The sequence below is a fragment of the Lemur catta genome, chromosome 5, assembly GCF_020740605.2.
Source record: "Lemur catta isolate mLemCat1 chromosome 5, mLemCat1.pri, whole genome shotgun sequence".
NCBI classification, from domain to species: Eukaryota; Metazoa; Chordata; class Mammalia; order Primates; family Lemuridae; genus Lemur; species Lemur catta.
Genome location: NC_059132.1, coordinates 48,027,302 through 48,099,390, shown reverse-complemented (window position 1 = coordinate 48,099,390; position 72,089 = coordinate 48,027,302). Strand labels below are relative to the sequence as shown.

At 36.1% G+C, this 72,089-nt stretch overlaps 1 protein-coding gene across 4 annotated transcripts; it reads right to left on the bottom strand.

The window, feature by feature from the left end:
* Positions 1–30,224: 30,224 nt before the first annotated feature.
* On the bottom strand, positions 30,225–55,271 carry SLC35B3 (solute carrier family 35 member B3). Of its 4 annotated transcripts, none has more exons than XM_045551707.1 (10): positions 55,155–55,271; positions 49,769–50,059; positions 47,528–47,649; positions 40,602–40,756; positions 39,141–39,248; positions 36,960–37,057; positions 34,832–34,924; positions 34,309–34,420; positions 31,979–32,048; positions 30,225–30,839 (listed from the first exon to the last, which is right to left on the bottom strand). In XM_045551707.1, the coding sequence occupies exons 1-10, from the start codon at positions 55,224–55,226 to the stop codon at positions 30,689–30,691; spliced, it is 1,272 nt and encodes a 423-aa protein (XP_045407663.1). In that variant the 5' UTR covers positions 55,227–55,271; the 3' UTR covers positions 30,225–30,688. The 4 variants fall into 4 exon arrangements, with proteins under 4 accessions (XP_045407663.1, XP_045407666.1, XP_045407665.1 ...); XM_045551710.1 differs by having other exon boundaries at positions 55,078–55,245; XM_045551709.1 differs by having other exon boundaries at positions 36,960–37,024; positions 55,155–55,245.
* Positions 55,272–72,089: the final 16,818 nt, after the last annotated feature.

The following is a 72,089-nucleotide window of genomic DNA, read 5'->3' as shown; positions in this document are numbered from 1 at the left end:
CTCCCCCCACCCCCCGTCTCAGTCTGATATCCAATTGGTATCCTTCCCCAATGTGCATTTAGGTGATGATCAGGGAAACCAGTTTTCTGGTGAGTACATGTGATGCTTGTTTTTCCATTCTTTGGATACTTCACTTAATATAATGGGTTCCAACTCTCTCCAGGAGAACCAAAGAGATATTGTATCACCGTTATTTCTTATAGCTGAGTAGTACTCCATGGTATACATATACCACAGTTTACTAATCCATTCGTGGATTGATGGGCAGTTTGTTTCTTAATTGAAGTCTCTTGATAAACACAACTAGGTGGTACTTCATTCACACCTTTGAATTACAAAGTCTGGAATACTGAACTCTCGCTGAACATAGGCCCCTAGGCTGGATGATTCAGCCCCCACCTTTGTTTTTTATTATCACTCGTGCTCAGGGCTTCACAACCTCATGGTGATTTTTTTTGCTTTCAACCTCTCTTCCTCCTCTTGCCCCCTGCACAAGCTCCCGCACTCAGCTTCCCCCCAAAACTGCTGGCATCAGACCACACTCTGGGCAACAAACCTCACTGGTCCTCCTATAGCGTCACTCCCAGCTTATTCACAGCTTTTCCTCCAGGAAAACAGACACAGAAAACAGGGATCTGGGTGCTATCTGAAGAACACCATAGAGTACTGATATATTTAAGTCTATGAAACACAATTAGAACAATATTTGTAGAAGGAAAAATGTTCCTTTGCATACAATATAAAAGCTGCAGACATGAGCACATCTCTCTTAAGAACATATTGTCAAACTAAGAAGGATTGGCTATTTCCAGATTTTTTTTTTTCTGGAAATTTCTTGCCACTTGGATTTTTATTTTAGTTAAGTGTTAAATTTTTCATGGAAAGTTAATGGTTGAAAAATTTTAATTGATATAACCCCATCGAAGTCATTAATTTGTTTTTCTATAAATCAGGAAAGTATCACTACTCTTTTGACTTTTGCAAGATGATACCTAATTTAACACATGATCCATGACAATACCACAGGGTCAAGTCTGAACTCGTAGCCTGTTCCTGTCATATTCTTTTAAAACACACCCTTCCTCTACCCTGCTCCACCTGTCCCCTGCGTCATTGCTACTCCAAGTGTGGTCAGCCAGCAGCATCCACGTCACACACAGAGCTAATCGTAAGTGTTGATTCTCAGGCTGCTCCAAACCTGAACAAAAATCTGCATTTGAACAAGATCCTTGGATGCTCTGTTTGGACACTGAGTTTGAGGGGCACTGGTGGGAGGCAAGCTACTCAAATCCTAGTTTTCTACTTTGTAAAGAATAATCTCTTTCTGGACTGTTGAAAGGATTCAATAGAACAATGTATTCTGGTAGCTGTGAGGCACACACGTGACTAATTCGACTAAGTGATGCTGCTTTACTCTGTTCCTCCACACCCACGCGCCTTTCTGCATCTGAACCTTCCAGCTGCCTGGAGCATCCTCCCTCCTTTCCCTCTAAGTATTTGAATTACACTTGTCTGTTTTATACTGAACTGTAAGCCCCCAAAATTCATATGTTAGTGTCCTTGACCCCCAGTACTGCAGAGTGTGACAGTATTTGGAGAAAGGGTGTCTAAAGAGATAATTATGGTTAAATGAGGGTCACTATGGTAAGCCCTGATCCAATATGACTGTCTCCTTATAAGAGGATGAGATGAGGACACACACACACACGGAGGGAAATCCACGTGAGGACACAGGAAGAAGACGACCATCTTCAAGCCAAGGACAGAGGCCTCAGAAGAAACCAACCCTTCCACATCTTGAGCTCAGATTTCCGGACTCCAAACCTGTGAGGGAATAAATTTCTGTTGCTTAAGCCCCCTGGTCTGTGGTACGGTTGTCCCCTCTGATCCTCAATTTCATCTTCTGTGGTGGTCAACTGTGGTCCAAAAATATTAAAAATGGAAAACTCCAGAAATAAACCACTCATAAGTCTTAAACTGCGTGCTGTTTTGGGTAGTGAGCTGAAATTTCGTGCCATTCCCTCCGTTCCACCTGGGACATGAATCCTCTCTTTGTCTAGTGTCCCCACGTTATCATTGCCACCCATCTGTTAGTCACTTTGTAGCCATCTAGGGGATGAGATGGAAAAAAACATGGTGCATACAGCATTCAGCACTACAGTACTTTCCACGATTTCAGGTATCCACTGGGGGTCTTGGAACGTATCCCCCCAGGTCAGTGGGGACTGCCGTGCTTGGTTAGGGCGGCCCTACCGAACTAACGCAGTGCCCGGTTTCAGCTCCAGTGCTCCATCCGCCAGCCTCCCGGACTCCGCACAACTACAGCGGATGGATTTTTACTGAACTTGACCCATGTACATGCCGTTTGCCTTCAAATATGGATTATGATTCCAGAGACTGGCAAAATTCTATGCAATGCCTACCCTACTTGCCTGTGAATACCAGTTAACCCATGTTGATTGGTTGAGAGAAGAGTACAATTCAGAACTTCATATTCGCAAAGGTGTTAGCTGGCCCCCAACTCATTCTTCCGCCTTTAGAAAAGCAAAGCAGATTTTGCCTTCAGCCTACATTAAGCAAATGTGGGTGCTAGTCTCATGATTTATTATAGGTGTTCTATGTACGTTCAATTTGGGGGATCCCAAGCTGTGGGAATAGGTTAATCTTGATGCCTTGCCTTTGACTTTGCTTTGGAAATTCTAACACCTTATCCTATATCCCACCTCCTAGCCCCGCTCCAATGTGAGGTAAACAAAGATGTTACTGCTTCTATTTGAAAGATGAAAAAACTGAGGTTCAGAAAGGCCAGGAGGCTAACATGGTGGCTGTGGTTAATAACAATGCATTGTATTCCTGAAAGTTGCTGAGAGTAGATGTTGTGTTCTCACCACAAAAAAAACGGTAAGTATGCGAGGTAATGCATATGTGAATTAGCTCGATTTAACCATTCCAGGATGTATACATATTTCAAAACATCATGTTGTACATGAAAACTACATACAATTTTTATTTGCCAATTTAAAAAAAAGAAAGGTCAAGAGGCTTAGCCAAGGACCCTGATTAGCTAGTGGTCTGGCACGGTCAACACGCGGCTCCTGGCGCTTTGATAACAAACAGTCCTGTGATGATGTTATCGATGAGTGGTCTTCATAGAAGAGAAAAGAAAAGGCTCTTACCCTCAATTCCCCACCCTGTAAAAGAAAAAAAAAAGCAAAACCAGAAAAACCTAGAGCTTTCATATGAACGAGCCAGAAACATTATTTTTCAACTCTCTATGCTGCAACTTCTTATATTTAAACCCAAAATTGAAAGCAATCTCCATAGAATTTCTCTGGGGAGAAATGACCTACTTCAGCTTATATTCCTCCCTGTAGTTGCTCTGAGCCTTGGGAATTACCTTGTCCATGTATTTTCATTCAGAATGAATGCTTTAATATATTTCTTTAATCATCTGTTGCATCAGAGAATATTGTTTCATGCATATTAAAGACTTGAGCATGTAATAGACTAGTGTTCTGACTAATAAATGCACTCAAAGCATGTCACCAGTGTTATTGCTTTCTTTAGCTTCAGGATAGATGTGTTTTATTTGGAAAACGATGATGATGATGATGACAGTGCTTCTATTAAACAAAGGGAATTATTTTATTTTAAAATGGTGCCATGGCCTTGTGCAGATCATTATTCTTTTGAAGGAGTCCACCTTACCTTATTTCCAGAGTGTTTATTCCCCATCCAGGCAAATCAATCAAGGTGTTAGGAACTTTCTATGTGCCCAGCATGTGGCTGTGCCGAAGTATAAAGACCTAGAAGGTCTTCTAGTCTGATTTGGGTAAGACTTTCACAAAGTAAATAAAGGTACAAATCACATGCTCTAGGAAAAGAGAGAAGGGAAAGGGCTTCATAGAGGGATGAAAGTAGAGTGAGATTTTTATAAAAGAGAGAGATTGGGACGGGTGAACAAAAGGTTTTCCAGAAAGGGGGAAGAATATAAACAAAGACATAGTGTTGGATATGAGTTCAATAAACATGTCCTGTTCCACTCACTGTTCTAGGGGGTGAAGGTGGCTTCATCACCTAGATAGAAGACATGGTCTAGAGTTAAAGGTAGAACAAGAAGACTGTCACATACAGTGTGACAAAGGCCATGATAGAGCTAAGCATGTTATGCTAATCGACCTTACAGGAGGGGTACTTGACACAGCTGGGAGAAGCAAGAGGACAAAGAAAAGTTTCCCAGAGTTGTTCATGCCTAAGAGGAAACTTAAGACAAGACATTAGCCAGAGGAAGTAGGAGGGAAGGACATTCCATGAAGATGGAATCATTTGGTGAGGGCGAGGGGGAAAGAGAGGGGAGACACTCCTCATGTATCTCAGTTTGGCTGGAGGGATGTTTGTGTGCCAGGGGAGAGTGAGTGACAAGGCTGGACATACAGTCAGGGGCCAGGCCAAGGAGAGGCTGGTAAATCACACTAAGGCATTCATTCTGACTTTACTCTGAAAGCAATGGGGAACAAACACCACACTCAAAGAACAGCAAGAAGGAAGAAGGCATGGTTGGAGTGCACGCTTCTGTGAAGGTAAAAAGTAAAATAAAATAAAATAAAATAAAATAGGAAAGAGAATGGAAAACTTCACTTGCCTGTCACAAGAAATTTGGATTTGTTCTAGAGGATAATGGAGTCACTGTAGGTTCATGTTCTTGTTCTGTCATTCTTTTTGTGTGTGAGACACTCATTGGAAGTGTCTCATGTACATGACGACGTGCAGCCAAAATAATCCCATCAGACTGTGAATGGGCAATCAAAGTCATTCTCTCTGATTTAGCAAACATCACTTAATGAGGCTAAGTAGGAAATTAATGTTATGTCCTTAATGATCTCAACTAATGGCAATCTTTCTCAGATAATGGCGTTTGTCCCAATTTCTGATTGATGTGTTTAAATTCTTTGTATAAAATAACTTGTGCTAAAGTGAATCTGAACATTGTAATTGATATTATTTTTCTGAATTTTTTATTCCTATTTATAGATTCAAAAACCTTAGGGAGTGGCTTTAAACTAGCACTATATTAGAGCTGTGAAATGTCCGTGGACATTTTCTTCCTGTCTGGATTTCAATCAAACAAGAATATTTGGATGGTTTTTTAACAATAAGGTAACGGAGAGTGGAAATGTACAAGGGACAGTAGGAGGGGAACATTTCATTGTACTTCAGCGTGATTCAGAAAATACATTCACACGATCTTGCCATTCAGTTCACCAGCCTGTAAAAGGCCCTTAAACCTTTCCCATACAAATGCCCTAGGGATGGGTGATGTAATTAATGGCAACTTTCCTTATTACTTCAGGATTTATTGGTGAAAATGGCATATACTGTCATTTACAGATTTTATATATTCCAGGCGTAAGTAAATAAGTATTGTCAATACGGATCCTCTTACAACATAGGAGTGGGGTCTGGATATGACGGAAGATGAGACATTAGTACTCCTTTAACAGGCTTATGAAACAGACAAAAAACTTATTTTCAGGGAATCTTAAGAATAAAAATAAAATGAAAATTAATCTAAACTGCCTTAAAAGGGTATATAGTCTAAAATGTATATGATGGGAGAATAGGATTTTTTTTAAACATAGTACTCAAGAATTTAGTAAAAAGAAGTTGAGGTATCACAATATTTGATGAATTCCCCAAAGAAACTGGTGGAAAAAATAATATGAAAGGCAATCAAATGGGAAAGTGTTAGCAAATAGCACAAAGAAAATAAATATAACAGGTAAACACGTTTGAATTGTTCTAGGTTGTTAGAAAAATCTGTCAAAAGTTTCATGGTAGAAAGAAGGACATGCAAATAAATTATTACGTGCTAATAATATTTAAAAGTGCTGTTATTGGAGAATTTAAATAAACTTTTAAAAATACATAAGTTCTGGAGATACGCTGATCTCTTTCCTTAGAGGTGACTTACACAGGAGTCCAGAAAACACGTTTACCATCTTGCAGTGCACCATGAAGTCTTGCTCTGCTGGGGCTGCCGAAATGGATACCACGGACTGGGCAGCTAAGCCAACAGATACTTGTTTCTCACAGTTCTGGAGGATGGAAGTCCAAGGTCGAGGTGCTGGCATTGGTTTCTGGTGAGCTCTCCTTTCCTGGACCACCTTCTCCTTGGATCTTCCTTTCCTCCATGTGCACATGGAGCGGGAGAGAGCTCTCTGGTGTCTCCTCCTCTTCTTATAAAGACACCAGTTCTATCCTATCAGATTGGGACCCCAGCCCTATGACCTCATCTTTATCACCTCCTCTACCTCTAGTCACACTGGGGCTTGGGGCTTCAACATATGAATTTTTTTTGGTGGGGGGAATAATTCAGTCCATACACTCATCAACATCAACTTCGAGAAGAGCTATGCTGCAACTTAAGTTGTTAAAACTCTTACGAAGACACTTTCTTCTGTTGCTGTCTCATGTATTAATATTTATATCTAAATATTTTTAGTCATATAAATCCTCCTACCAGGTATCATTTGTAAATCCTAGACGCATTTCTAAGACTAACAGCAACATGGAAATATTTCTTTGGAGATTAAAATAGCATTCTAACAAAGTGGAGGGTATGAAGTCTGGGCTGAGTCTCCTAGAGATGGCAGAGGAGAGGTTTGACAAAGCTGTGGAGTCAGCAGAGGGCGAGAGCTAAGGAAACCCTGTTCAGACTCGTTTCTTCAGGGAGAACAACAGGCTTGGCTTTTAGGCCCTCACTTTTGTTATTTGTCTAGATCTTTTATGGGAAAACATGGTTTCAGACAGGCTGCTCAGCTGAGAAACAGAAACCCCAGACTAGTCCTACCAGTAAGAGTCAGACCTTAGGCAGTTTGCATAATTCCCAGAGCCCTCAATTTTCTCTTCTGTAAAGCAAGGTGTAGATCACGATGAAACCCCATTCGACTCTTAGCAGTCTTCTTTCCATTATTTCTGGAGAAGGTATACACTGGTTCCAATGTTTCTAGAACACTTGCTAGAACAACACATGAAAACCTTCCTTCCCCTCTGAGCTGTAGGTAGCTCTGTAACACCAAGTCTCATGCCCAACTTTATTAAACTCTGAAGTACAATCTGGGAACCACTATGATCTGAGAAGTAGTGAAGAAGCAAAACGTAGTATAAAATCCAAGTAAAGGGCCTTATTTCCATGGTGCCATTATGTAGTTAGCTTGTTCATTTAGAAGTAGGTTAGTTCTAATTATCCAATACTGTTTCTGTAATGCTCGTGTTTAAAAGGGTAGACTAAATTTAAGCTTTATGTGTTGAGGATAAAATGTTTTCTTTGCTAGCATTAGAGCTTTATTTAGAAAATGCTGTTTTCAGTTTATTAGACAATTCAAAATATGTACACTTAATAGGATATATTATGTTGTCATCACAGAATTACATGGTGGAGACACTTCATATCACTATATGGCCACATTCATACTGTAGAGGGGAGATTTCACATATGGCACCCATATTTGGGAGGTGTTAATCAAATTGCATGCCTTTATCTCCCTCTCAGAGGATTCTTTCACAGAAGGGCATTTCCCATAGCCCCCATCAGTCAATATTATTACTATTAAGGGTGGTCACTTAATGCAAGTAAAGCTATCTCCTAATCTGACCGGAGAGCTTCTTGGTTGGTTGGACATTTATGTGACTTCTGGGGCCATGTAGACTTGGTAGGTGGGGTCTCATTTAAAGATATTCTTGACTGAGAGAAAACTGCTCTGCAGGGAAAAAACAAGAGAGAAGCAAGAAGTAGTCATGTGACCAGCAGGAACACAGGCTCTACCTAGGATCCTGAAGGTGTTCTTTGTCCTCTTGGTCCCCAGGAGGCCAGTTTGCAATTCATGCTCTTGGATTCTTCTAAGAGATATCATAATGATCAGGTAATAAATTTTCCCTCCTTCTCCACCCCACCCACAAAGTTACTTAAACATTACTTTGTAGCACTTGCACTTAACAATATCTTTATCACCATACTTTACTTTGGTGAACCATTCTAGAATGGAACCAAATTTTTATTACTTTCTTTCAGCCAGTGTCTCCTTATTGCCCCCTCCCCAAAGCAATCCTATATAGTCTGCTTGCTATTATGCTAATCTGACCAAGTATGGCCATAGACTAGATTTTAATGAGCTTTCAACCCAGTTAGTAATCTGGCACAATTTTTAACAAATATGTGCCGTTGGCTAAAAAGGAGGGTTCAGGTTTCGGAACCAACATATCACTGCAAATCCATCACTAGAAATCCAACTGAAACTGCCCAAGTCAGTACAAGAAATATACTATGTTATTTCCCATACCTGCCATATCTATTAAATGATTTATTTCCACAAATGCTTAACAGTGATTGCCAAACCTCACTAAAGACAGAATTACTCAGGGAAGCTTTTTAAACATAAATTCCTAGGTCCATCCCAAGAACTATAAAATAAGACTGTGGGAGATGAGGTCTGGGAATCCATATATTTGTACATTTATAATTGTCTAGGTGATTTTGAAGATCAGCCATGTTTAAGGACTACTGTTCTAGAATACATACAATGTCCAGGGGGAAACTTGTAATTAAAAATAAAACTCCAATCAATTGTATTTCTATATACCAACAATACAAAATTGGAAATTTAAAAAATTATAATTTACAAAAGCACCAAAACATGAAATACTTAAGTATAAATGTAACTAAATGTGCAAGATACATAGGCTGGAAGCTACAAAATATTGATCAAAGAAATCAAAGAAGATCTAAATAAGTGAAGATTTACACAATATTCATGGATTGGAAAATTTAATATTGTTAAGATGTCAATTCTCCAAAATTGGTCTAAGGTTTCAACTCAATCCCAATTAAAATCTCAGCAGTGCTTTTTTTTTTTTTTTTAAGAAATTGACAAGCTGATTCTAAGATGTACATGGAAACAAAGGAACTAATATAGCCTAAACAATTTTGAAAAAGCAGAACAAAAGTGCTACCTGATTTCTAGCTACAGTAATCAGACAGCATAGTATTGGCAATACCACTTAGAAAAACGGTTTGGAAACTTCTGCTAAAGTTAAACATACTCTTAACATATGCCGCAAAAATTCCACTCTTAAATATTTAAGGGAAATGAAACATGTTCACATAAAAACCCATTTATAAATGTTTACAGTAGCTTTATGCATAATCACCCAAATTGAAAACACCCCAAATGTTCATCAACAGGTGAAATGATAAACTGTGGTATATCCACGCAATGAAATACTACTTAGCAATGAAAAGAAACAAACTACTGATAAGTACCACAATATGGATGAACTTCAAATACTTTTTGCTAAGTGAAAGAAGCCAGACTCAATTCCATTTTATATGACATTCTGGAAAAGACAAAACTATAGAAGCAGAAACCATCTCATTGGTTTGCAGGAGGTGACAGGATAGAGAGGGTGACTGCAGACGGATGAGAATATTACACTACTCATCTCTTCGCAATGATGTGACTATATGTACACTGCTGTACGTGTTTGCCAAAATCCACAGCTTTGTAGACGAAAGAGCGAATTTTACTAAACTATGTCTATGCCGCAATAAACCTGTCTAAAAAGGAAAGCACAATAAAAAGCAAATCTCCAATATAGTGTGTCAAGGAATATAAATTTTGCTTTCAGTTTGATCATTTCTAAGAACCAAATTGTCTTTTTCTCCCTTCGAAATGACTAAGGTAACAAATGGTCTTCTAGTGTTCCGTGCCATGGAAATTCCAAACGGACAGTGCTATGTACCATTCTATTTGCTGTTGTGATGGGCTTTAGACATCTACTTTATTACAAAGTCTTAGAATATAATGGAGAAGTCACCTCCCAGCTGCAGTGAGATATTAACAGACCGGATGCAATAGGGGAGAGGAAGACTGTTGTTTCTACTAAATATCAGAAAACCCTTGGGGTGAAATACACATTCAATAAACCTACAGATAATGTTTTTGGAAAAATTTCAATTAAAAAAAAACTAGGATCTAATTAAAATGCTAAGTTGAACACCAATTATTATGCTTAAAATGGGCATAGTTAAGAGGTTCTCAGCCAATTGGCCTCTGCATGCATTTGCACCAGAAGCTTCACAAAGAAGGGAGATCTCTGATCTCAGGGATACCTGTGTGCTGCCTCTAAGCAGATATGCTAAAAGAAAACATTAACCTCCAGAATTCCATCAAACTTTCTAGTATTTGGAAGTATGCAATGAATACAAAAAAGTTGCAGAATACTAATTGAACTATAAAATATTATACTCAAGATATTTACTTTCCAAAATTGGCCATCTCCCTGTTGGACCTCGGAGGGCTTAAATGATTTGCCCACAGCTGGTAAGTGGCAGGAATCATATTTAAACTCAGGTCTTCTGACTCCAAGGCTAGTGCACATTATATTGCTTTACTTTTTCTCCTAGTAGTTTACAGATGTATAAGCCAAGATGGTGTGGTAAATCACACCAAGAGAGGCAGCAGTATTTCTTCTCTTAGACTCTAGTGCTGTGAAGTTAAATACAACAGTATGTAAATTAATTCTTATTTGGCACTCCATTATCATTAGATTGATTTAACTCAGCTACATCTTCAATATTTCAAAGTTAGAAGATATATGGCACAAGATTTCATTTTCTGCTATGACTTTTTAAAAATGCTCTGGAAATGAGGAAGGAAAATACTTGGTAACATTCTTCACCAGAACATAACATTGCTTTTTTCTTGCCTTCCATGACATCAGCCTCCTAGCTCTGTCTTTCTTTGCAGGTCTTTGTAGACCCCTTGGGGGATCATCTCCCTCAGTTTGCCCATTGGACACTGGTGTTTCCCAGAGTTCTGTCCTTGGGTCTCTTCCCTTCTCAGTGTACATGGGGTCTCGTAGGTGACTTCCACTACCATCTGCAGGCTGATAACTTCATCTTTGGTATAGACCATTCTGACCTATAGAACCATAGATTCCATTTCTTCTAATTGGACAGTTCTGCCTGGATGACCCCCAGAGAACACAATCTCAACATGCCCTAAGTTGAATTTCACCACCTTCCGTGCACCTGCTCTCTGCCTCTCCCAAAAGCCCCCCTTTAATTCCCAGTGTCATAAGTAGTACCCGACAGTCATTCTCAAGTTCTTTCCCTCTCTCCTCACATCTAAGTATTCATCCATCCTTTTTGTTCTGCCTCCATTATGTCTCTCACCATCTCCTCCTCCTTGGTACCCCTTCATTAGAGCCCTCATCAAGTCTAATCTGCACTATTCTAATACATCTCTTCACTAGTCCCCTCTTTGCCTTGCCCCTCTCTCATTCCTGAGGCACATTGCTGAACCATGTTACGTCCAGCTGAAAGCCCTACAGTGGCTTCTTACACCCAAAGAGTCAAACCCAGACTCCAAGCCCCCCCACCCCCCGACCCCCCCACTCCTTCCTGCAGCCAAACCCTAATTGAAATTGGAGTTTCAGGCCGGGCGCGGTGGCTCACGCCTGTAATCCTAGCTCTGGGAGGCCGAGGCGGGTGGATCGCTCGAGGTCAGGAGTTCGAGACCAGCCTGAGCAAGAGTGAGACCCCGTCTCTACTAAAAATAGAAAGAAATTATCTGGCCAACTAAAAATATATATACAAAAAAATTAGCCGGGCATGGTGGCTCATGCCTGTAGTCCCAGCTACTCGGGAGGCTGAGGCAGTAGGATCGCTTAAGCCCAGGAGTCTGAGGTTGCTGTGAGCTAGGCTGATGCCACGGCACTCACTCTAGCCCGGGCAACAAAGTGAGACTCTGTCTCAAAAAAAAAAAAAAAAAAGAAATTGGAGTTTCAGCTGCTCTGAACTACCTGCCATTACCTGAACACCCTTTGCTGTCAGTCATCTGCAATTATATGTTGATGCTGCTCACTTCACCCAACCTCTTAGTGCTGGCTTGTTAGGTCTTTGTTTTTAACATCCTTGTCATTATGGATTTGTATATCTTGTAACATTTAAAATGATTTTCTTTTATGCTAACCTTCACCTCTCTCAATTTTTCACAATAAGCAAGCAAATCATTTTTAATGAGAATATCTAAGCTTTTTAAAACATCTAAATGAATAAGGAATATCTTTCTCTTTCTTCTACTTTATTCTTCTGATATGGTTCAGATGAATATAGAAATTGTAGAACTTCGAAAGAGTTATTGTCTTAGGTCTATTCATATTTGCAAGGTTTTCAATTTGATGCATAACTCACACCATTTTGGGGCAGGCTTGGGGGCAATGAATTTACACCCAGATCTCCACTAAGAGAACAGGGCACTCCTGGCCTACTGTGTTTGGCTTCTTCATCCCCTTTTTCTTTTTAAAAAATAATTAATAGACTTTATATTTTTAGTACAGTTTCAGATTTACAGAATTGAGCAGAGTTCCATATATGCACCACATTCCGCCTTAACATCTTTCACTAGTGTGGCACATTTGTTACAATTAATATACCGATATTGATACATTATTAACTATAGTCCATCATTTACACTAAGGTTCACTCTTAGTGTTGTTACACATTCTGTGGGTTTTGACAAATGTATAATGACATGTGTCCACCTTTATGGTATCATCCAGAATAGCCTCACCTGTGCTTTGCCTGGCCATCCTCCCCTTCCCTCCCTTTCCCCACCCAACCTCTGGCAACCACTCATCTTTTCACTGTCTCTGTAGTTTTGCCCCAACATTGTATTTTGAGCCAAAGTTTTTGTCACCTTTTTAGGCAGACCTCTTCCTGTCTTCTTAAAATGAAGAAAGAATGTCTTCATGAAATTTGAATTGTTTTGTGTAGTCAGGAAGTGCTCACAGACTGAATATTTTTAGTTAGTAGTAGTTCTCTTTTGAAGATCTAGTTTGCATTTTTTACTCCCATTGACCTAGAATAAATACATCTTTGTTTAACTAAAGCTATAGGAGGAAGAAAGACCCGTGGGGTATACATGAGGGTCCAAATAGACTCACAAATGCCCACGAGGGAAATTGATTCTCTTGTTTATTACCAAATCTCAACAAGCACTAGCCTTGACGTCAGGGTAAGAGGTTATCAATTTCCTGAGTATGACAAGATGAGATAATCTGACATACAATCTAGGCAAGTGAAATGATCAGCACAATCATCTTCTGTATTTGCCATCAGAAAAACTCCAGTGGTTCAAATTGCAGATCCCAGCTCGTCTCATTTTCAGATAGGTAGCCCTAACAACTCATTTCTAGATGCTGCTCCCATTTAAATTTGATACCAAAGAATGGGGCGCATGCTTATCACTATTTATTTTGGAGTAAACAATCACAATATCAGTTTAATGAGGCAGCTAAACCGCCGTGCATGATTCTGGGTGTTACTGTGCCACGACTGGCAGGCAAGAAGCGGAGGCACATTATAGCCATTTGACAGAAGATGATTTTAAAGGGACATAGAAAAACCAGAAGTCTACATGAGATATGATTAACGTTAAAAAGAAATCCCTTTGAACTGATGAAAGCTGGATATTTTGTTCCAGCTTCGCTTTGACAGAAAACAAAAAGGACAACTTCCCGTGTTAGAAGCAGGATGGACTGCATGACCTGTGAGAGGGAAGGGTATGGTCAGACCAATGGCTTAACAAAAAGTGATACTTTCATAGTGCTTTATGGCTTTCTAAGTGCCTTTCCGCATATCTATTGTGATACAAGCTGTCTTTATCAAATGGCTTTATTAATATAGCAGTATTTTAAAATACTGAAAGTCTGCCTCTGAGAGTAACAGATTAGAATGATCAGAAATGATCCTGTAGTGAAAATATAATGGTTTTCTTCTTCAGTTTTGCTTTAGTGAATGCTTGAAAGCCTACTCTTTCTTTGAGCTGAAAGTATGATTTGTTATTCTAAAACTATTTTAGTCTCAGCAGAGATGGAATTTGCACATGGCATTTTCTATAACGAAGGCCGACTCCCATTTGGGTGGAAAATAAAGTCTATGATTCATAATAAGAGATTGCTGCCTTTGAAATCACTGCCTACCATAATACTGGCCACTTCATTACAGTGGTAATTAGAAAGAAAAAAAATAGAATGGCCATTTGAGGGGAAATTAGTGTTTAATTTCCAAGACTGTTTTATTTCAATGAATGCAACTCTAGTAAGATTTTACATTTAAATTGCAAACCTAAGAATGATAAGGCTAGTGTTTTAGATCTGTCTTCTAAATGGAAAACACAATGCAGCATGTGATGAAAAAGTATCTAATGACTGAATATATCCTTTAAAGTCAAATAAACTATCTTTATAAAGGAGAGTTTTAAAAATAAATATGTATATGAAGGTAGGAGCATATGGGTTTAAGTTACATCTGTTTAATAAGTTGCTACTGTCATTATCCAAAAAACAACTGTCAGCATGCACCTTGAGCTTGCTAAAGATACTTACTAAGAGAAAGCACTGTTAAAATGCATCTTTTCCTGGAAGAGGAAAACAAGATTTAAGATAAAGAAATAAGTATAGCCGGGCGCAGTGGCTCATGCCTGTAATCCTAGCACTCTAGGAGGCCGAGGCAGGTGGATCGCTCAAGGTCAGGAGTTCGAGACCAGCCTGAGCAAGAGTGAGACCCCATCTCTACTAAAAATAGAAAAAAATGAGCTGGCCAACTAAAAATATATATATAAAAAAAAAATTAGCCGGGCATGGTGGCGCATGCCTGTAGTCCCAGCTACTCGGGAGGCTGAGGCAGTAGGATCGCTTAAGCTGAGGAGTTTGAGGTTGCTGTGAGCTAGGCTGACGCCATGGCACTCACTCTAGCCTGGGCAACAGAGCGAGACTCTGTCTCAAAAAAAAAAAAAAAAGAAATGAGTATAGATTGGTCTTAGATTCCCCATGTTTAGAGAGCTGGTGAGTCATCTTCTAAAGAACTTTGTTTTCTTTTTTTCTCCATTTCCTCTTTTGGAAACTCTTTCATTGTGGAATGTAATACAGAAAACTGTACCCAATAAAAATAAACAACTCAATGATTTATCTCCAAGGTCACAGCAGTGAAACCAAGACACAGGCTGATAAAACATTGCTGCACCATGCAAGACCCCTCAGGTCACCCCTCCCAATCCTATGGAATTGTCTTTTATGTTATCACTTCTTTGCTTCTCTTGGTAATTTTACTCAAAACATCACTAAACATTGGAGTTTGGTTTTGTCTTTTTTTTTCCTTGGAAATTTACGTAATAGAATCATAATTTATATACTTTTGTACCTTGGCTTTTTTGCATGACATTGGGTATCTCAAATTTATTCTTGCTGTGTAGTGGTAAATTTTACCTATTCATTCCACTGTATGCATATAGCACTTTTTTTCTAACCCATTGTACTGTAGGTGACTACTGTATCTGGGCGAATTTCGGTTTTTGCTTTTATGAATGATGCTGCTATGAATATTCTTGTATGTGTCTTTTGATATACATGTGCACACATTTCTGTTGTATATTCCTGTGGGTGGAGTTTCTGGGTCATTGGGTATGCATATAAATTTGGTAGATAATGCCAAATAGTTTTCTGAAGTGGCTATATTAATTTACGCTTCTGACAGCAGCATATGAGAACTCCTCCTTCTCCAAATGGTTGTCAATATTTGGCCTTTCTGGTAAGATTGCAGTAGATTTTTACTTGGGGTTAAATGTGTTTTTGCATGATGACTAATGAGGTTGAGCACATTTTCATGTATTTATGACTATTTGGCTATCCTCTTTTATAGGATATGCTTCAAGTCTCTTCCCAACTTTTGTATTATGGTGTCCTTTTTCTTATTGATTTGTAGGGGCTCTTTATATATTCTAGATACAAGCTCATTTTGATTATATGCATGGTAAATTTCTTCTCCCACTCATGGCTTGCCTTTTAACTTTCTTAGTGGTATCTTTTGATGAATAGAATTTTTAAAAATTCTATTTTGAATTAATTTTAGGTTTACAGAGGAGTAGAAAAGAAAGAGCTCCCATATACTCTCTCTCCAGCTCCTCCTAGTGTTAACATACTGTATAACCATTTACCAAACATACCTAACACCAAACTCAAAGATTACTATTGGTATGATACTATTAAGTAAACTACACAGTTTATTCAGAGTTAACTGGTTTTCCTCTATTATCCTTTTCTGTTCCAGGACCCAATCCAGGATACCACAATGCATTTAGTGTCACATATCCTTAGCCTCCTTCAATCTGTGGCAATATCTCTGTCCATGTTTTTCATGACCTTGACATTTTTAAAGAGTACTGGTCAGATATTTTATAGCATGAACCTGTTTGGACTTCTTTGATGTTTTCTCATGATTAGATTAATTCAATAATTTTTACTGTAGTGTAGTTTGTCAGTCTTCTCCTTTACAGTTAATGCTTTTTGTATCCTCTTTGAAAATTCTTCTCCTTCCCCACAAAGCCTCTGTTTTTCCTTTCATATCTTCTGAAAGTCACTGTTTTTCCTTTCATATTTAGTTTATAGGTTTAGGCCAAGTTCCATAGTTTCCATATCTACCTGATCCAGAATAATTTATTGGGAAAAGAAGTCTTCCCACTTACCTGTAGTCCCATCTTCGAGATAAATCAAAATCCTTATGCGTGTGCATTTGTTTCTGAGCTCTCTATGCTATTCCCCTAGCATATCTGTCTCTTCTTGCACTATAATGCACTGTATTACTCACTATTGCTTTATGATAAGTCTTGATATCTGGTGGTATCCATTTTGTTCTTTCCAAGAGATCATTGGCCATTATGGCCCTTTGCATTTCCTTATAAATTTTAGAGTCAGCCTGTTGATTTTCACACATACACACACACACACACACACATATGCACACACACAGAGAGGCATGCAGGAATCAAATTAAATCCATAAATCATTTGGGAATGGCAATTTACAATATTGCATTTGCCAATACATGAACACGAATATTTCTTCATTTACATAGGTATTTTATACTTTTTCTCAATAATTTGTAGTTTTCTGGTAGAGATATTACACATCTTTTCTCATATTTATTCCAAGTAATTCCATGGTATTTGATACTATTGTGAATAGAATCACTTCTAAAATTTAATTTTTCTAGTTGTTTGTTGCTGGTATATAGAAATACAATTGATATTTTTTTGCCTATTGATCTTGTATTCAGAGACTTTGCTAAATCCTCTTTTTAATTTTAGTAGTTTATCTGTAGATTCTTTTAGATTTTGTGTGTACATAATCGTGTCATTTGCAAACAAAAGTTTTCTTCCTATAGTTTTTATTTTCTATTTTGCTTTTTCTACACTGGCTGGGACCTCCAGTGAATAGACATACTGATAATAGGAATACCCACTCATTTCTGAAGTCAGAGAATGCCTTTTGCAATTTACCATTAAGTGTCATGCTTGCAGTAGATTTTTTGTAGGTACTTTTGTCATCTCTTATAGTCATGTGCTGCATACTGACATTTTGGTCAACAATGAACTGTGGTCCCATGAGATTACAATGGAGCTGCAAAATTCCTATTGCCTAGTGACATCATAGCTGTCATAACATCATAGCGCAAGACATTACTCACGTTTGTGGTGATGCTGCTATAAACAAACCCACTGCACTCAGTTGTATAAAAGTCTAGTATATACAATTATATCAGTATATAATACTTGGTAATGATAATAAACCACTATGTTACTGGTTTATGTATTTACTATACTATACTGTTTATTGTTACTTTAGAGTATATTCCTTCTACTCCTAATCAAACAAAAAAAAAGGTAACTGTAAAACAGCTGCAGGCGGGTCCTTTGGGAGGGATTCCAGAAGGCACTGTTGTCACAGGAGGTGACAGCTCCATGCCTGTTATTGCCCCTGAAGACCTTCCACTGTGACAAGATGTGGAGGTGGAAGACAGTGATATTGGTAATCCTGACCCTGTGTAGGTCTAGGCTAATATGTGTGTCTGTGTGTTAGTTCTTAACAAGAAAATTTAAAAAGGAAAAAAAAACTTAAAAATACAAAATAGCTTATAGAATAAGGATATAAAGAATGAAAATATTTTTGTATGGCTATAAATGTGTTTGTGTTTTAAGTGTTATTACAAAAGAGTCAAAGCGTTAATTTAAAAAGTTTATAAATAAAAATGTTACAGTAAGCTAAAGTTAACTTAGTATTGAATAAAGACAAAGATTTTACTGAATTTAGTGTCACTTAAGTGTACAGTGTTTATAAAGTCTACAGTCATGTATAGTAATGTCCTAGGCCTTCACACTCACTCACCACTCACCCACTGCCTCACCCAAAGCAGCTTCTATTCCTGCAAGCTCCGTGCATGGTGAGTGCCCTGTACAGGTGTACCAAATTTTATCTTTTATACTGTATTTTTACTGTACCTTTTCTATGTTTAGATGTGTTTGGATACACAAATACTTACTACTGTGTTACACTTGCCAACATTATTTCATTAAGTAACACAGGCTTGTAGCCTAGATTTGCTAAGAATATGTATCAAGAATCGATATTTAATTTTATCAAGTAGTTTTCATGTCTTTATTGAGATGATCGTATACTTTTTTCTTTTATTTTATTAATGTGGTAAATTACATTGACTGATTTTTGAGTAAGTCGGCTTGAATTCTTGAAAGGACCTCAACTTAATAATGATACATTGTCCTTTTTATGTGTCACTGAACTTGGTTAATATTTTGTTAGGACATTTCTGTTTATGAGGGGGAATGACCCAGTAATTTTCCTTTCTCATAATGTCCTGGTCAGGTTTTATTTTTAAGATCATGTTAGCCCCATAAAATAATTGGGAAAGTTTTTTTAAATGGTCAGTAGAGTTCACTGGGGAAGTTATCTAAGCCCGGAGTTTTCTTTGTGGGAAGGCTTTTAATTACAGACATATTTGTCTTTTTTTTTTTAGAAAAAAAAACAGATATAGAACTATTCAGATTTTATGTCTTCCTATGTCAGTTTTGCAATTTTGGTATACAGTACTTTCATAGAAATTTGTCACTTTCATCTAAGTATTGAAATTTATTCACATAAAGTACTTCAAAATACTCTTTTCTTATCTTTTTAAATGTCCATAGGACACGTAGTACTAACCATTTTTTCATTTAAGAAAAAAAATGTATCTTTTAAATTTCATGATTAGAAAAAAGCCAGAGGTTTATTAATTTTAAGGCTTTTAAAAGAACAAACTTTTGCCTTAATTTTTTATCTTGTGTATTTTTATTTACTTTGTAATGAGTTTCTGCTCTTATATACTTTTTTCTACTTTCTTTGGGTTTCATTTGCTGAATATTTTCCTAACTTCTTAAAACAGATGCTTAAAACAGTAATTGTTTATGCAAAATGGGCTCTTTTATGTTCATTATTTTGTTAGATCTTCAAAATCACCTTGTCAAGAAGGTGTACTATTTCCATCTTTCTTTATGAAGAAAATGAGAAGGTAAATAACTTGCCCCAGGTTAATTGTGAAGTTGGAATTCAAATTAGGTCTGTTTGTATAGAAAGTCTATATTCTTGTTAAATATATTGAGTTTAAATATGATCAGTATAAAATATAAAATAAGTTTTTATTTTCTTCAAAAACTATTTTGTAATTAAAGAAAAAATTAGAATATGATAAATATTTCATTATTTGCATTATAAAGAATCTGGGGTCATTAAAGCAATTTAATATTTTTAAATCCATCTTTCTTGCTGATCACGTTTAGAAAATTTCTGAAGTATCTCAAACACAGTGCTGACAACTTCCCTCTTTTTGACGTGTCGCTCCTTCATTTGGCTTCCTCCAGATCACGATTTCCTCTTCCCCTGACAGCTTAGTTCCAGTTCCTATGCAGGGCCCTCTTGCTTTGTGCACCATTAAATATCCGTGTTCCTCAGGTCTCTGTAAGCACTCTCTTCACTTAAAAAAAAATCCATTAGCCATCTTACTCATGTTCGTTATTTTAACTGTTACAAAACTAATGACTCCCAAATCAGGATTCCCAGACCTCTGAAACTACATATTCTCACTGCCTTCTGAAATTGTTCATCTGGGGATTCCAAAAGGCAAGACCTTAATCTCAATCATGTCCAAAATTATGCTTCACCTTCCCCCATAAATATACTCTTTCTTGTGAATTGCTAGACTCAGCAAATAAGGTTTCTAAGACAGACCTGCAAGAAGTCATCCTAAAATGCTTCCTCTCCCTTACACACCCGATATTAGTTACCCCCTAGCCTAGACATCTCTATTACAGGTTCTGACCTCGCCAGCCCCAATGTCAGAGTATTTATTTAGGTCCTCATGGTCTCTTACCTGGACTTGCTTAAATGCTACCTCTTAGAAAAAGTCTTTCTGAACTTCTAGTATATTACACTTTGTACCCATTCACGTTACACTGTAACTCTATGCCTGCTTCTCTCCTCACTAAACTGTGAGATAATTTAACAGAAGAGCTATGAGATATACACACACACACATATATCTCATACACATGTATACATATATGTACATACATATGCATATGTATATGTATTTATGTATCTCCTAAGAGACTTGCAAATTTCTCAATATATATTTGGTCAATGTATTTCTCTAGGAACGATAAAAAAAGGAAAGAACAGCTTACTGTTTTCTCAGTGGTTGTTACCATTGTGGCTAATTCATACTTTTCAGTGGAGGGCTCACGTGGGTGCATGGATTGTTATTATTAACCTTTCTGAAAAGTCGGTTAGTCAGATGGAACTATTAATTGGAGTGGACTTGTGCCGATGTCACTTTAATATAGAAATAGAACTGAACCCTTTAAGACAGGGTCCTGCTATCTAGGAAAGGTCTGTATTCATAAGGTTATAATAAAGCCTTCTGATATTACAGCCACTCCACTAGCCGTGTCTGTTTGGAAGATAATAGTCAAATCATAATACTATTGAAGTTGTATGCTTAGAAAAGCTTAGAATCAGGTAATTTGAGTTTTGAATATTATAATTTCAAATTATATACCACTTATTAACAAAATTATCATAAGAAAACTCATTTCTACAGAGAGGATGTTTTTAATCACCCCTTTTTCAATGTGGTGAATGAAGCATAGTAGAATCAAGCAATTTATGCTAAATCTCACCTCATTACTGACAATATTTCAGAAGCATTGCTCCCTAATTCTAGATTCTCTTCTTTCTTATTATGGTAACAATGTTTCTAGCTAACATAGGAGAGTCATAAAATCATCAAGTATAACTTCTGATCTAGCTCTCACATCCCATATTTAAAAAATTTCCGTTGTTAATTACCTTTAATCCCTGCCCTAGCTTTAGGTTTACAGAAGGTCCTCCACTTATGATGGGGCTCCGTCCCAACAAACACATCGTAAGTTGAAAATACCCTAAGTTGAAAATGCATTTAATACACCTAATGTACAGCACACCATAGCCTGCTTTAAATGTGCTCAGACTTACATTAGCCTTCAGTTGGGCAAAATGTACCACAAAGCCTATTTTATAATAAAGTGTTGCATATTTCAGGTAATTTATTGAGTAATGAACAGAAAGTGAAAAACAGAATGGTTGTATGGGTACTTGAAGTACAATTTCTACTGAATGCCTGTCACTTTTGTACTATCCATCATAAGGTCAAAAAATTATAAGTTGGGGACTGTCTGTAGTCCCACTTGGATCTCATGTGGTGGGGAGACAAAAGGACCTTGGAGTTCACAGCTTAGCAAGCCAGATTCCCTTTGTTCTCTGACTTTGGAGCCTACATTCTCTATGTTTTCTTCATTTGCTTAAGCTTCTGCCTTGTATTCCATTTCCAGTGATGTCTTCTCTGTCTTGACTATACCTACCTTGGCTCCTGTGCTCAGTACCTCATTTCAATTAAAACTCAGATCCTAATGGGGCCTTTGATCCTATCCCCCACTCCCAGTTGCCCCTAAACACCTCTCACCTCTCTCTATGGTTAAGTCCCATTACCTGCTGGTGCCTCGAGGTACCTCGAGGTGCCTACCTATAAAATTGGCCATCTTCCTCACACGCAGGTGGATTTGCCTGGTTGGGGACAGCAGGCAGACAATCCCTTCTTCTTTCACCTCTGTTGTGCAACCTCCCAAAGCCTGGCTGAAGATACCAATCTGCTCAGATGAGTTAGTAGGTACACCAGCAGGATAGTCCACAAAAGTGCTTCCTTGGAAAAAATCTTGCTTAGTTTAAGTGGGCCAGAGAAGGAACGGAGTGTAAAGTCCTCTGGGAGGACGCAAATAGCTGGAGAGGATGCCAATCCTAACCTGGTGGTGTGGTGGCTGGAAAGGGCAGGAAGTCAGGAATGGTGGGTTATCAGGCAGGCATTAGGATCCAGAGTCACAGAAACTGATTCAGTTCCATTCTGCCATTTAGTACATAAGAACCTCAGGTATACTATTTGTCTTCTTGAGGCCTGTTTCCATGTCTGCAAAATATAAACTATTTCTTCCCTGTTTCACAGGGTTTTGTACAAATGATGTGCACCAGACAAAAGCAGAATTGGGGAATCTTACAAGGCATATGAATTGGTATCACCTCAAATAATCAAAGCTTTAAGGTGAAGTAAAGTTTTCAAATCTCAATTATGCATATGTGTTCAAAATAATCTTATCTCACTAGCCGTTAACATGAAATGTAAGTTTCTGTTTATTGTTAGGACTGAATTCTATTTTGTATTTCCACTACTTAACTTTCTCCCAGAAGATTTGCTATCTATATTTTAATTGTAAAACATTATAAATCTTACTGCCTACATTTGAATTTTACTAATTTAAATTGGTAAATGAACCAATATTTTAAAAATAAGTTGAATCAAAATAGCAGCCAGCGAACTATCATTTATACATATCATAATGGCAAATCTGAGAATCATTAGTATAAATCACTAAGACAAACAGTTGGGAGAAATTTCCTTTTAATTAGGCTTGGCTCCTGTCAAGAAGGTGAGATAGCATAGGCTGCTGGCGTCTTCCAGAAACAACCCTGGAAAAACTAGGAGTTGGGGGTGGAAGGAAAGGAGGAAGGGAGAGAAAGGGAGAGAAAGAGAGGGACAGTGATTCAGACAGACATGTGGATTCTGGGAAAAGACAAAACAATACCAAAAACTGAGACATCCTGGAGAGAATGAGGCTTTCTGAACCTTGGAGTGTGGACTAGAAGAAATGAAAGGCAGCGAGAAGAAAGGTTGGAGGGACACTGCTAATGGCTAATACTAAGGTGTGTAATTACTGTTAAAAAAAAAAAAAAAGACAACTAACTGAAAAACATTTACCATCAGAAACAATGTTTGGAATGTTTCCCCCATCCTCACCCTGTTATATCAAACCTCCTGAAGAGCAGACATTTCAAGTGCCTTCTCTGATTTAATTACTGGTGCCCAAACATTCAAACAGTCCTGAGTTTTATGATTTTGTGTTGCTTAGCCAGATATTGCAAACTAACATTGCCAATTAAAATGTAGTTAGAAACTAGAGGAATTTAAAATAATCATGATAAATATAAGAAAATTAGAGAAAATATTGGTAACATAAAGCAAAACCAAGAAATCATTTAAAAAATCTGGGTGAAAATATTAGGTATGAATACATAATAGTTGAAATATTAAAAAAAAAGACCCACCATGATGAATGAGATAAACAGCAGGTTGAATAGATGAAAAATGAATTAGTGTGTTGAAAAACCAGTCTGAGAAACTTTTCCAGAAGTAGCAGAGAGGGAAACCATGAAAGAGCAGCCCAGGGATATGTAGCCAAAAGTAGAACTGCCAACATGTACAGGAGTCCCAGAAGTGGAGAAAAAAGAGAATATCAAACTATTAGATGTTCTTAGAAACTTTGTAAACAGATAAGCCCTCAGAATTATGAGAAAAAATTACTACCCATACTTCAGTTTTATGAGAATGGCAAGCTGCTAAGGAATGAACAAATAATATATGTTAGTAAGATGAGTTTGCAGAATTTACCAAATAAATGGGATATTTAAAGCAATAAATCTCTTAATTCAGTGTATGACTATCAGCCTGTGAATCTTAACTGCTCTTACTAGTTGCCTAACCATAGACCTAGTCAGGTCTAATCAACCACTTCGTGTGAACAACGTTGCAGTTTAAGCACTGTTCTAGTTCTATGCTTTTCCTGAATCCAACAATAATTTCTAGTTGTTTAAAGATAGACATCTATATGACTCAAACTAGCTATTGATTGAAGGCATCTTACAGTAAATTTCCCCAACCTCCCCTGTTCAATCAAACCTTCTTAAGAGCAGACATTTCAAGTGTCTTCTCTGATTTGATTACAGGTGCCCAAACATTCAGTCTTCAGATTTTATGATTTTTGTGTTGCTTAGCCAGATATTGTAAACTGATATCACCAATTAAAATATAGTTAGAAACTAGAGAAAAAGATGACTACCTGCCTCTGTGAATCTTCTCTGGTTGTACATATAAAAAATATTCCATACAATCAAAATTAAGACATACATTAATGAACTTTTTCAGAATGTATGAAAAAATATCAATTCCCAAGTACTCAAATCAATTCCTAAATGCTTACTCTTGAATCAGAAGTAAAACACAATATACACTTGATCTGCTTTTTATTCCTTTCATTGTCACTAGTACGCTATGATTTGGATGTTTGTTCCGCAAACCCCACGTTCAAATTTGAATTCCAATGTTGGAGGTGGGGCCTAGTGGGAGGTGTTTGGGTCATGGGGGTGGACCCCTCATGAATGGCTTGATGCTGACCTTGTGGTAGTGAGTTCTCCCTCTGTTAGTTCTCATGAGAGCTGGTTGTTAAGAAGAGCCTGGCACCACCCCTCTCTCTTGCCATGTGATCTTGGCACATGTTGGCTACCCTTCACCTTCTGCCGTTAGTGGAAGCAGCCCTGAGTCTTTCACCAGATGCCCCTTCTTCCAGCCAGCAGAACTGTAAGCCAAAGAAACCTTTTTTCTTTATAAATTACCCAGTCTTAGGTATTCCTTTATGGCAACACAAATGGACTAAGACATAGTGTTAGGAAAAAAATAATAGAAGAGCCCTACAATGAGATCTGTGATAATCAGACTCCAAAGTCTTATTGCTATCATTATATATCATGAATAATTATCCACATTTATGTGTATTATCTATTTAAATCTTATCAATTGTGTAAAAACTGATTAAAATGGTATAATTAATTATGTTTTAGAAATTTGAGGCTATCATAGGATTAAGATATTTAATAAAACACATTTTGTGATTAAAGTCTCAGAAGAATCCCTTAAGTGTTAAGACCTACTTCCCTAACCCCCTGTAATACACAGTTCATTCTGAAATAGCAGTAAATCACTGACAGGAACGTTTTCTTCATAATGTCACTACAAAATAGCATAAAAACAATTCTAACTACATGCCATGAAATTAAAACAACAGACCATGACTGGGAGGAAATTACGGGTTTATCTTACTTTCATGAAGATTTTTAAAAAGGTAACATTTATGGAGAAAGTAATGAATATTAAATATTTCACACACCTACAGTGATTAAAGAACTATTTTCACTTAAGCCAGCGACTCTCCAACATGATAAGATTTCTGTTCAGTTTGAAGACAGAGACTCTGAGAGATGTTAAATAGGGTCAGGGCACAGAGAATGAGCAGTTTGAAAAGCAAATGCAAGAAAATCAGGTGAAAATTATTAAAATAATTTAAGACGTCCTGATACTGAAAACATATGAAGGTTTGTACCCTAAGACCTTGATATTCTAAGTGTGGTCCATGGACCAGCCGTGTCAGCCTCACCTGGAAGCTTGTTGGAGCAGAAACTCAGGCCCCGCCCCAAATTTACTCTTTTTTAAACAGGTTAAAACTCTTTTTTAAACAGGTTCTCAGGTGGGTTATATGTATGTTAAAGCTTTAGAGGCAGTACCACTGTGGGGAAATATTCTGAAAACTTAAGGCTAATATGACACCCTGTGACTGAAAGGAAATCAGCATAGTTTAAGTAACTTTATATAGCCATCCTAGCAAATTTTCTCTAGACTGGAAGTTCCTCAAGAGTGAGGGATGTATTTTATTCTTTTTTGCATTCTCAGCACCTAGTATAATGCCTAGCTTAAATTTGGCCCAGTGAGGATGAATAAATGATGTTATAATAAAAATAGAGCAGTTAGGCCAGTGACACTACATTACCTATTAACAAAGGTTAAGATGGTTGGCTCAATGGGCAAGTACAAGTAGGAATAAGGATCAAATAGGGAACCCTTGTTATGTGCTTAATTAGGAAGGAAGCAGCCAGCAAAGGTTTTGAGTGTCAAGTTGCATAACCCAATGATCTGATAACCATGTAGTTAGTTTCAGGGTTGTGGCTGGCCATGCTAGAAACACTAACAGTGTTACTATTGGGTTGGGTCTCTGAGCCATGCAATATCAACCCAACCTCCAGGGAAGGAAGAGTAGCTGAAGATTAAGTTCAGTAGTCATGTGGCCAATGATCTAATCAATCAGTCTTATGGGCTACGTAGTGAAACTCGAATGAAAACTCTGTACACCAAGCTTTGGGAGAGCTTCCCTGGTTTGTGACATGCATTGATGTGCCAGGAGAGTGATGTGTCCTGAAGACGTGGAAGCTTAGTGTTTGCAACTATCTACATAACAGCAAATGTGATTTGGGAGTTTTGTAATGCATATTTTCAGTATGCTAAGCCGTATTATTGGTTAATTATCCTGGTCAAATTTTTCTAAAATTCTATGCTTATTGACCAAAAAGTCTAGAATGTAAAGTGGGTTCAGAATCTAAAGTGGGTTTAAGGTAAAATAACTTGAGAAAATTAAGGGCATTAGGTGAGAGTCCAGCATGGCCAGCCCCACCCTGAAACTATCTAGGGACCCACCATGAACAACTCCTATCAATTGGTAAATTCCAAGGATTTAGAGGCTCCCTCCCAGGACCCAGGGACAATGGCCAAATTCCTTATAACATAGTTTTATTGCAAATTCTGGCTAGGCTGGCTTACCTCTAGGTCAAATATTAATATAGTGATACACAGGAGTTTGATTCTTCCGCTGTTATTTTATTGTACTGAATGTTATGCCAAAAAGAGGAACATGATATGGCAGAATTTAGAACGTTATTTATCCAGAATAATTTTGGTCTAATGGTGTTCTTTGTTCTTTTATTAGTCTTGCATGACAGATATTTTACCGAGTGCCTACTATCTGACAGGCATACAATGTAAACACAGCCAAAGAAACAATTTCCACTCTCAAATTACCTCCCAAATGTCCCACCTCTTAATACTATCACATTGGGGGGCAGGATTTCAACATATCAATTTTGGGGGACATAAACATTCATACCATACACTCATTATGTTAATTTGGGTTTCTGCCAGTACTTCAATGTTCTTAGTGGAGTACAATGGATAGTAAATATGCTTTGGAGTATGCCAGAACTGGATTTGAAACTCAGTCCTGTCCCACAGTAGTAATTTTGAGTTAGTTAAGTATTAATACTTAATCTGGTCCTCAACCTCTATATTTGCAAAAATGTGCACATGAATAATCATATCTAATTAGACAAGCAACAGAGCATGGACTAAAGTTTGGAACCAGACTGCTTGATAGACAGCTCTGGCATTCTGCACCTATATGAAATTAGGAGTGTCACATAATCCCTCTGGCCACAGCTTCCTCACCTGTAAAATGAGGATAATACTTAACCTCAGAGATATTGTGAGGATTAAATAAGTTATTGCATATAAAGCACTTATAACAGTGCCTGGCATCTAATGAGCACTTAAATATCAGCAATTGCAATTACTTTTAATTTCCTTATTATTACTTATTTCAGTTGAGTTGAAATAATATTTGATATTATAAAAGCTGGCCCAAAGTATCATTCAAATGTTGACTTCTTTTTATAGAAATTATTCCCTATTTCAGACTATTCATTAAAAATAAGTGAGACCAGACCAGCCTGAGCAAAAGCAAGACCCTGTCTCTACAAAAATTAGAAAAATTAGCCGGGTGTGGTGGTGCGCGCTTATAGTCCCAGCTACTTGGGAGGTTGAGGCAGGAGGATCACTTGAGCCCAGGAGCTTGAGGTTGCAATAAGTCATGATAACACCACTGCACTCTAGCTGGGGTGACAAAGCAAGACTTTGTCTCAAAAAAAAAAAAAGTGAGGTGAAGTTTACCTCTATCTAATGGCAGGTAACACAGGAAATACCATATAAAGGGTAAGACTGGCAAACAGTGATTTTTAAACAGTGCTAAACTGTTTGAAATTTGGGGGTGGGACAATGAGTTGGTAATAAGCAGACAGAAGTAAAATATTAGAAAAGTATGGAGGTAAAATAATGGTTTGATAAGTCAAAATTATATTTTATCAAGGATTTGGGAAAGTTGACTTAGTGTTTTTAAGCACAAATCCTTATTGTCTTAAAAGTTTAAGGCAGTATAATGAAGTACAAATTAAAATCCCTTGCATCATAAGATATGAAAACTTAAAAATGATTATCACTTGAGCTGGGCATGGTAGCTCATGTCTGTAAACCCAGCAACTCAGGAGGCTGAGGCACTTGAAGCCAGGAGTTTAGGGCCAGACTGGGAAACATAGCAAGATCACATCTCTATAAAAATGAAAAAAATTAGCCAGGTATGGAGGTACTCTCCTGCAGTCCCAGCTAATTGGGAGGCTGACGTGGGAGGATTGCTTGAACCCAGGAGTTTGAGACTGTAGTGAGCTATGATCAAGCCACTGCACTCCTGCCTGGGTGACAGAGTGCTACTCCGTCTCTTAAAAAATAAAAAATGATTACCGCTTGGGAAAAAGAAACAACTATATCTTAACAAATGGGCAAATGAAAACTAGTCAGAATTCCTTATGCTGGACCCTTCCATTATCACAGGCTATGTTGTACCCACATATGCACATGAAAGGTTAAAGTAACCATCAGAATACAATGATGGAATTTTAAGAATGAAATTCAATATTTCAAGTATATTATATTCACAAAATATAAATGATATCACCAAGAACATAGATCCTAAGCTTTTTAAAAAAACATTATTTATATTGAAAAGGAAAATTAACAGGATTTTTTTTTAATACAATGGAAGCAATTCCAAAAATCAATGCTAAAAAGAAATGCTAAACTCTGAGAAAAACTGACTCAACACTATGTCAGCAGCTTTGCTATGGTCTGAATGTTTGTGTCCCCAGAAATTCATATGTTGAAATCCTAACCCCCAAGGTAATTGTACAATATTAGGTGGTGGGACTTTTGGGGAGGTGATTAGGTCACGAGGGCAGAGTCCTCAAAAATGGGATTAGCACCAAAGAGAGTGTGCCGTCTATGAACCAGAAAGCAGGCCCTCACCAGACACCCAATCTGCCAGCACCTTGATCTTGGACCTCCCAGCATCCAGAAGTGTGAAAAACAAATTTCTGTTGTTTATAAGCTTATATTTATATTTTATTATAGCAGCCTGAATGGACTAAGAGAAAATATTGTCCAAATTTGTTAAATCTACTTGGTGATTCTTAAATTTATCCTACTTCATCTTCAAACTTCTAAATTAAATTTCATTTTTATGGAAAAAATAGAATTTTATAATTATTTTATATTTTTAAGATATCAATTACTTTTTCTTCAATTAAAAAATCCAAGTCATTATTCCCTTAGTACTTCTTTGGCAAACAGTGGCAAATTTTTCTTGTGATATATCACTTACATGATGCGGGAAGATGACTGCTTTTATTATCTTGCCTATATTCTACATAAAACAAATTATGTTTTCTCTAAAGAACACTTTTACATTATGAGAGAAAAACCTAAGTTTTAAAGTGTATGTTAAGGGCTGGGTACAGTAGCTCACGCCTATAATCCCAGTGCTTTGGGAGGCTGAGGCAGGAGGATCACTTGAGGCCAGAAGTTTTAAGATTAGCCTGGGCAACATAGTGAGACCCCATCTCTACAAAAAAATTTAAAAATTAGCCTGATGTGGTGGCATGCACCTGTAGTCCCAGCTACTCAGAAGAGGGAGACGGGAAGATCATTTGAGCTCAGGAGTTCAAGGTTGCAGTGAGCTATGATGATGCCACTGCACTCCAGCCTGGGTGATACAGTGAGACCCTATCTCAATCAATCAGTCAATCAGTTTATGTTAAGCCTTACTGCAACCTCTATTTTCCTTTTATAACAAAATTCTATTAACACATTCTTTAAAGAAAAATCACAGAGTAATTTTATTTATAATGAATGTTACTCATTCCAGATTACTCCAGATTACATCAGTTTACTCTTATAACAGAGAATCAATTTTAATAACACCACCCAAATGGAATGAAGACAAAACAATCTATTACATATCAATTTCTTTGATATGTCATAATGATATCTGATTAGTCTTACAACATGGTCCATTTCCAGTGAAATTCTCAATAAATTGCTGGGAATTACAGTCCTTCATATTGACACTTTATTGTAAGGTGTGCTAGATGAAAATCTTGTGCTTGCTTCACAAGTCAAACAGTCAAGTATTCTGAAGAAAAGGCTGACACCACAAAAACACTTCATGTGTAATCCATCCACAAACGGATAGCAATGCCCCCAGATCCTTTGGTAAAGTTAATTAATTAAAAATTGTTTCCTTAAAATTCTATTTTACACAGGATGAATCATTCCCTACACAGTTTGTGCCAATGTCCTTGACTTCCTTGCTTCCACTGATTTGCTTATCAGATCATATAGTGATGGTAGTCTTATTTTATCCATATTTTTGCTGTAAACATTGAGAAATATACCAAGAACAACTAACAAACCAGACCATACATACCTAAGAGAAAGAAATAAGGAAAAAAGAATATTGAAATTAGCAAGGTAATTTATTGTTAACCACAGAATTTGATGATCAGTTCATAATAATTCTTTAATAAAATAAAATTTTGTTGTTAGAGGCTTATAATAGCATTAAAATAAAAATAGTGTTCTTAGATTAGATAGAATTCCCTGTCTTTTATGTTGAGTATATACAGAGAAAAGTTATTATACAAAATATTATACAAAATGTAATTCATTTGAACTTTGGAGATAACAGCATATTCAAAGTACAACCCCCACCAAAAGTCTTAATATCCCTAAAGCATTAAGTACATAAATCTTACCAAAGGTCATCTTGTAAATTAAACTCAGCAGTCCAACTAGTTTTCCCAAGTAGAATATAAAGGAATAAAAAGGGACACATCCCTGACAAATTAGGAGAATCATCATAATTACTACTATGTACCCCTAGCACATGCAGAAAGAAAAACTAATTTATAGACAACAAATAAATTATGATTACCTTTAAACTTATATATTGGTAAGTTTTAGGTTTGAAACTTCACAATTACTGACAAACATAAGTTTAAATGATGCTAATTTCAAACACATAGTAGACAGTAAAGATAATAGTAAATACTTTTACACAAAACCACAAACTAAGCAAGTCTTTAGGATACAACTTACAGAATACTTCTCTACTTCAAATCCTTTGCGGAAACAGGCAGCAAATAAACTGATAATCTTTAAAAGGATGTATTGCAAATATATAATTTGTATGTACGCACTAGGGCAAGGGGGAATCCCTTAATCTCGACAGTGTACACATCACTTGCATCATTCATTCACATTAAAATGTACACATCACTCACATTCATTCATATTGGAAACAGGGTCACATTTGCACTGGGCTCTGGTTAGGAAATTTAAATATACAAAATGATAAATTCAAATTAATAAATCATAAACACTTCTGAAATAGTACAAGATACATCAAGAGATAAGAGGTCAAGGTGAAAGGGATTCTTTATAAAGCATAACAGGAAAGAAACCCACTATAGTGTCTTATTATAGTAAAAAGGTGAAATTAAGGCTAAGAGGAAATATGAAACACATTATGTAAAAATTGAGAAACTTGAATTAAAAAGTACTTACTGAAATGTGAATGGTTTAGCAAAGAATATAAATGAAAGAACAATGGTCATTGCTTTTCTTCCTGTTGTCACTGTAGGGGCAAAAAGTTGGATTTAGAATGTGTCTCGTATCCTGGTAATATTTTGGAAATAATTTATTCAACAAATATTTACAGAGCTGACTACCCACCAGAATCTACGTAAAGTACCAAGGAAACAATGGAAAGTAAAAACCAACCAACCAACCAAACAAAAAGTCACTGTTCCTGTTACTATGGAGTTTATAGTCTTGCAGGGAAATAGACATTAAGTAATTAAAACAGTTAAATGTTAACATACAACTGTGTTAAGTATTCAATGGAAGCCATGGTACAATGGAGCCATAGTGAGTTTTAGTCTCAGTTTGACCAAAAAGAAAGGCTTTCCTAAGGAAGATATGAGTAGACAGAGGCAGGAGTTATTCTTTAAAAATAGTAATCCAGGCCAGGCATGGTGGCTCACGCCTATAATCCTAGCATTTTGGGAGGCCCAGGCAGGAGGACTGCTTGAGATCAGAAGTTCAAGACCAACCTGAGCAAGAGCGAGACCCCTATCTGTACAAAAAAATTTAAAAATTAGCCGGGTATAGTGGCACATGCCTGTAGTCCCAGCTACTTGGGAGGCTGAGGTGGGAGGATCGCTTGAGCCCAGGAGTTTGAGGTTACAGTGAGCTATGATGATGCCATTGCTTTCTAGCCTGAGCAAAAGAGACCCTGTCTCAAAAAAAAAAAAAAAATATATATATATATACATATTAATCTGAAGGATGTACTAATATCTTAATAGTGGTCATCTCTGGATAAGACTATGGATAATTTCTACAATCCTCTTTACACACCTATATTAACTTTCCTTGTCCTTCGAAGTATTACAACTTGAAGTTTGCTCTAAGGCCTGAAACCTTTCTCCGTGTTGCAGACAGATGTGGGAATTCTGCATAAGTCCCCAGGACAGCCCTGTCCCCCAAACTGCACTGTCAGTTGCTGTCTTTCCACTAGACTGTGCTTTACTTAGTCCTATATGCTACAGTTCCTGGCACTAAATATCCCATGCATGAATGAATGAATATTGAAGGAAGAAACTTCTGGAAACATGTGTCAAAGCCAGATTCCCAACATCTGTTTTTCCTTCTACAGTAAAAGGACCCCTAGTTTTAGCTGGGCATATGTTCCGGCTTCTCCTACAGCTAGGCGTGGTCATGTGACTATGCTGTGGCCAGTGAAATGTGACTAGAAGTTCTGTTTCTAGCAGTGTGACTTTTAGGAAGTTTCCCTAAAGAGAAGGGTGTGCCTTTCAACTTCTCTTACTCCATCATCCCACTGCATAGTATGAGGATGAAGACGGCACAGCAGATAGAAGGAGCCTGGGTTTCTGATGACCATGGAGTCCCCATACCGGCTTGGAGGCAGTACAGTATGTGGTAAAGAGCACAGGTGTGCAGCCAGACTACTGCGCCTGGAAGCTGACTCTGGTTGACTATTAGACAAGTCACTTAACCTCCCTGTGCCTCAGTTTATCCATCTGTACAATGGAACAATAATAGTGCCTACTTTATAGGATTGTTGTGAGATTAAAATGATTAATATATATGAAATATCCAGAATGGTGTCTGGTACATACTAGGGCTACATACCTATTAGCTATTATTACCACCTCTGGCTTTCTTTTACATGAGAGAGAAAAAACCCTTTCTGCAGCTTCAAGACGAGGGCTGTACCTCACAGTTTTGGCAAATGACACAGGTAGCACACTGAGTCATTTGTTCCCCTCGCTAGGCTGCATACTCCTCCAAAGCAGAACCAATACAACTTTCATTCCTCTATAGTGCCAACAAAAGTCCCTGCACAGAGCAGCTGCATAATCATTACTGGTGAAAAGAGAAGCTCATTTGGTTGTCGTCCTAGAAAATACACAAATGAAAGGCCCCGAAAGCTTTGTTTAAAGTTCACCCGTCATATTTTAATGTAACAAAACAGGAACTTTCAGTTATAGGCTGAAAGTATATAAAGGCAGTATTTTCTTTAAAGGTCTTCATCCTATCACACTTTTATAGCAAGTCCTTTTAATGTGTTTAAAGGTTACTTTAAATAAATAAGTGTATATATATATTTGATTTTAAAGTTAAACTTTCAAAATAAGAAATTAAGATTAAATATTATATTCTTTAGAATTTTAAAGAAACACCATAAGTCAAAGAATAAATTGGTACAATTTTCTTTTTAACAAAAAGATGTTGCCCTTATCTCTTGGAAAAGAGCATCAGAGAAAATGTAAATGTTTATTTCATAATCTAAGCAAGTAAACCCCTCTTACCTGTTACAGCAAGGAGTGCACCAAAAATTTTAATCAATGCTAGAACAAAGGAGATCCCAAAATACCCAGTGAGGGAAAAAAGGAAAGCATAACCATAGGTCCGAATTGGATTCTGCAACAAATAAAAAACCTGTTAAAAAATGCAAAACCAACCCTGAGGTATTATAAATGAAATAAAACTACAGATTTCACTCAACTTTTTGAGCGATAATAAGCCTTTTGACAATGCAGTCAAGCAGTATTCTTATTTAGTTTTGATTTAATGGAAAAATAATGATGAAATTAAAAATGTCCAACTTCTATATTATGAACAGCTTGAAAATTAACTTATAGGGCACTGCAAGGATAAAATAAATTTAAATATCAATCATTTCATTTCTGAAATAATTCCTGATCTGCATATATTATATTAAAGGAGTTATCAAATTATATCCACAATAGCCCTTTTTCAACTAGGAGAATTAGAAACACAGAGAAAACTAATGGAAGATGTTTACTTTAAAACAATGTGATCAGTGTTTACCTTTGAACAAAATGTTACTGCAGGGCCTAATCCACTAGTGCATGTCAATCCCAACAAAATGTACACAAAACCAATTGAATACGAGTACAAAACCTGGAGTAGATAAAAATAAAGTGGAAAAAAGTACTATCAAACCAAAGGTGGAAGTTTAAAGGTTTTAAATACATGGCTCAATTAATCTATTCAATTAAGTTTGCAGAACAAAACATTTTTAAAATAACATCATTTCAATATGGCCTAACTTCCTAGATGTTTGAGTCTAGTGGCTTATAAATTTACACATTATTTTATGTACAAAATAACACAGCCATTCTGACCCTTTCATACATGCTAACATAATTATCCATTTCTTGTCTGGCTTAATTACTGAATTCAAACCAGATTTTAATGTTTACAGTTCTAAACAATATACATAAACAAAATAAAAAGCTTTTAAAGCTACTTATAAACCATGAAAAAAACCAAACATTAAGTTTGTAGAAGACATTAAAATATAATGAAAATAAGCAGTATATGGCATAACTATTGCTTAATTTCCCTATTTTCCAAACAACCTTTTTATCCTAGGTTATTATACTCCTCATAAACAGAATGAGCAGCAGTAGCAGCAGCAACAAACTTAAATAGCTGCTGTATGTCAGGTGCTGTGTGAATGCTCTACATGGATTATTCCATTTATTTCTCTCTACGACTAACCTATTTTAATTATCATAATCCAATTTCTGGATGAATAAACTAAAACTCAGAGATATTAAGTAATTTTCCCTGAATGAGAGCTAGCAAAGCCAGGATATGAACTGAGGCTATCTTATTCCATAGCCTACCACTGGAACCACTGCATGATATTAACTTTCTAACTACCTACACTCCCTTAATTCTCTGAGGTCATCCTTACCTTATCTAGAATGAGTAGTGATGATGATTAAGAAAATTCTTGACCATGATTAAAATTACTGTGTTACTATGCCCCACTCTGCTGAGAAAGTACTAGGAAAGAACTGTCCTATATATCCTTAATGTAATATGCTCTAATGTCCAGCAAGGTGGTTGGTTATAAAATTAATGTAAACACACACAGAATTTTCCTATATAAAAATAAAAACCAGTTAGAAGACATATTGAAAGAAAAGACATTTACAGTGACAACAAAAATATGAGAAACATAACAATAACTTCAATAAGAAATGTGCTGGATTTATATGAAGAAAACTTTAAACTCTAATGGACATTAAAAAAAAACCAATTTGAATAAAAGGAAAGTCATACCTTATTCTTGGACTGAAAGAATCAAGTGTACAGATGCCATTCTCCCTAAATTAATTTATAATTCAATGCCATACCAATCACAATACCAATGGGATTTCTAGTTTATTTGGGGACATGAACACCCAAGAATAACTATTGGTAGTAATATTCTGAAAAAGAAAAGGAACAATGGCAGCTAGTCCTAAGAGATGATAAATGTATGCTAAAGCTGCTGTCGTTATATGTACTGGGGCAGGAATAAATTCAAAAGAATGCAATTCTGAGCCCTATGTTAGAGTGTGATATAATAAAAAAAGGCATTTAAAATAAGCTGGAAAAGTGGATTACTCAATAAATGGTGTTGGGACAAATGGATAGCCAAATGAAAAAAAAGTTTTTAAAAAGCTTTAAATTGGATCAAGGATTTAATAATAAAGGAAATCATAAAACTAGCAGGCTACAAGGATGAAATTTTTTAAATCTCAGAGTTGGGAAAGCCCTTTTCAACCATGATACACAGCCAGAAACCATGAAGGAAACGATAAATTGGACCATATGAAAATTACAAACTTCTACATGAAAAATAACACCCAATACAAAGAGAGGAGAAAAATGACGTTGCAAAGGATTTGTTTTAATATGTAAAAAACTCTAAATCAATGAGTAAAAATTTATCAACGATACAATAAGCTGTTAGCAGTGATAGTGGTGGTTTTACTTTTTACCTTCCTAGTATGTTTGAATGTGTTACTTTTATGAAAATAATGATAAAGTAGTTTAAAACTGCAATGCAAGTCTTTGATATTATAGTTATTTCATAAAATTAGGTACATCACTATTTTTCAGTCTGTCTGATGTGAAGAAAAAGCACTAGAGTATTTACCATTTCAGAATTAGAAGCATTATGCAGTTTCATAGCTTTCTCTTGAACATTTCCAATGACAGCATCTGCACATAGTGCCAGGGAAATAAGCATCACACCTTCAAGAAGGTATAAACAAAAATCTCCTTATTTAAACATATGAACAGTAATCAAGTTTTATCAGAAATTTAATTGGGCTAAAAAACAAAATCAGATCTTCCAGCACATTTGTTCAGTAATCCTGAATATTCTTATCTGCAACCAGGTGTAGTAAGTATTTAATACATAGGTGAAGATACTAAAACAAAAAACATACCACCAATAAACTGAGTTAATGGTGTCATCATTATCGTATTTCAATAGCATATCAAATAATTGCTCCTTTTACACTAGAGTATATGTTTGAAAGAAATACTGTATTAAACAAGTATAGAAGAAACTCTTAGAACATCTATTGGGATTGGTGGCAAAAAAAGAGATGAAGAGGAAAATCAAAAAATCTTATTTTTACCAAAACGTTTAATGTAAACACATAAACATATGTGCATGTGCCAAGGTCTTTTCTTTGAGCATGGATTCTGACCAGAATTCTACACTTTCTCTTTTGTATAAACCACATTCATAACACACATTCTCCAGGATTTCCATTGTTTTTGTTTAAAAGTGCATCCAAAACTTAGAAACTTCTGAAACAATTGGAGTTCAGAATCATTTCACCCATTTATGAGTTTCCCCAATTTTACAGTGGCTTTACCCATACCTAATTCAATAGTGATTTTATTGACCTGTCAACCAAATTGTTTCAATCAACTTAGTTTTCACAGGAACAATTCTCTTTTCATATTCATTTTTGAACAGATTGAGGAGTAATATTGTTATTACCTAATTACAGTAAGAGGTACAACTGGCATAAACAAATCCTGGAGTCAACACAACTCATTCCTGGGAAGCACACAGTGCGCATGTGTATGTGAGTAGCAGGCTATTAACGGAAAGTGTTTAGGATGCATGGTCATCGGTCCCTGTGCTTTATGGAAGGAGTAAAGAGAAGTCTTAGTTACATACATGTGTCTGATGGGTTTATAGAAATGTTTTCTTTCTTTTTTTTAATGTATAAGCAATCATATGTAGCAGAAAAGCATATGTACACATGTGTACGCACTGCAGTCAATGAAGATTCAAGTTTTCATACTTAGTCTTCAATTTATCATGTAACTTTAGTATTATTGGCTAACCATACATTTTTATTCACCAAACTTAATTCTGAATGTTCCTTTTACTTGTTTTTAATAGCGAACTTTTCCTTAAAAAAAAAAAAAAGACATGCTGTTTTTGAAGATCCTGAAAAAAATGCCCTAACAACTAAAAGGCTATTTAAAGATATTCCAAAAATGTTCTGAACAATGGCAGCAATATGAATATACCTAAATTGTATCCTAAGGGGAATGTTTTGAAGGAGATATTTATCTGAATAAGTAAATTCTGATATACATACTTAATATATTTAGAGTTTTACTTATGTCTACCTTAAATAACCATTTTAATAGTCTCATCTCCTTTAGTTAATTATATAAAATATAACTATGTGTAAATTGCCACAACCCTTTATGTTTCATCCATAAAACAGAGATAATAATAACTTGCCTCACTCAAAGATAGTGGGAGGATAGAGTAAGATGATAAATGGATGTGAAATCCATATGCATGATGGCAGTGGGAGTGGTGACAACGTGGAAAGAGGTGGCTCCAGTAGTCCTGTAACATCTCACTGTAACTTAAGTGCTAACCCTTTTTGAGTTCCATGGACATATTTTTCAAGGGGATTAGAACCCAACCACACTTCATCATTAAGAATAATCGATGGGTACTTATCCCTACCGTGATCTGTTAGAGTATATTAAGTTTCAAAGTTATTTTTTTAAATGAGACTAAAAACAATTCTACTGTGATTCCTCTAGAACTTGTATGTACATTTCCAATCAGCTTATAGAAAATTTTGCCTTGGCAAACAGCCTTCTATCATGTCAAACTGTAAAAATACTAAAAAAAATTGTTTCATCTCCCAAGTTGTGATATTTTTACTTATATGGAAAGCTATTAATAGATATAAGAATCACAGATGTCATACCATCATTTAAATTACCTATAAAATTTTAGAAATGCTTAAAATGTCTATAAAATTTAAGAATATAAATTGCTTACCTGTCAGGTTGAAATTTGGTGCAATTGTGCTGTCGGCTAGGGTAAACCATATAAGGCCAAGGCTCATACATACTGCAGCAGACACATCTACAATATTATAACGCTTTCCTGTATAAAACAAATGTAAGTTCGCCTCATTATGCAAATACCCACCAAGCTTAGTGTCAGAGCTATGTGTTTAACCAAGTAGAGCAAGGATCTGTTTTTTATATCCAATGCCAAAAAGATGTGAACACTTAGGTCAAGGCAGGAGATAGTCACAGAAGGGCTTCTCGGAATTAAATTACCAATGGGCACCAACATGTCCTTATAAATTAGAAATGAGATACTACTTTATCTGTTATGATAGTAAGAATACAGTACATATTTTGGCAAAAACTGACAACAAGAATAATGCGCAACCATAAACATTTAAAAAATTTTGTGAAAATTAGTGCCTCTCTCACTTCATATATAATAAAAGGCCACATATTTTCTTGTAGTTTGTAAGTTTACAAAGTTACCAGAGTAATGATGCGGACTATACGAATGTTCAAGTTTGCAAATACCATAATGAGATAACTTCTAGGCAGGTGGGAATTAACTTACTTTAATATATTTTTACTTTAAAAATGTAATGTAACTTTTTGTAAGGATTATAAGGAAATATTATACATGCCTAGTCACTTAGGATGTTACATGTGATTTTTAATAGATTGAGGTCTGTTACTTTGCCCTATGTGAATAGTTATACTGAAATGACACATGAAGTAGCTGACATACACACTTTCATTTTAAAACGCTTATTTTGGGATGGCATCAGATGTATAAAATGAAATCAGGTTGCATAAGAACTTTAGTAATACGGAAATACTGGATTATTAAAACATGAATATTCCTCTTGACAGTTAATATGAACAACAGAAACTTGTTCCACTGCTTGCTGCTATCGTGGCCTCCTCTTTTACTCGTATTTCCACATAGCTTACAACTGAGCTGGGGCTCTAAGACATCAATAAGCCAGCAGGTTACTAAAAATGCAATTCTGCTCAGATTAAGCTTTACCTCAATATGAGAATTGCCATTGCACAGTGGAGGCAGAGTGTGGAGCCCTGAAGAGTAGAAGAATCAAAGCACTGAAAAAAGGAAACTTCCAGGTCCTTTTGAGCTAGGCCTTCAACATGTAAATATAGTATTGCTGGAAATGTAGTAGGTTCCAAAATAAAAATAAAAAAAAATAAAATAATAAAACAAAATCCTATTTTTTCTTTTTCCCAAGTCCAGATTATTGATTTCAGATCCTAAGATATACTAGAGAGGTATCAGTGTTTTTATAATATCTTATGTTTACATCATCCAGAATTGTTACAAGTTCTAGAATGCTCATTAAAAATATTAGAAGTTTAATGTTTTTCCTTAATGCTAGAGGCTGTAAGATATCCTATTAGTTTCAAATAGTATGAAAATATATCATTACTATACCTTGAATAAAAACTCCTCCTAGCATAACAGGAATCAATTTGCAGCACTTGAAGATGACTTGGGTAGGATAATTCAGGTAGCCCAAGGAAGTGTTTGATAACCCCATAGTACCCACAGTTAGAAAAGCTATTATCATGTAGGTTTTTCCTGGTATTCTGTAAAAGACAATTTTTAAAACCTTCATTTTGGGACCCAATTCATACTATTGTAAGATAATGTGTAAATGTCTAATTACTTTTCTAATTTCTGATTAATATTTCTGGAAATATCAGAAAAAATCACTATTTTAAAGTTATAATACTTTTTATTTGTATAAAAAAGTTTATAAAAATAACAATGTACCTTTAATCAATCATAAACAAGGACTCTGAACTATGTGAAAAAGTAGTATACTAAAACAGTTACTTAGATTCTTACTGAAGATATAAACGTTGATGAAAGATATTTTTTAAGAGCAGTGCTAGCTATAAATAAAAACTAACGTGACTAAATTTAGAAAAAAAGAGTTCATTTTTAAAAGTGTTGGCCTCTATAATGGTGAAAGGCACTTTAACTTTTTAATTAATTTTTAACTTCTGAATCATCCTGTTTCCTAATGTTTCCATCTAGCATTAGGAAAAATATTAATACATCTATCCATCTGCTAGAATAACGTGAACAGAATTTCTCTAGAAAACGTTCTTGTTTAAAACTCTAGACATGATTTTCATTACAATATCTTATCAATCATCTCTCTATATTCTATAAATTGTTACAATAATCAACTTTAAGATGTATCTCTCTCCTTATAATTTCAAATTTTCTTTTCTTTTCTTTTTTTTTCTTTTTTGAGACTGCGTCTCACTCTGTGGCCCTGAGTAGAGTGCAGTGGTGTCATCATAGTTCACTGCAACCTCCAACTCCTGGGCTCAAGCAATCCTCTTGCCTCAGCCTCCCTATTAGCTGGGACTACAGGCACGTGCCACCATGCCCAGCTAATTTTTCTATTTTTTGGACATATATAGTCTCACTCTTGCTCAGGCAGGTCTCAGATTCCTGAGCTCAAATGATCTTCCTACCTTAGCCTCCCATAGTGCTAGGATCACAGGCTTGAGCCACTGTGCCCGGCCTTTCAAATCTTTTAATTTGGGTTTCTCTGGATTTCCTAAAGATTATTAATTTGGCATCTTCGGAATTTTCAGCCATTACTGTGAGCATATGTTAACTCTGACTAGATATTTAATGGTTTAAAATAATAATCTTGTACACTGGTGTGACAAACACAATGAGACAGTATTCACATAATCTGTGGTACACACTTAGATGTAATTTCTATTTTGTGATTTGTGTTCACGTTTAAATCAAGGCAACAAAATTCCTGATCTTTTATACAGTCATATATAAGGTAAAACAATTTACTGGAAAAACTCAGTTAAAATGCATCATTTACATTTACATTTCAATTTTGAGGCCTCTTCTACTTAACTACAAATACAGTAGAGAACATTTAAAATCCATGTGGAAGTAAGCTGGCATGCCCACATGCATCAGTGTATACAACACATGTCCACGCTGTCTGAGGTTCTGACCAGCCCTCAGTGGGACAGTGTCAGTTAAAGGAGGACAGCAAAACCTCTCCAGGGAATGATACAAGTCACAGCAGTCAAATTTCCTCAATGATAAACTGCAAACAGTGGCCAGAAATACAAATTCAAGTCAGAAAAATCATAAGAAACAATTAGAAAAGCAGCATAGGACAGGTAGAAAGAAAACCAGCCTGAAATTTAGGGGACCCAAATTCAAAGTGCCAACTCTGACAGCAACGTGCAATATGATCTCGTAAAAATCCTAGCCCTTCTCTAAGTCTTTGTGTTCTCACTGGTAAAATGAGGAAGGTAGATTTCCTCAGCTTGCCTCCAGGATTCTCATTGTTTCTATGTCATTTAATACCTCAATTGCTCGCTTCTTCAGAAATGGTGGGAAAATAACTTCAAAAACTCCTTCAAAACCAATTTGACAGATCTCTTTTCCTAAAAACTCAAAGTAATTAATAACAAAATTACAAGATAATCTCTGGTGAGAAATAAGAAGTAGCATATTTAGGGTATGACAGTTTATGATGTGCTTTAGTACACATTACCATATTTGATCCTCAAAATAAAGCTAAGAGAATTTCAGAAACTTCCTTGAGGTTTTGACAGAGGTGACAAGAGGTAGTGCCAAGACCAAATCCATGTTTTCTAACTCCAAATGCTGTTCTCTTTCCAGTACATTGGTATTCATATAAAAGGAGGAGAAAAGAAAAAACACTAAGCAGAAAGTTTAGCTAATTAAAGATACAAAGAACAGTAGTACCACTTAAATAATTCAGAACCGGGTGTATATGCAGAGATAAATTAATAAATAAATAATTGGGGGTAATTTCCAAATGAGGAAAGAAGAAGTCAAACTATTGCTCTTTGTTGATGATATCTTACATCTAGAAAACCCCAAAGATTCTGCCAGCAGACTCCTGGAATTGATAAATGCATTCAGCAAAATTTCAGATTACAAAATCAATGTACACTAATCAGCTGCATTCTTATACACCAACAACAGTCAAGCTGAGAATCAAATCAAAGACTCAATACCTTTCACAATAGCAACAAAGAAAATAAAATACCTAGGAATATATTTAACCAAGGAGGGGAAAGACCTCTACAGGGAGAACTACTGAGGAAGGAAATAGCAGAGGATGTAAACAAATGGAAAAATATATCATGCTCATGCATCGGCAGAATCAACATCATTAAAATGTCTACACCACCCAAAATGATTTACAGATTTAATGCAATCCCCATTAAAACACCAATGCCATTTTTAGCAGCTCTAGAAAAAATAATTCTATGCTTTGTATGGAACCAGAAAAGACCCAGAATAGCCACTGCAACCTTAAGCAAAAAGAACAAATTGAGAGGTGTCACTTTACCAGACTTCAAGCTATATTCTACGAGGTTACAGTAACCAAAACAGCATGGTACTGGCACAAGAAGAGAGACATAGACCAATGGATCAGAAAAGAGAACTCAGATATAAAACCATCTTCATATTGCCATCTGATCTTTGACAAAGCAGACAAAAACATACACTGGGGAAAAGAATTCCTATGCAATAAATGGTGCTGGGAAAATTGGATAGCCACACATAGAAAACTGAAACAGGATCCTCACCGACTCACCTCTCACAAAAATTAATTCACGATGGATAACATACTTAAAACTAAGGCATGAAACTGTAAGAATTCTAGAACAGGCTGGAGAAACTCTTATAGATATCAGCCTAGGCAAAGAATTTATGAAGAAGAGCCCAAAGGCAATCACAGCAGCAACAACAACAAAATGAGACCTGATGAAATTAAAAAGCTTCTGCACAGCCAAGGAAATAATCAATGGAGCAAAGAGACAACCTACAGAATGGGAGAAAATATTTGCATGCTAAACATCTGATAAAGGGCTAATAACCAGAATCTACAAAGAACTCAAGCAAATCAACAAGAAAACATCAAACAACTTCATTAAAAAGTGAGCAAAAGACATGAACAGAAGCTTTTCAAAAGAAGATAGACTAATGGAGAATAACCACATGAAAAATGCTCAACATCTCTAATCATCAGGGAAATGTAAATCGAAATGTGGAAACAACCCAAATGCCCATCAATACATGAGTGGATTAGTAAAATGTGGTATATGTATACCATGGAGTATTACTCAGCTATAAGAAATAACGGTGATATAGAATCTCTTATATTCTCCTGGATAGAGTTGGAACCCATTCTGCTAAGTGAAGTATCCCAAGAATGGAAAAATAAGCACCACATGTACTCACCAACAAGTTGTTTTCCCCGATCATCACCTAAGTGCACATTTGGGAATAACACCAATTGGGTGTCGGGCAGATGTGCGGGGGGGGGGATGGGTGTATACCTACATAATGAGTGTGATGTGCACTGTCTGGGGAATGGACATGCTTGAAGCTCTGACTCAGGGGGCTGGGGGGGCACGAGCAATATACATAACCTAAACTTTTGTACCCCCATAATATGCTGAAATTTAAAAAAAATTCCCCCCCCCAAAAAAAAACTACAATGAGATATTATCTAACTCCAGTGAGAATAGTTTTTATCAAAAAGTCCCAAAACAACAGATGCTGGCATGGATGCAGAGAGAAAAGAACACTTACATACTGTTAGTGGGACTGCAAACTAGTACAACCTCTATGGAAAGTAATAAGGAGATACTGTAAAGAACTAGAACTACCATTTGATCCAGCAATCCCATTACTGGGTATTTACCCAAAGGGAAAAAAGATATTCTATAAAAAAAACACTTGCACTCGAATGTTTATAGCAGCACAATTCACAATTGCAAAGATGTGGAAACAACCAAAGTGCTCATCAACATGAGTGGATTAATAAAATGTGGTATATGTATACTATGAAGTATTACTCAGCCATAAAAAAAATGGTGAACTAATACCTTTTGTAACAACCTGGACGAACTGGAGACCATCCTCCTAAGCGAAATATTACAAGAATGGAAAAACAAACACCACATGTACTCACTCTTAAATTGGAACTAAATGATCACAACACTCACATGTACATATGGTAGTAAAATTCAATGGAAATCAAGCAGGTGGAGGGGAATGGGTAAATTCACACCTAACAGGTACAATGCACACTATCTGGGTGATGGACACACTTATAACTTTGACTCAAACTGTAAAAAAGTAATTCATGTAACTAAAACATTTGTACCCCTGTAGTATTCTGAAATAAAAAAAACCAAAGAAACAAAAAACAAGCAAAAAAATAAATAATTGGGCATATTTTCATTGTAACATACATTTAAAGACTTGAAAAAATTTTTTTATTATGCCTTGGAAGAAAAAGGTTTCAAATTGTAGTTATATTTATTATAAATCTATAGATTTTTCTCCCAAATTCTTTCACTTACATTTAAATCAAATAAATTATTTTATTTTTAAATATGTTATGGTCATGAGGTTTAAAAGTTGGGATAAGCATGGCTTGAGGCCCCCTCCCCAACTCATCTGTGTAACTGATAGAGAGGTGTTTCTTTCTGAAATTCAACAGGACATGCATTATCTTTGTATCATTTTTTACTTAACAAAGACATTAGTGTCTTTTAGCTTAGAAGCAATCAGAGGCCCAATAGTTTGCATTAAGTAATGAATCACCAAGCTTCCTTATATATTAGTCTTGACAAATATATTTAATGACTTCCTATTCTATCACCTATGGCTATACTTTGTGGAGTTTCAGAACATGAAAATAAAGATGATGATATTCTCAGATTCAAATATTTTTACTATAACTGCTAACTTACTGGCAATAAAGAGAGGTTGGGAGGCAAAATTAGATCCATGAAAAAACCCCTTGTGTTACAGATTTAAATATTTAAAATTGTACAGGTACCTTGACAGAAACCTCAAACACTTTTTTTTCTTGCGAGAGAGAGAATTGATCTGTTCCCCAGGCTGGAGTGCAGTGGCATCATCATAGCTCACTGCAACCACCAACTCCTGGGCCAAAGCAATCCTTGTGCCTCAACTTCCTGAGTAGCTGGGACTACAGGTATGCACCAGGATGTCCTACTCATCTTTCTATTTTTAGTAGAGATGGGGTCTCACTCTTGCTCTAGCTGGTCTCGAATTCTTGGCCTCAAGTGATACTCCCCCACCTAAGCCTCCCAGAGTGCTAGGATTACAGGCGCGAGCCACCATGCCTGGCCCAAACACATTTTATGTTTTTTTTTTTTTAAAAAAAAGGCTGTGAAAAACTTTTTATTTTCACCAAAGGATTTGTATCAATGTCAGTATTACAGTCTTTATTACAATTAAACTGCCCAGTGGATACATGAAATATGTGTATATTAGGGTATGATATGACAGAATGACCACACTTCTTATGTTTATTAAGAAAACTTTATATTCAAATTCCTAACCACCTTCTGTTTATACTCAGACTATTATATATGTTTCTTTATACCATTAAAATATATCAAGATATTTCTAAAATCTAGATGGTTGTTAATTTATAAGATATTGTCAAATGAGCTCTTTTGGTTTTGATGAAAAGGAATGAATATGTGTTTCTCTCATGTTTAAGAATGCAACCTCAGCTACTGGACATCACACGACAATGTTTGTTGTAATATATCCCATAGAACAAAACATTAACTTTACATTTTAAAAACCACTATAAAACATATACAGGTTGAACATCCCTTATCCAAAATGCTTGAGACCAGAAGTGTTTCCAAGTTCGGACTTTGTTCAGATTTTAAAATATTTGCATATATGTAATGAGATATCTTGGGGATGGGACACAGGTCTAAACATGAAATTTATTTATGTTTCACATATACCTCGTACACATAACCCAAAAGTAATTCCATACAATATTTTAAATAATCTTGTGCATGAAACAAAGTTTTTGTTAAATACTTAATGTATTTGGTTTCAGATTTTGGAACATTTTGTATTTTGGGTTTTTGGATTATGGATGCTCAATCTATACTGATATTTCATTTCACCACTTCGATGTTAGTTGCACTATAAACCTTTCAGTAACAATACCTGTTTTAGTGAAATTTATAAAAACACATATCTGAATATTTTCACGTTTTTAGATAAACTTTACTATAAGTTGAGCCTAAGCTATATATTTTTTTATTTTGTAACATTACACTTAAAGAGAGGCCTCACTTTTTTCATATTTAGTATTAACAAGTTGGTTATACCTATAAAAATATATAATTATGAGACATATTTTAACAGGACATATAAATTTCATGCATATTCAGTATTCCAAAAAAATAATAAAAAGATTCAACTAATACTAATTAACTTAATTATCAAAAAATAAAAACAAACAAACCACATACCTTCTCCTTTTGTCCTGAATAAGCTGAAGTTCTATTAGGCCAAATATGGAGTAAAATGCAAACTGCATTAAAGTAAGGTACCAGCCATAGGACTTAAAACCCTCCATTGAAAATATTAATTCCTGTCAAAAGGCACATGAATACTGTTAAGTTCAAGGGGACAGATCAACTTCCTCATAATAAATTCTTAAAAACACAAGCCCTAAACCCAACCAAAAGAAAAAAATCAAATGACAAGGCTTCTAACAGAGAGGTTATAAGCCCTTTCCAAAGAACTGACACTAGGTACCCATGCATGAAAAGCAACAGAAAAATCAGTAATTATAAGGCAACACCACCCTATGCTGCTGCTTCCTTTTTTTCCTAAAAGACCAAAATTAAAAGAGTTGCCCAAAACACTGAAAAAGGCAGGTGATTCAAGAACTCATTTATTATATTAGAAACATATTTCATTAGCAGTCTATCATCTCAGCCCTATTTTTCTATGGGAACATAACCAGTTCCTGCTGATAGTTATTTTTTGAAATTATTATGCCCCAGATGATATAAACTTTCTTCTTGAAGAGGGAATGATTAATTTGCCTAAACATGTTATATTATAAAGTAATCTTTACATCAATTATTAATAAGCCATTGTTAATAAGTCATTAAGAAGTACTCTAATGTTATCTGGCTTAATTTTAATTGAATAAATCATGTTGATCAATAAATCAAATTAAATAAAGTGTGTGTATGTATGTGTATATATATGTGTGTGTGTATATATAAAACACTTCATTGCCAAACTCCAACCATTCTCTTTGAATTATTTTGCTACACAATTATATGCAAGAGTTAGCAGCAATGTTAATTTTCACAAAGTGAAAGTGGTAATGTTATAAACATAATTAGCAAGCCTTTATGTAATGCAAAAAAACTTTGCATATTCCAGTTTATAAAATATATGATTAAATAGAAAAAAATACATCTAATAAAATGTGTAGGATAAATTTCTAATTCATTTTCCTTTGCTAACTTTGCTTCCAAACTATTTGGTAATAGTGGTATGCTAAAGAAAAAAGTGTGTCTCAACATTGTTCTTCATTGTGATATCTCATGTTTTATATCACCTTCTAATGGAAACAGTTATTAGAAATATTAAGATTTTTGATTCATGCTTTTGTTTTTATAGTAATATATTAATATTCTTCATAGCATTCTTCAAGTTAACTAAAAAGTAAAGTCACAATTCTGCTTTCTTTATTTACATTTATGTTTTAATTTCATCTTTATAAGACAATGGAGAGAAGTACAATAATTTTTAAGATCATTCTTACTAGTACTAAAGAATATTAGAAATATTATCTGTGTTTTAAGAAAATATATTGTGTTCTTTTTCTTGGATTACAAAGATTTTCTCATGTTATGGAGTTGCATAAAAAAGCAAAGTTAGTAATGGCTGAAAATATTCACTAATTAAATAGCAATTAATAAAATTAGTCCCCATTCAAACATACTGTTTTCACTAGCCTGAATTTTCACCCATCCAGCCCATGTCTTTGAAGTTCAGGAATTTGCTGCTGGCCAAATATATACAATTATACCAAAATAAAATGCAAATATGAGACAAACTGTTACACTGTTAGAAATGTTTTGCACAGCCAAAATCACAGAAAAATAAGATTCTGGCAAAGTCAGAGTAGAAGAGAAAACCAACAAGAATGAGAATATAATAGGTGTTTGAAAAAAAAAAACAATGATGCAAATATTATAGTATTAAAGAGATATCCTTGGAAAATCATACAGTATCCTGATATATTTTTGCAAAACAGCCTTTTAGTATTGAGCTCCAAGACTCAAGAGGAAATTGTGTTATCAATCAATTTTACTGGAAAAATTATTTTCGAAGATATCAAGCAATACTTGAATCATTCTTTCTCTTAATAACACATAAAAATGGCTGCAATTATTACCTACATTTTGTTAAATATTTTAAAATTATTTTCATAATTTTAATTTTCCAAGATAGTCTCTACATGCCTCTCCACTTAATAAAATATTTAATTCTGAAATTTTAATCTGTTTTCAGTAGACTTACTTTTAAGAAGCTCTCTTCTACTTCTATGTTTAAAAATTCAAATTTATGAATTAGCTGGTACCCTGTAAGTGAAAATATCTTGAACAAAACTACTAGTAGGTGCCCATACTGACCTCAATTGCTATAAATAATTAACATATTATAAACAAGTAACTATTTTTTACCTGTAAATATCCATAAATTAGGTAAAATATAAAAACTCCAGCAACACATATAAAAAATTGAGTAAGTTTGTTAAATTTGCTGAGATTTATGCCAAGTACTACAATGTCATCAATTGACTTGATGTGTGGTGACATTGTTTGTGTTTTAGACGGCACAGTGATAGAAATGTATTTCCTGGAGTTGTTGAATTTGAGATCCATTGTTACTGTGCTGCATTCAGTGCTTCCAAAGTTATCTTTGTTGGTTTCTTCTCTTTCGTTCAATCTTTCTTTAGCTTGCTCTGTGAAGTCCTAGAGAAGGAAATAAACAATTAAAGCAAAACATTTAGATCATAAAGTATTATGCTCCCAATAATATTCCAAACCATACTTTAAAATTATCAGATAATTCTGATTCTCTCTGGATATTAATACATTAATTCCTATATTCCAGCTTCAAAACAACCAAAAACAATGTGCCTGCTCTTCTAACAATTTATTTGTACCTGACAAAGATCAATACATCGCTAAATTAAATATACACCATACTTATTTCCATAGCAATAAACCAAAAGCTAACCTAGTATTTATTTCATCAAGAACTAAGCATACCTTATGTTTTCATTAATATATGGTAAATATATAATTTTTAAAGCTCACTATAGTTTATGCATAATCTCAACACTAAGGTCAATCTTTACTTGTAGAAGAGGAAACAATAAGGTTTTCTTATTTTATTTCTTATGAAATTACTAGAAAAGAGGTTTTCTCGTAATTTTATTTATTCTATGTATGTGTATGTAAATACATAATCATTATTTGTACTTTTCTACCAATCTGTTTTCTATAAGATTTTCAGTTTTGCCCGTATCTTACCAATACCACAGCTCCTTTAAATACTAAGACAATTGTAAAATACACAAAGTAAAAAAACTAAGTTACTTAAAAAGCTAGATTTATCAGAGACTACAGAAAGGATAATATGCTTTAGCAACTGCATCTTTTAGGTTAAAAGAAAACATATTCTTCCTTTGGGAAAAATCATTTTAATTTAAAAAGTCTGTGGGGTATAATGTTAGAAAATGGGTCATTATTTGTTTGTGAAAAAAGTATAAAGGCACCATAAATGACTATCAATTTCTCTTTGGATTTATAGAAACTGAAAAAATGAATTCCATGTAAAGGAGGAGGAAAAGACTGATGAATTATGACAATTAAAGAAAAAAACCTATGAAAAAAAGTTCCAGTGGGAACAAAAATTGATGCTGACGGCTGAACAGAGATAAGAATAATTTTGACAGCTTTCTTTTGGAAATTTTTTAAAAGGAAACTGTTACATAATGGTTTAAAATGGCAAAAATTAGAGTCACCTCTTCATGATCACTTAGAGTTTACTGATTTACAGAGATTAACCAGGCCCTCTTCAGTAACTCAAACAAGGGCCCAAGGCTCTGAATACAACTTGTAACTAACAGTACACAGGCATCAAGACATTGTTTTATAGGGTACTTGCCATATTCTAAACAGAACATGTGTAGTTTTATGAAGTTTTACTATGTTTCTTTTCCTTTACTTCTTTCTTCTTTGTTTTACTTTAACCTTGCTCCCCACACTATGTTTCAATCATTGTCAACTGTGATGAAGACTTTCTAGGTCATCTTGTAGGATACCCTTGAGATGAGACTTTCTTTATAAAACATGCTTTATTTCCCCTAAACATTTGGTCAAACCTGTGCTTGAATGTAGAAGCGACAAAAAAACCTTAACAATTTACTCTTTTCTATATGTGTAGGCATGGACATGGAGCACCACTCAAGTGCTCCACGTGAGTTTCTAAGCTCCCTTTCCATCCATTTTTTAAAGAAAACCCTAAATCACCTGTTTCATTACTGAAACACACCATGAACTCTCAAACACCCTTGCCTTCTGTTAATGATGTCCTTTCAACCTGATGTTTTCCTTCTTTGGATCAGTTTTGAAGTTTAGCTTTAATGTTGCATTCTGTGACATCCTCTCCAATTTCCCCAGTTGGGAGAAGACAGAACTTCAAAGGCAAGACCCAAATCTTATTTGTCTCCACATCTTTGGTATCTGGTGTATACTTTGTACCCAATAGTCAGACAAACCAAATAAACTCGTCCTTCCCCTGGATGTGCTCAAACTTCAACTTGCAATTACTCACCCTCTGCTTGAATATGATTTTTGAAATTGACTGTGGTATTGGCAAGATATGGGCAAAACTGAAAATCTTATAGAAAACAGATTGGTAGAAAAGTACAAATAATGATTATGTATTTACATACACATTCACAGAATAAACAAAATTTCTAGGAAACCTCTTTTCTGCTTTTGTTGGTACCAAGAAACTTCTCCAGAAGGTAACTGTTTCCAAAAGTCACCTTCTTCTGAGATGTTTGTAATTTAGCAAAATGCCAAGCATATTGCAATGACTCAATACAATTATAGCTAATATTACAAGAAAGTAGTATGGCATGGTGTTTTCCCTATGTTTTGGAATTTTGACAGATATACATTAAAAATCTGGCTTTGCTAGTTATTACCTGAGGAATCTTGGCAAATTATTTAATCTTCTGAGCTTAAGGTTCTGTTATCTTTAAAGGGGAGGATTAAAAATGTGCCTATCATAGGATTTTTGTTAGGACTATATGAAATAAATGTAATAGTGCCTAGCATATGACAGTCCATAACTGTTTCCTATCATTACTCAACTTTTTATAAATATTGCTAGATAGTATGGTATGCTGAACTGATTCACCCTTTTGATGTGCAGTTGGAAATACAGACCAGGATTTCTGACCCAGACTTCTCTCCTGCGATCTAGAGCTCTATTAATATATCCATATGCTTCTTTGATATCTCTACTCATAAGCTCCGCTGGCACCTCATATTAAAAATGTCCGAAGCTGAGCTCATTATTTTCCTCTCAAAACAAATCTGCTCTTTCTTCCTACATTCCCAATCTTACTACTCCTTCTTCCTATATTCCCAATCTCACTTAACAGTACCTGTCTGGTACGAAACACAAACTAAAAACCAGGGCATTCTCTTAAGATTTTTTCCTTTTCCTCATATTCTATATTTTGCCAAGATTTCTGTTAATTCTACATCCATAAATATATCTGAAATCTGTTTCAACTCCATCCTATCAAGCAGCCGTTTTCTCTTGCCTAATTACATTAGCCTGTTTATAATATTTTCTTCCCTTTGTGACCCATCTTTCACACAGCTTAACATGAATTCTGATCATGCTGCACCCTTGATTAAGGGCCTGTAACTTAAAAACTAGTTGATGTCCTTGACTATCATACAATATTATACATATTTTTTCAAATACCTAAATCATAATGCAATAACTTTTTTATTTTCATGTCTGCTTCTCCTACAAGCATTTGAATTCCGTAAGGCAAGAGATGATGTCATCTTCATATGATGTTCTAGCACATAACAAAAATGTTAAGATATTAAATGAAGGACTCTATTCCACTGTAGTAAACATCGTTTAATAAATATTGTTTTGTTCCTTTCCAACACTTTATCACTTCTAACACATCTCTTGGCAACCTTATCAGCTGCAGATAACAGGCCATAAGTGCAGAGTTAAACTGTCCAGCACTATCCTTTCTCTGTAAGTGTGCCAAAATACTGACATCTCAACTGAAATTTCCTACAAAGCATTGGAGATGAACAAGAAAATAAATTCAGTTCACAAAAACTGCCCTATAAAGCTTTGTATTTAGAATGCAGTTTTGTTAACAAGAACATCACTGGTCAGAAAGTGTGACTGACAAAGGCCTGATACCCGGTAACTGATCCCTAATGTTTGCCATATCCCTTCCATTTCAAACACGACTGATATTAATTACCATCTAAAGAACTAGGCCAAAATCCTTGTGTGTAGGGGGTAAAAATGAAGCATGGAATTAAAATTAGTTTTCAAATTAAATAATTGCTATTTTGCTTTGCTTTGGAAGTTCACAGCAATGCTTGAAACTAAAATATTAAAAAAAACTAAGATATTAAAATATTAAAAAAAAATCACAGGTGTGAATCACTGCCTGAGACCTCTTTCTAACATCAATACAGATATTTAACTTTAGTTCCTTGAAGGTACAAATAATTGCTAAAATGAAATAAAAAGGTGATAATGTTGCCTTATAATGACCTACTGAAATCAAAATTATTTCAGTTTATTTCTTAATCTAGTCTTTTCCAACCTACAGGACAAAAGTCCCTTACCACAAAGGGCAGACCATGACAAAAATATGTCATCAGGGTGTGAATAACCTGAAAAAAAAACACAATTCCATCTACATTTGGCCACACACACTGTTACAAATAATAGAATCTTGCCATGCCATACCTTGATTAACTGCACTCTGGAATTAATAATTGGGTACAATCATAAAACAGAGGGAAAAAATTGTCTCATTTCTTTGTACATACTTCATTACACAAAGTTGGAGAAACTGTGTGTTAATTTTTGAAGGCTACATTTTTTTCCCAAGGGAGAGAACTAAAATTAGAATTTAATATATGTATTAAGTAAAAATAAAACTATTTAAATTATTTTCAAATGCTGCCTGTATCTCTCTTCGAAGTTCTAAACTCTTAGAAAAACGTTTGATTAAGAAGCAATTCTAGACGCCCGAAAGCCTACTGTAGAAGAGAGGCATATTCCCAACACTTAAACATTCTGTTAGCACATCCTATCATTCTAACTTCTACTTTAACTATTCCTTTTAAAAATAAAAAGATGGGGGAGAAAATTCAGCTGCGAAGACTGGAGGAGGCACTTGCAGAACTTCTTAAGTTTATGTCATAAACTTAATAACCCGTAAAGAACAATCACTTTCCACTGCAAGTCAAACAGAAATTAAAGTATCTTGGAATGTCCCTACTATTTAACGCAGAACCCGGAAGTGGGTTTTAACTGCAGATGCTGTCTTGGAGAATCCAGGCGACTGACAGTTCTCCAGAGGCCCCTATCACAGCCTAAAAGGCCCCTTTAGGTGACCTCATCCCTGCAAGTCCATAGACTTGCTGCGGGGCCTGGGAGAGTTCTTGCCAGCCCGAGGGCGAAAAAGAGGCGAGAAGGAGCAGATGTTCCTCCCTGGAAACCGTGCCAGCAGGTTTCCGTTCTTTAAAAAAAGGAAGTCACCCGCTCCTTCCATCCCGACCTCATCAGCTCCTCGAATGCTTGTTCCGGATGAGGAAGACGGGCGGCGTCAAGGTTTTCTGGGAGAGAGGGATCTGGGTCCCCAACACCTGAAGGGCCCCAGGTGCAGCCCACCCCAGAGCCGATATGTCACCTGGAAGGGTGACCCCAGCCCGGATGGCGCCTCAGCCAGACGAAGCGTCTCCCCCTCCCCAGGTCCGTCGCCATCACCTCCTCTTCCTCCTTCTTTCTTACTCCTGCACTTTTCACCACGGCGGCCGCTTCCCCGGAAGGTGCTCGCATCTCCGGGTCCCACACAACACTTCCGCCTATGTGTCCCTGCGCGCGTGCGCAGGCGCGTAGTCCCGCCCCCTCGCCCGCCGGGGGCGACAGCCGGCTTGCGCGCCGTTTCGTCTCGCGCATGCTCTGTCCGCCCTGGGGCGCGGGGCGGGCGCTGCCGGGGTGAGCGGAGCCGTGCGAGGCCCGCGCTTCAGCTGTGGAGTGGCGGCGGCGGGCGACAATCTGGTCCAGGGAATGTCATCCTCAGACCAGTGCCCCGTGTATTTCTGGCTTCTGAGCCTCTGCTGTCCCCGGGGTTGCAGCTGCCGGGTACCCTTGACCCTGTGGGTGTCCACGAGGGAGGCGACTTCCACGTCAATGGCCCTGGGCTGGATTTGAGAATGCGGCCACGTGGAGAATGTTGGAACCAGATTTAAAAAATCCCTGGCTTCCCTCTTTCCCCTAACTTAATCTAAATGAGACGCGGCAGGGACAGCACCTTTATCCGTTTCCATGTTGCCTGGTTCGTAGCTGCTTTTCCGGTGAAGGTGGGCAGAGAGCGCTTGGAATGGTGATTTTGACGTTATGATTCAGCATGTGGCTGCGGCAGCCGCGATCCTCGCAACATCACAGAAATGTTGCCGGCGTTGTTTTGCCAGTGCTGCTTACTGCTTGGAAGGCAAATCCCAAAGCTCGAGGACCGGCCGTCAAAAACTTTCCTAAACATTTACCCCGCATTTAGGGCTGCATCCTATAATCACTGAGATGTGGTGAAGTAAAAACCACGATGAGACGGCGATGAGTTGTTTTTAGATAACACTTAAAAGAATGATGTGGAAGGAAAACAGTAGTGTAACAAAGACGGACAATCTTTGAGAGCGTGCTTTGGATACCAGAAAGAGATGAATTGGATTAATTTATATGTTAGAATCCAGTCAATTATGGTCAACTTTGAAAATTTTACAGGCATTATGCAGAAAGGGAAGCATTTATGTCTTGTGTTAGGAGTGAGAGTTAGTATTGAACCAAGTCAGGCACTTCCTACCGTAAGTGGTGGTGGGAAAAAGGATCTGGTTAGGCATTTTTCGTTTAATACTTACCAACCTTGTTAGGCCAGTGTAGGCAACATTTAGGAATGCTGAAATTAAGGCTTATAGAACTTAAATTTTCTAAAGAGGTAGTAAATGATACAGGCTTTCGACGATGCCATACTGTCACTGAATAATGTGGATTTACTACTACTGTTAGCCATTTATGCAATTGTTTATCAAGCACCTATTAAATGGGCATATGTATAGGTCATATACATAATCCATAAATTACAAATATGAGCTCCCTACCCTCAAGAGTTAAGGGTTGCCATGAGAAAGTAAATGGCAGTTTAAAACAACTTATGGTACAAGAGGTGTCAGAAGGTACCCTCTACTCATGCTTGGGCGATTGCAGTAGACTTCAAATAGGGCTTTCTACTTACTGTTTATTTCTCTACACTCTAATTCCCATTCAACAGCTGGAGTGATCCTTTTAGAACCTGTGGCAGTATATGCACTCCTCTACATGGAACCTTCTAATAATGGCTTACTGTTTAACTGAGACTAAAGTTCAAAACCCTTATCATGGCTTATGAGACTAAACTTGTTCTTGACAGTCACACCCAAGCTGCACTTCAGAGCTTAACTATAACCCTCTCCAAGCATACCAAACATCAGTGCTTTGCAGCTGCTGTTCCTTCTGCACTGAACACTGCCCTCTCAGATGTCTACAGGGCTTACTTCTGCACTTACTTCTGATAATGGATTAAATATCACCTGATCACAGCTCTTCCCTGTGACTCTATCAGTGAAACATTTTACAGGTGAAATGTGTGAAAGACTGTCTGGAGCAGTACTTACTATGGAGTAGGCGTTTAATGGATATTGAGTCCCTTACATTACTGCCCATTTACTCCTGTGATAACCACATGGTAAACAAAATTAAAGACTTGCAGCTATGAATTGGTTTTAAATTTCTAAGAAATTAATAATACTGTTGTGTCAGAAGCTTTTGGTGTCCTGACTTACATCTTCTGAGCATCACTTCTGATTTCTGAGTTGGTCAGGAGGAAAGTTTCATGCAAACTTCCACGCACTTCTCCCCGACAGCTTCTCTTCTCTCAGGGTTGCCAGGCCACTTTGCTTTCTGCTCTGAGGTTCTTTCGACTTTGCAGATGCCAGCAGTAGTTCTCTCAGCTCATGCCCTGCATGGCTTTGAGTTTTGGTAAGTTAACACATCTGATGTTCTTCAACCAAGGGGAAACAGTAGCTGGTGGATAAATGCTCCTGGTTCTTACCTTTTAGGAAGACAGTTTTGTAGGCCAAACTGTGTGCTTCTCAAAAGTGCCAGTGAAATTGAGTTCTGGTTGCCCACAGCAGCAACATCAAGAATATACTTTTGTATCATCTGTTTATCCTCCTTGGCCATTCCTTCACTGTTTCACCTTCTTAATAACCTGCCCCAACACAAGTACTTGCCTTAGGTTATATGTATGAAGGAAACCAAGCTTAGAAATTTGGGGTAAGAAGAAAGTCTAGAAGGCAGTCCCTCAGAACTCTGTAACTAGGTTATTTACCAGATGACAATGAGGACTTTGTTAGTGATATTAAGGAGAGGACACATGCATGGCCCAGTAGTTAAGGATCTTTCTTACTAAAGTTGGTATAACTACTGCCTTTTGGATGTCTAGCTATCAGTAGCATAGACTGATGGTAAATTCTGTAAGGGGGGTAAGCCAGCTGCTTGATTGATTACATAAGAGCCTTTCCTTCCTGGAGAGAACAGTGGTTTGTACTGATGGAATTGACTCCTCTCTTGATAGGAATTTGCCTTGTTTACAATGCCTCTGCCAGCACTACTATCTGATAGAGTTACAAACACCTGATTTGCTGACATTTTGCTTCCAACTAAGGGGCGCACTTTGTGGTAAAGGAGGTGTGACAATGGGACATAACCATGGGATCCACTGGTCCTACTATATATTGTATCACCTAGATGAAGTTGACCTGATGGAACATTGTCACGGTCTAGTGAACATCAGTAAGTCTCCTGCTCAGGAACAATACCCTGAAAGGGTTGGGATGCCATCACCCTTGACACACACGCTCACACAGACAGCTGCCCCTTGGAAAGTTTGGCAGAGTTAACACCCCTAGGAAATGATCCACTAAGAGGGGATCAGTGTCTATGGATAAACGCCTGCCTTCTATCCCCCAGAGGTCAATTTGGGCAGGCATTCTTTATGTTTTTTAGGATATGCAGGGAAACTCAAGCCCTGAAACTTGTGGGAGAGATAAGGACAAACCAGTAATGGAGACCAAGACAAAGCAGCTGTTGAGATAGGGTGAAGAGTCCAGTAGTATGTAGTCTTCTAGAAGCCAAATGAAGAGAGTGTTTTAAGGAGAAAGGAGCGATCAACTGTGACAGTGTCAGCTGGTGTTACTTAGTGGTGTTTCTACGAAGAATCTTCTTGCATAGTTAAGACTTAGACTCTAGAGTCAGATTAGATTTAAATCCTTGCATCACCACTTGCTTATTGGTTATCTTTTTAAAATTAACCTCTAAGTCTCAATTTCCCCCTCTGTGATATGGGAATGATAATAGTACCCACCTGATAAGTTGTGATGATTAAGTGAAAGACGGTTAAAGGGTTAAAGATGGTTAAATGTTTAGCACAATGCCTGCCACCTGACAAGCACTCAGTAAAAGTCAGCTTTTATTTTTATTAATTTCACCTACTATCATTTGATATCATCCATTTATATATTATTATCATCAGTTGTCCCTTTTCTAGCTCTCCATAAAGAATAGCTTATACAGCATTTTCAAACTAGGCAGTTCATTGGTAGATGTATGGTTCCAGATGCATTGAACAGAAAAACTAGTGAATTCAAATTTCATTAAACATTCATTTTATAAATACTATTGAGCTCTTACTATATATGCAACTGGGCTTTGTGGGCATGTTGATGAACAAGATGTAAGTGGATCCTTGCCCTCACAAAGCTCACACTCCTTTGGTGGAGACAATTAATTACACAAGTAATTACAATGTGATTTGTGTTAATGATAAGGTGATTCACTACAACATGAGATGCGAGCTATAGGCTATACTAATGAAGCTATGGTTATAGATTCAGTTCCCCTGTAGGGTGGTTAACTACCTAGGCTTTTCTCTGTTCTCTCCTAAATGCACAGAGGTTCACAGAACTGGGCCACATGGACACAGCCCTGACTCCCCTTCTTTCCCAGCACTGATAATTTTTACAGTTACAAAATTCTTTGTAGGTAACATTTGTAATGAGATGGAGAGATATGTTACTTGTTTAACACCTGGACAAAAGGGATTTTTTTTTTTTTTGGTAACATGGGATTTGATTAGCGTCTTAAAAGATTATTCTTAAATTGCCTTCTATGAAGGGTAATTATGTTTAATAGAAGGAAGAAGTTCTGATGTTCAGTGGTACAATGGGGCAACTATAGTTGATGATAGTTTACTGTATTTCAGAATAGCTAGAAGTTTTCAAATGCTCTGAACATAAAGCAACGATGAATGTTTCAGGTGAATCTTGTCCCAGTTACCCTGATTTGATCATTGTATGTTGTGTGCTTGTTTCAAGATGTAACATGTAATCCATGAATATGTACAATTATCATGTATCAATAAAAAAATTTCCTTCTATGGATGGTCCTATTAACGTGAAGTTCTTTGCACTTCTTAGGGCAAGTGCTGTCCAATAGAAAAATAATGTATGCCACATAGGCTATTTAAAATTTTCTGTTAGGTAAATTAAAAAGGTGAAATAAAACAATTGAAATTAATTTTAATAATACATTTTATTTAACTCAATATAACCAAAATATTATCATTTCAACCTATAATCAATATAAACAGTTAATAATATATCTTACATCTTTTTATGCAAAGTCTTAGAAATCCAGTGTATGTTTCACACTTCCAGCACATTTCAGTTCAGACCAGCCACATTTCAAGTGCTCAGTAGCTACCACACTGGACAGCACAGTTTTAGAGGACTTTGATTAATTCTTGTCAACCATTTGGAGGTAGATGGAGTTTAAAGTGCTAGAGAAAACCCAGGAGTATGCATCAAAGCTGCATGAAGGAAGGAGAGAGAAAAGAGAATCACCAGGGTGGTATGGCTGTGAAGGGGATTTTGGGGAGAACATAGGTTAAATATTGAACTGGAATCCCTAAATTGATTTATGGAGATTGGGATTGGTAATCCCACCATTCCATCTTCTTAAAAAGCTTCAGTAAATCTCCACTGCTCATTAATGCCTCTGTACAGGTAGGTTATTTCAGATGAATTTAAAGATGGCTAAATTCTGTGGTCAGGTGGGTGTAGGGTGGAAATAGAGACTTTTCCCAGGGATGGAGGAGCAAATAGGTCTAAAGTATGCTTTTATGCAAAATAAGCATCTCCCTTCCTGCACTCCTCTACAGCAATGTAATTCTTGAAGGGGTTATGACACTAATTGTTCAACCTAAATGACCTTTATCAGGCCTATCAGTTCTTTATCTTATGGCTGCAATTAGGACTTTTGAGAATCAGTTTCATTTTGAAACTTTGTTCTTTCTTGACTTGGATGCTTCTGTCCTGACTGGTTCTCCTACCTCACTTGTTCCTTTGTCCTCCTGTCCTCAAAATGTTCCATGTTTCAGTCTTTGTTTCTCTGCTTTTTTATATAAACTCCTCTTGAGGAAATAGATTTAATTTAAGGTTGCAGACTTGTCTCTGACATTTATACCTGCACTGTTAATGGCTCACCTATGTTTTGCTCTCATTTTTCAAATTTCTTGGTAGTCATTGGATGTAATGATATAACCTTGTCGTTATCCTAAGCATGAGCTCAATTTCCTCCATAAAACAGCATTTCCTCCTCTCACTTCTCTATTCCTGTCAATGAATCTCTCATTGTTATCTCTATTCCTTTCTCTTTGTACTTACTGCAGGTTGAGTATCCCTTATCTGAAATGCTTGGGACCAGAAGTGTTTTCAGATTTCAGATTTTTTTGGATTTTGGAATATTTTCATATACATAATGAGCTATCTTGGGGATGAGATCCAAGTCTAAACACAAAATTCATTTACATTTCATATGTACTTTAGACACATAGCTAGAAGATAATTTTGTATAATATTTTAAATAAATTTGTTCATGAAATTAAAGTTTGTGCTAAGAGCTTATGTGTGGCAGTCTCCAATTGTGATGTCATGTCAGTGTTCAAAAAGTTTTAGATTGCAGAGCATTTTGGATTTCAGATTTTCAGATTAGGGATACTCAAGTTGCATTAGTATACTTTGGTCCATATTGTGTATAGGTAGTTGTATTAGCCTCCTATTGCTGTTGTAACAAATTACCACAAACATATTTGCTTGAAAATAACAGTTTTTTAATCTGTAATTTTTTTGCAGTTATGCAGAACTGAAGTTCAAAATGGGTCTCACTGGGATAAGATCAAATTGCCAACAAGGCTGCGTTCCTTTCTGGAGGCTCTAGGGGAGAATTCATGTTCTTGCCTTGTCCAGCTTCTAGAGACTGTCTGCATTCCTTGACTTATGGTCCCCTTATATTTTCAAAGGCAATGAAGCCATTTCAGTCTTTCTCACTTGGCATCACTCTGTACTGACTCTTATGTCTCCTCTTACACGTTTTAAAGGCCTTTGTGCTCACATTGGGCTCCCCCAGATAATCTAGGATAATCTCTCCCTATTTTAAGGTCAGTTGATTAGCAACCTTAATTCCGTCTTCAACCTTAATTCCTCTTTGCCATGAGGCAATATATTTAAGGCTCCAGGGATTGGACCTAGGTAGCTTCCAGTGGCTATTGCTCTGCCTACTACAGTCCCCTGACTGAACCCTGGATGGCAGGCTTACCTGCTGTGTTAGGTTGTGTTTCCCCAGAAGCAGTCCCTTAGACAAAGATTTGTGTGAAAGTTGGTTATTCCTGGTGAGAGATGATTACTAGAAACACAGGTAGGGAAGTGGGAAAGCAAGACAGGAAGAGAAAGGAAACTGCTAAAGTGTATATAACCAAGCAGGATTCCATGTGGGCAACTGAGGCTTCATCCCACTGGGGATTTCTGAGAGACAGTATAGCCTACACTTTGAGTTATTTACCATATGGGGCAAGGAAGTTTGGTTATTTATACTCCAACTCCCTCCCATTGGATGAGGATTTTTCCTAAAGATGTTAACTCTCCCTCAGGTCACTTTAACCCTCACCCATGCCAGGAAGCAAGGCCAGGAGAAAGCTCTCAAGCAGAGGGTCACTAGGATACTGCTGGGGTCTTCCAGTGAAAGACCACCAAGAACTCTCTGTGGATTGGCTCATTGAACTGAGAGAGATCACAGACCATGGGGGAATTGTGAGACATCTCAGTAAGAGTTATTAGAAAAGACTTCTTGTAGGATTTGGGCTCATGTCAGCTGACTTGGAGGAGGTTGTAGGAAGTGGGGATTTGCTCTGGGGTTGTCTGTTGCCAGGAAACATAGATCATCCTATGTTTGGGTATCTTCAGAATTCTTACTTAGAAGAAGGGAAGAACAAAGGAAAACTAAGGTTGTAATTGGTAAAGAAGTAGCTACCACTTATATTAGCCTAGAAAGAGAGATGTTAGACCATTTTTGGAGTTTACACAGTGTTCTTGTTTTTGTCTGAGTTCAAACATGATTACCAAGTGATCTTTTTTTTTGTCCTGATACATCATTGTCACAGAGTAGACTTGTCTGATACTGATGTTCTGTGAAACTGATTATGTTCAACAGAAGGACACTGTGGCTATAGTGTGCGTAGTGCCAGGCCAGCTCCCAGCTGTCAGGGGCTGCTTTTCTTTTAACTCTATACTGTGGTCTTGCGCTGGAATGGTGAGTGCCAAGACAAGTGAGACTACAATAGTATCTGCTACTGCTAACTTGCCCCCATTCTACAAATTGCTACTGGGTGGATATTGACATTTCTATAATACTTCCTTCATGATAGTTTTACCACATGTATTGGTTTTTTATTGCTGTAAAGCAAATTGTTGCAAATTTAGCAGATTAAAACAACACCCATTTATGAGCTCATGGTCTTGTAGACCAGAGAGGTCTGGGTATGGGTTGGCTGGATTCCCTGCTCAGGATCTCATAAAGCTGAAATATAAGTGTTGGCTAGGACTGTCCTCTCATCTAGAGCTTAGAGTCTTTTTTCAGGCTCCTTCAGATTGTTAGCAGAATCTAGTTCGTTGTAGTGGTTAGACTGAGATTCCCATTTCCTTGCTGGTTGTCAGCTAGCTGGGGGGGGGGGCCAGTCTCAGCTTCTGGAGCCTGTAATTCTTACAAGTGCTTACCTCCATGCACAAAGTCAGATGTGTTAAAACCTTCTCATGCTTTAAAACCCTGACTGGCTCTGGCTCTGATTGCTAGATCCAGATTTAAAGGGCTCATGTGATTAAGTCAGGCCTAAGAGGATAATCTCCCTTTTGATTAATACATATTAACTGATTAGTAACCTTAATGATGTTGGCAAATCCCTTTTGCTGTGTTATGTAACATTTTTCATTTGTCTCGAGAGTCATCCATGTTGTGTTTATCAATAGTGCATTCCTTTTTATTGCTGAAGTAATTATTGTGTACATTGCACAATTTGTTTATCATTTCACTAGTTACTGGACATTTAGGTCGTTTCCAGGTTTTGGCTGTTATGCCTCAAGCTGCTATTGAACGCTCATGTACAAGTCTTTGTGTGACTTACATTTTCATTTCTCTTGGATAAATACCTAGAAGTGGAATGGCTTTGTCATATAGTATATATAGGTGTATATTTAACTTTTTAAGAAACTGCTGAAGTGTTTTCCAAAGTGATTGTGCCATTTTACATTCCCACCAGCAGTAGATAGGAATTCTAGTTGCTTCCTATCCGTGGCAAAAAGGCTAGTATAGCTAGTCATTTTCATTTTAGTAGGTATAATAGTATCTCTGGTTTTAGTTTGCAATTCTGTAATGACTAATGATATTATGCATCTTTCATATGCTTGTTGACTTATTGAGTATCTTTTCATATTATTTTTGACTTCTGTATAGCTTCTTTTTTTTTTTTTTTTGAGACAGAGTCTCACTCTGTTGCCTGGGCTAGAGTGACATGGCATCAGCCTAGCTCACAGCAACCTCAGACTCCTGGGCTCGAGCAATCCTACTGCCTCAGCCTCCCGAGTAGCTGGGACTACAGGCAGGTACCACCATGCCTGGCTAATTTTTTCCATATATGTATATATGTTTTTAGCTGTCCGTATAATTTCTTTTCTATTTTTAGTAGAGACGGGGTCTCACTCTTGCTCAGGCTGGTCTCGAACTCCTGAGCTCAAACAATCCGCCGGCCTCGGCCTCCCCAGAGTGCTAGGATTACAGGCGTGAGCCGCCGCGCCCGGCCATGACTTCTGTGTAGCTTCTTTGGTGAAGTGTTTGCTCAAATCTTTTGCCCATTTTTTGAAAAATGAGTTTTCAAAAAATTAAAAAAATTCTCAGCTATTTGATTTTCTTTTTTATTGCCTATATTTAAGGTGTAAAACATGGTGTTTTCGTATATATTTACATAGTAAATGATTTACAGTCAAGGAAATTAGCATATTCATCACCTCACATAAGGTTTTTGTTTTCTTATCACATTTTGAGAGTTCTTTATATAGTCTAGATGCAAGCCCTTTTATCAGAAATGCAACTTGCAAATATTTTCCTCCATGTGTTGCTTTTTTAAATTATTCTTTTTACAGTGTCTTTTGAAGAGAGTACTTTATTTTGATGTCTTAATTTTTTTGGTGGATTGTACGTTTTGTGTTATATCTAATTTGTCTTTGCCTAACTCAGTGTCACAAAGATTTTTTCCTGTTTTCTTTCAGAAGTTTTTTAGTTTTAGGTTCTCCATCTAGGTCTGTGTTCCATTTTGAGTTAATTTTTGCATGTGTTCTGAGGGAGGTCTTTAGTTTGCCTTTGTGTTTTTAAAATTTTTTAGTTATTACGAATACATAATAGTTTACATGTTTATGGGGTAGGTGTGATATTTTGATACAAGTGTACAATGTGTAATGATCAAATCAGGGCAATTAGGATATCCATCACCTTGAGCATTTATCCAATTCTACTCTTTTATTTTGAAATATACAGTACATTTTTGTTAACTATAGTCGCCCTATTGTGATGCTGAACTCTTACATTTGCTTTTGAAAGTTATTTTCATTGGATTTTAACTTCTAGGATGACGAATGTTTTTCATTCAATACCTTAAAGATGCTGCTGCACTGTCTTCTTGCTTGCATTGTTTCCAGTGAGAAATCTGCTTCCTAGGACACACTAAAGATGAGAATTATTCCTGTGGAGTTTTGTTGTTATTGTTCATATATTTTCTGGACACAGATTGTGACAATTTGCCAGCTGGAAGTGCATAATTTTAAAACAAGTAAAACTTAATTCCTGTTTAAAAGTGATTGTTTTATATTTTCAAATGAATTCATTAGAAATGATACTCCAGAGATATAAAGGACTTTTAATTTTTGATATAGTAGCTGAGCCAGGACAAAACATCATAAATTCCAGCAGCTTTATGTTGCTGTCTTAGGAGGAAATAATGCAGCAGAGATTAGATAGCCACTCTGCATCTTTGGAATAAAACAGATATTACTTAGCAAAGTCCAGGGTTAGACAAATCAGTCTTGTATCTGTTCCAAGAGAAATGTTAAAAGGAAATAAATCTCTATCAACAAATTTCACCTAAGATGCTTTTATGAAAGTTTCAATTCATTTACACAATTGAATAAAGTAAAAATTTGTAGCTAATATCAAAGCTTTCTTTTGGCTATAAAATATATTATAATTTGTTATTTTAAATAGTTTTAAAACTGACTTATATAATAAATAAGGTGAAAGATTTTACTATAATATTAGCCTGTGTGGAAGTCAAACTAATTTTGGTCAGTTATAATTGTAGTTAAAGGCAATTTGCTATATTTAATACTAAAAAGTATGCAAAAAAATCTCAAATCGACATGTGAAATGCATTCTTATGCTCAGCAAAGAAATTATTAATAATAACATAATATATAGATACATTATAATATACATAAATATATGAGTAAATATAACATGTAAAATAATATCCATATATAATTGATATAAAAACTGCTTTCAAAATACATTGTATTTTCTCATTTTAAAGAAACGAAGACTCAAAGAACTAAGAAAGACTTTGTTCTATTCTATTTCTGTTTTAACTAGTATTAAACATGACTAACTCATGACAGAAAGATAGGTAGAAATAACTTTGTTTTCTCTGTAGTGTAGAGAAAAAGTTTCTATAGTTGAATAAATACAATTAAACGAAGTTCAAAGAGGTGTATGATGTGACTATTTCCTTTAATCTTTTAAGATATTTGAACATAAGATTTAAGGACATAATTACTTCTTTAAGCTTAAAAGCTAAAGTTCTTAAATGGAAACATTATAATCAATGACTGGAGCAGCAATTAAAAAAACTATATTGATAAATTAATAACTCTAGAACAATATTAGCTCACTTTTTAAAAGTAAGTGACTTGTGTTATTAACGACTTGAGCACCCCTAGTTTTTTATTGTATTAAAGGTATTATGATGCATTTCTATATACATACTTGCCTAAGATATTCATGTGTATCCTTGTTATTCTTGTACAGAGGAAGAGGAAAATACAAAGATAAAGTTTAATGTGATAAAAGTTTTTCTCAGCTCTTTAAATTAGTCTTAAAAACAAAATTCTGTCTTTTCTTGTAAAAAATTTGTACTCAGCCTATGTTTACTGTGAATTGTTTCTTCTTTTAGTCATGTCTATTATATCTGTGGTTGCCAATCTGATTATCTCCTATCATAAAAATTTAGTATCTTTCTATTGGAGTTGTTACTGGGTTATTGTTCATTTTGAAAGTATAATCAAGTCCATAAATTGCTAACATGACTGTTGAATTTAAAGCAACTAGCTTGTTTTTTTTTCCCACAGTAATCCTTTTAACAACTCCCTTCCCCACCTTTGAAGTTCTTTGAATCAATTTTCATCACAACTAAATAATATGTGACCACGGTTAGCTGCCTTTAGTTTGCATTCATCATAATAGTCTTTCATAAAATAAGCCTTTTTTTGGGTTAATGTGTGTGTGTATAAAAATGTGTGTGTATGTGTATATATATGTAAATGTGTGTGTATATGTATATATATGTAAATGTGTGTGTATATGTATGTGTGTACATGTACACACACTGTTTTTTAATTACACTGTGTTTTTTATTTTGATATGATTTAGGTCTTAATGGCAATGTATTAATAACTCTTTTTGGAAATAGAATGACCAGGTTTCATTTATTTGAATATTTAGGATTATATAACTCATATGGAAAAGAAATATTACTTCAGATGTCTTCTTATAACAATAGTTTGTTGAATTCATCAGGAAAGGAAAAAGGCTGCTGGGACAAACACAGCTTGGAGAAAAATAGTAGCATTTTGGTTTATTCCGTTTTAGCATGCCATGATGTAGAAAGAAGATGATGTTCTTCTTTGCCCTTAAAAAAATTTTTTTTTGTCTTAGGTTGATGAAAATACTGGAATAGTAACAGTGTATTTTCCAGGCTTATTTCATTTACGTGTGTGGCAGCATAAATAGCTGGGGGGCTGGGGAACGAGCCTGGCTGGCACCATGACGCACTTAAACATTAGGCACAGCTGTATTTCCAAGGACAGTTGCTGAATATACCCTCTGTGAAGAATACCTGATTCTGGGGAGATAGGTACTTCACTTTAGTAAATATCTCTCCAATTATCTTAAAGGCTGTTCTTAACTGGAACTGTTAGAATACAAAGAGTTGTGCACACTCTGAATCTTCTCAGTGAAGACTGAGTGGCAGGGTCCACTAATCATTTTCTATTGTTATTGCTATTGGCTCTGAGACATGAATACAGTGTCATTCTTCCTTTACCAGTTTAAGGCTTTAAATTACCACAGTATTTTCAGTTTTCCGAAAGAGTAGGAGTTGTCTATTATAGTACCAAAAATTGTCTTTCTCTACCTGCTTGGAATTGGCGTTGGTGTGCTCCAATACTTTACTTCTTACCTATCACACATATATCAGAGGTTTTAATTGCTTTGCATACGTTTGAAGAGGATAATTATATTTGGGCAATCTAAGTAGCCAACTCAGTTTTGCACTGAATTAGTTGCATTAAGCCCAGCAATCCCTCTGAAATACATTTTGTTAAGTAAGAGAGAAAGTGATAATGAAAAGATTCATTCTTGGTTCTAATCTAAGTACAGTGTCCCACCAGGATAATAGTTTTGCAGCAGCACTGACTGACAGCTGGTTAGTTAAGAAACTTTCAGCACCAAAGTGATTGTAAATAAACTGAATTGGACTTGTGGTTTCAAAATAATACTTATCACTAGCTGTGGATATCTGTTAACTTATATGTGAAACTATACATAAATGCATCACATATATGTATATCATAGTCTGCATATGTGTGAGTGTTAAGTGCTTTAGGTACAAGGTTAGAGCTGTTGAAAGGTCTTTCTTGATTCTATGAAGTAGGTAATCATTAGCAAGGCATTGCTTGAAAACACTGCTTAAATTAAATCTCACTCATGTGCATGTGTGCTATAGCTAACAGTATAATATTAATGATCTTTGATCAAGTTGTTAGGGATCAGTGTGGCAACCTGGAATCTAGAGGTCTGAATTCGAATGAAGGCTCTGCCCGTGGAGCTCTATAACTGTGAGTCATAACATCCTTCTAAAGATCCCTCCCCTTTCCCCTGTTTTCTAAGTAGATTAACAGTTCCCACTCTTGGGCCAACACAGTTCTTATACCCACTTCTGTTTGTTTCTGTTAGTGCAGTAAGTGTGGTGTTTTGCAGTGTTTATACATTTCTCTCTCTCCCTTCTTTACTGGGCTGAGAGCTCTTAGCAGGCAGTTTCCATATTCTCTGCTCACCCTCACTGTCTAATATGGTGCTTACCATATCGAGGGCAGTCAGTGAGTATTTGCTGAATGAACAGATCTGTATATGAGGGATCTGGAATAGAGTATCTTTAATGAGTCTTAATGATTTTTGCCTATAACTTGATGTTTAGTAGGTAACCAACTGACAGCTAGTTAGTTAAGAAACTTTCAGCACCAAAGTGATTGTAAATAAACTGAATTGGATTTGTGGCTTCAAAATAGTACTTATCACTGGCTATGGATATCTTTTAACTTATATGTGAAACTGTGTGGATATCTTACTCTCCATATGTATGAGTGTTACATGAGTGTTGATATAATTGGTCTGTAATACATTTAGTTGAGAGAATGACTTTAAAACCTATCATTGGCTTATGCCAGATTATAAATTTCTGACATGACTAGGTTTGTCATGGACATCTGTGTGTTATTCCATTTGTTTGTGACTTCTTGAACTACTTTATAGTCAGTCACATTCTGAACCTCAACAATGGAAAAAGTAGTTTTTTTTATGGCTAAAGGTAAATGTGTTAAACCTTTAAAAATATATTTCTGATTATTAATCTCATCAGACTGTTGAGCATGTTAGTTACTGACATTGCTAAAATGAGCAATGATGTCATGGTTTAAATTTTCTTGAGACCTCCAACCTGGATTTACATGCACAATCTAATTCTCGATGAAATATTTAAAGGCCTGAACATTTAAATATAATTATATTTAATATAGACATTTGAATTTGGGACTTGAATAAGAGGATTACTTTACTTCCTTCATGTCTGTGTATATTTAGGGATGAATCTTGGCCTGGATATGAACCTTAGAAGAGAGTTAGAAATGTGGGGACTGAATTTAATTCTTGGATTATATCATTTTTCTCCTGGGCTTAATTAATAGTCTATGTGCCATACTATTGGTCAGAGAAAATGCCCCAGACATGTTTTATTCTGGCATTTGTGATATTCTTTAATTACTTTATATATTTTTATTTTATTAGCTTATTTAAGTTCTAATGTTATTTATGATTATGAAATATATCCTCACAGTTAGAAATTCAAAATTTGCAAAAGCTGGTTTAATAAAAAGTTGATCACACATCCCGTCCTTATTTACCTTGTTCTCCTTTCCTAAGGCAACCAATGTTACCAGTATTTTAATATATTTTCAGCAATATTATATCCATAAGAAATACACACATAACACATACACATCTATTTTTTCCTTTTTAAAAACTTAAATGGTAGTACGATACATAATTTTTTGTATCTGCCTTATATCTTAGGGATGTCTCAGGTTTTATAGTGGAAAAAACTAGATTCAGCCAAATTAGGTGCTTAGGCTGTATAAAATATTCAACTACTTTTTTGGTCTGTATGCATATTTATATTTTATTTATAGCTGTTATTCTTACATTTATATCTTATTCACATATATTTATGTTATGTGTATATTTTGGTCTACTTGGCCATCATGCATTTAATCATGACATATTAAGTATGAGCAACTGTTCCTTTCAAATTGATTGTGGGAGAAGGAAGCAAAGGGTGTTTGTTGGGATGGTATAAGTTTGAACTTTAGGCTTCCAAACAAAAATTTTTATGTAGAACAGAATGACTACGTTATTCTAGGATCTGGAAACCATAACATAATGAAGAATCATTGAAAGAAATGAGCATGCATTTATTGTCCTCAAGTAATTAAATGACTATCATATAAAAAGGAATTAGACTTATGGGCCTCTGGAAGGCAGAACTAGAACTATACTGAGATATATAATACATAATTTCTTGTTCCCCTGACTTTAAGCATGATAACTTTTCAAAATGGAAGAGGCTGTCTCCTGAGATACACAGCAGAGGCTAGAATGGCCATTTTTCCCTGTACTGTCAACATGAACTAGATAACCCCTTAGCATTCCCAGCACTAAGATGTTCTCTCCCTGACCAGTTCTCTGTCTAAGGTTTGCCAATCCTGGGGGCTGTCAATGGCTAAACCTGCTCCTTCTTGTTCATGCAATTCCCTTCAGAGGGAGCGATACAGAGAGATCAGCCATGCCAGCAGCAGCTTATGCTTGCAGGGCTAGATGAATGGTTTCAGACCTCTAACATACCAACAAATAAAGAGAATAGAAATAAAAGTGTATGAAACATTTCAGATCTAAATAGCACCATTCTGTGCTGAAGAAAACAGTCCAAGCAGAAATATTTTTCTCCATTAAGAGCACCTGGCGGTGTATGTCAATCTTAATGCATATATAGTGAGTCAGACAAGAAAGCCTTTCTCAGGGATGACTGTTTCTTATTTACTCTTTATTTTAAGAAATCATGCAGTTCTCAGTTTTATGACTTTGAGGAATGGTAACACGTGCCATCTAGCAAGCTTCTTGAGGGCAGCGTTGATATCTGAAGACATCTAGAAACTCACTATCACCCTATCACAGTGTCTTGCTCAAACAAATATTTGTTGAATGCATCAATAAATCACAAGGTCAGTGAAGACCAATTTCTTCACTGTCCTTTATGGATATTTATAATGTTCATTATTAATAATAGGAATACACCCACTAGTGGTTTTTCTCCTTTTGTGCCTTCCTTCATTTTGTTTCACTAGCCATAGTGCCATTTTCTGTGTTTTTTCTCCAAATTCTGCAATCTTTCAAATTTGGCATTCAGTCTTTTATACCTCATTATTGCCTCTTTCTCTCTATGATTCAAATACCTTGAGTACTTGTTTTATATGATTTATACTTAATTATCACAATATTTTATTAGATACATTGCCCATGGAGCCTGTGTGGTTTATACAAAAAGTAAGCAAAACGTATAGAATTCCC

Bases quoted from the DNA above. Each gene is read 5' to 3' on its own strand.
- SLC35B3 (XM_045551707.1), bottom strand. From the start codon at position 55,226: ATGCGAGCACCTTCCGGGGAAGCGGCCGCCGTGGTGAAAAGTGCAGGA. The intron at 47,650-49,768 runs GTAAAAAATAGT...GCCTTTTGACAG, and splicing joins TAATTTATGGATATTTACAG to GAATTAATATTTTCAATGGA. The intron at 34,421-34,831 runs GTAAACACTGAT...TATTTGTTGCAG, and splicing joins CAGTAACATTTTGTTCAAAG to AATCCAATTCGGACCTATGG.